The sequence below is a fragment of the Scardinius erythrophthalmus genome (assembly GCF_964197995.2).
Source record: "Scardinius erythrophthalmus genome assembly, chromosome: 14".
Classification (NCBI taxonomy): Eukaryota; Metazoa; Chordata; class Actinopteri; order Cypriniformes; family Leuciscidae; genus Scardinius; species Scardinius erythrophthalmus.
In genome coordinates this window covers 9967705-10022827 of record NC_138234.1, presented here as the reverse complement: position 1 = coordinate 10022827, position 55123 = coordinate 9967705, and the positions used below count along the sequence as shown (strand labels likewise).

At 37.7% G+C, this 55123-nt stretch overlaps 2 protein-coding genes across 3 annotated transcripts; one reads left to right on the top strand and one right to left on the bottom strand.

The window, feature by feature from the left end:
• Nucleotides 1-12566: 12566 nt before the first annotated feature.
• Nucleotides 12567-41174, top strand: LOC308702441 (uncharacterized protein). The gene is made up of 11 exons (XM_081385284.1): nt 12567-12773; nt 14690-14715; nt 16160-16453; nt 21968-22297; nt 23187-23516; nt 25450-25584; nt 35316-35347; nt 36804-36920; nt 37164-39897; nt 40012-40119; nt 40204-41174. Coding segments are annotated over exons 2-9 (2076 nt in total). The 5' UTR covers nt 12567-12773; nt 14690-14714; the 3' UTR covers nt 38001-39897; nt 40012-40119; nt 40204-41174.
• LOC308702443 (uncharacterized protein) lies at nt 40432-54611 on the bottom strand. Of its 2 annotated transcripts, none has more exons than XM_081385292.1 (6): nt 54476-54611; nt 51197-51517; nt 50581-50871; nt 50365-50466; nt 50158-50219; nt 40432-41295 (listed from the first exon to the last, which is right to left on the bottom strand). In XM_081385292.1, exons 1-6 carry the CDS (start codon nt 54522-54524, stop codon nt 41257-41259), a joined length of 864 nt encoding a protein of 287 aa, XP_081241418.1. In that variant the 5' UTR covers nt 54525-54611; the 3' UTR covers nt 40432-41256. The 2 variants fall into 2 exon arrangements, with proteins under 2 accessions (XP_081241418.1, XP_081241417.1); XM_081385291.1 differs by lacking the exon at nt 40432-41295 and adding an exon at nt 48496-48688.
• Nucleotides 54612-55123: the final 512 nt, after the last annotated feature.

Here is a 55123-nt window from a genome sequence, read left to right as displayed (position 1 = left end):
AATAAATAAAATAAAAAAATAGATAAAAATGATTCCGAAAAGATGCATCTTTAGCAATTTCTTGAAAATAAAGACTCGGCAGTTCTGTTGAGTTAGGCAGGGAACAGTCAAATGTCAGTGAAAGTGATTTTGTGCCTCTTTGGGATGATGGCACCACAAAACACTGTTCACTAGATAATGCAAGCTTCTGGAGGTGCAGAGCCAGTGGTTGTTCTGTAGGCAAACATCAGTGCCTTCAATTTAATGCGATCCAATTAATTAAGTTTATGAGGAGAGTGGGACGTGCTCTCTTTGACTTATTAAACATCACTCTAACTACAGCATTCTGGATCAGTTGCAGAGGTTTGACAGTCATGCTGGAAGACCAGCCAAGAGAGTGTTCAAATAGTCCAGTCTAGAAACACACTAAATAATGCAGTGAAATTGAGGATTTTAGCTGCTTGTTCAATTTATTATTTTGTTAAAAATATATTATTTATAGTAATGTTTAGTATGTTCAATTTACTTATAGAGTAGGCAATTTCACAGAGTTTAGCAATAGCAAGTTAGCTTTGGAAGTGCAAGATCCCACCCTCCATTCAGAGCGTCTCTCTAAAGCCTTGCTTCCTTCAAAACACATGAACACATACAGCAGAATCTGCAAAGCGTCATGATAGACAGCGTCAAATTACCTCATGTCTCAAAGCACAAAACATTACAATAATAATGAACGTAAACATCTTAAAGAGCTCTACTCATAACACCTGACTGCTGCAGATTCTTTTAGCCATTGATACTGTTAGACATAATGCATAAATCCGAGTCTGAGAACATGAACAGCTCCGGGTAGAATGTCTCTAAATTACGGTTAGGACAAGGTGTGAACGCGACGTAAGGTCGTTTAGGTTCAGGAAGAACTGTAAAAGTCGGCTGCTGTTTGTTTGCGGAGCTCGGTCTGTCTACAGCGCATAGATTTACGGAACGTAGAGGATATATGTACATCTTTTAAAGGTTCAGTATGTCAGATTAACGGCTAGTGGTTGAAATGGGTAGTGCAGTCCATACTCAAAATGTATTGGACAGAGTTATTTCCCCTGCCCTCCTCCTCAGACTCGATGCTCACGGGGGTTGCCAGATTGAGGACACTGAATTGACAGTGAAAGGTGAGGAGACTTACACACTGTAAGCTGATGAGTTGATTTATTGATTCATGATGAGCTGATATCACATTTTAATATGCTCCCATTCATAGAGATTTTTGGGTGCTGAGGCTTTTTCAGGTCAGGTAAAATCTGTGATCTCTGACCCAGTCTGTTCGCTGGCTTCCATGGCTGCAATATGCTGTGTTTTACACACAGACCAAAACTTAAATAGACATTCCAACACGGAACACACATTTCAAAGAAGAATAACTGGCTGTAGAAGTGTTTTTCAGAGAAACTAGTATGTGAACTCAACATGTTTGCTGAATAAATGCAAACATATTATGGTATTTTTTATGCTTTAGTACAGGCAAAAACTTTCATACAGCTCCTTATTTAGACCACTTCTTTTATTGATTAAAGGGGTGGTTGATTATGATTTCATTTTGATTTATCATTATTGACGTCACCTGCAGGTTTCTGAAGAGCATTTTTGAAGCTCAAAGTGAGTGGCACAGGCAGTCGTCATCTTGGCTGCCTGTTACCGTGCGTCAGTCCCGGATAACCGAAAATGGGCAAAGAGGAGGGTTTAGCTGAGGTGACATGACGCTAACAGACAGCAGACAAACTACTAGTAGTGACCAGGCGGGTAATCCATCGACCGGAAGTTGAAGCCGGCCGCGTGCCGCCGTCTTGTAGCAGAACTTCACTTGCGTTAGCATTCCATTGACTCATTCATTTTGGCATCACTTTGACATTGAATAACTTTACATCTGAGGCGTTTAAAGACTCTATTTGTCCATTATTTATTTCTAAAGAAACACGACAATGTATAAAGGGCTCCATTACCTTCTATGTTACATTATGGCCCCGTAGAAGCAGTTTTTGTAAAAATAGTCTAACGATTGCGTCATAACCACTCGACTCTCTGTCGCACAGCAGAGAAATTAATGTACAGACAGGAGGAGAAGCTCGCGGGCAATCGGGGAGATGTCAAGGGAGAAGCCCTGGCGTTACATTTTAAAATAAATACTATACAAAATAATTAATCAGAATACTTACTTCTGCTCACTCACGCCAAAGAACTCTTTGCTCAAGCTCGCCATCTCTGCAAGATTAACGTTGGCAGTTTACACGCACAGCTACTAGAAGATTTACATCTGTCAGACAGGTTGCTCACGTCATCAAGCTTAAGCCTGTTTTATACTTCTACGTCGAACTGACGCCGTAGCTACGTCGTAGGCTGTGTGTAGCACTCGTACCCTTCGGCGTACCCTGACGTGCACCTCTCCAAAAATGTAACAACGTGTCAACTCTATGCGGACACAAGCGCTGTGATTGGTCTGCTAGAACCCCTCCCTCGGGTTTCACATGCTCCCTCTGCAAGTGTAACGCGGGTTTCACAATGCACGCGTTTAACGTTAGCAGAGCGTAGGCAGCGCAGGAGCAGTGCGTATGGTGAGCAGGAGCAGGACACGCGTGTTTTGCTTTCACACTGGCAGCATTTATCACGCGCGGCTGAACCGCGGGTTGTGTACTGACAGAGTACTCTATAATGGATAAGTTGGCATTGCTTTATTTCGTTTTCAAATACATTTAAGAGAAAAGACTTGCCAAGAAGCTTATTTTATTAATAATTTCATGTATGTAACTTTTGGTTCATCTTTGTTTTTATTGTTCTGGCAACAAGTTTGTTTTTGGACATGTTTTCTTTTTAAATTGCTGTTGGTTATTTGATTGACTGTTTAAAACACAATAGATATCATCAATGCGCTTTTTGGGTAAAACTGCGGTGTATTTTTTTGGCCATGATCAATGCATTGTCACTTTAATTCAGCGTAAGCGGCGCAACAAAAATAGGCCAGGCGCCGAAACGATCGCGGCACTGCTGCTTCTGCTCCTGCTACGCGCTGCCGAGCCGCCTCTGCGTGCAGTGTGAATGCACTCATTGAATAACATGGACCCCGAAAAAAATACGCGCTGCTCACGCGCCGCTGACGCTTGCGGTGTGAAACCGGCATAATTGCGCGTCAACGCGGACAACGACGCAGAAGTATAAATGAAAACCAACGCGTTGCCTACAGCGTAGAGGCTTCGGCGTAGGTCCGACGCAGAGGTATAAAACAGGCTTAAGTTTGAGTCGGTTTGAGTCTGCGCGTCAGGAACGGAAGTGCTAAAAAAATCGCTAAAAATGGGCTTCATTTGTCTTATTTGAGTTCCAATGAGATGGCTCTGTCCACTTCTTATACTGTCTATGGTAGTAACAGAAGCGACAATCCACCTGTCACTCAAGTGGCCACGCCTTAATAATGCAGAACTTTAAGACTTAATAACATTTTAACAGATGAGTTTGTGGCACTGTCACACATGACACATGTTTTAACCACCAGATTGTATGTATATTAGAGCTTTAATGGGTTGACATGTTGTCTTAGTCATTTTAGTCCATTTCATTACTCTTATCTGTTTTAATGTGTTTAATATGGTGTTGAATTCAAGAAAAAGACCAGAAGGTTGTCACTTAGTTTCAACCAGTATACAAAAAGTGTTTATAAATTAAAAAACATGTATACCCTACCTTTAATTTTTTTATATTTAAGGCTAACTTAATCTTTTTGTTTTGTGACTACATCAATTATTTTTGGTTTCATAACCATAGATATCATATAAAGGCTAGATGTCTTAAGGCGGAGTCACTTCCAGCATCACCGGCGGCCATCTTACCACAGGGCTCTGTGAACTAAGGTGAGTGAGCAGCACCAGCCTGATCTCACACACGAAACGTACATATTTTGACGTAAATAAAAACGATCCAATTCGTATATATATTTACGTATTACAGTGACTTTTACGTATCATATGGACGTTATTTCAGGTTTGATACGTATCTATATTTACGTATTATAACTTAAAATACGTATAAATTCAACGTATATCCATATGCATTTATACAGCCTGGTCTCATTGTTAAAAACGTAAAATATTTACGAATCTTTCATATCAATAAGATATCTGTATAATTTACCTTTTACCGTTTTATAGATAAATGGAAGATCCCTTAACCCCACTCCCACTCCCAAACCTAAACATAACGTTACCCATTTTATACAGAATATAAAAATGACAAAACGTACAGAGATGTGTAACGTAGGGAAATGGCAATTTTATTAACAATATAGCATCAATATTTTTTTTAGCAGCTAATCCTACTCCTACCCCTAAACCTACCCATAACAATTTCTTAAAACTACATAGGCTACAATTATGAAGAAAAATGACAACATACGTGTAATCACAATAATTTATTTATTGCGAAAATGTCAAAACCGGTACCAAAAGTCATTCACATGACGATGTGTTGCAGTCACAGTCCTCTCTTTCAGTATAATAGTTTTGAATGAGGTACAGAGCAGAATTTAAGTTATTAATCCATGAAAATGTTAATCCGGCTTCGCTCTGTGTGAAGGCGTGCGCGCTTCTCCATTGCAAATGTAGTTTACCGACTGAAATACGGCATGTCGCAATCTGTGGCGAGAGCCAATGAGCGTTTGATATTACTGCCATAAAACATGTCGAAACGCTTCTTGAGGGTGCAATTTTTGAATTTAAATTCATCACGAGCGCGGAATTTGACAGTTATGGACTGCGCTGCTGTGGTAGCCTGTGAAATGGAAATGAACATCACTCACTGGATAAAGGGCTGAATTTGGATCTCTTTCTTGCAAACGTATGGATTCTAAAGATTTGGATTATGATAACAAGCTAATAAAATTTATTTCTTTTGTGAATTTATGTTGGGTTTTGGTGTATTATTGTTCTATTGGAGAAAACGCATTTTGTGTCTCACTGTAAATAAACTTAATATTACAAAATGGTTAAACGATTAAATAAGGTATTTTTAAGGTTTTAAAGTGTATTCTTGTGTAACTGCATGTAGGCTAATCCTCCGAGACGAGTTTGCAGCAGAAGGCACAAACAGAGCGAATGGTTACCCAGCTAGCAAAAATTGCGCGGGCCGAAAGCAGCCCGATGAAGGCTAAAACAATCGGCCGATCCTCGGCATGAATCTAGGTCCGATTGCTCTGCGAGCGCTCGGTTTTAACGCGGCCCGATTAAGGCTAAAGACACTCGGCTGAGCGCTCGGTTTTAACGCGGCCCGATCGCGGAACCCCGAGTGAGAGGACGTAAGATCGCCTCCAATCCCGTTCCTTATTTGGGAACTTTATTGATTTCCATTCATGTCAAGTTAATACTAAAATTGCTTAGCAGCCGTTATTTATGCAAGATAAACAAAGTAAAACAGCACAAGGAAGACAGGTTTCATGTTTAATGCATTTTTTATTGGACCACACTACAAAAATAGGATAAACACACAAACTTTTTAATAACAGATTTGAATAGAATAGAAATAATACCACAGCATTAATGTAGAATCAAGGAGTTCCAATATCAACATTTTTAACTTTAAAACATTTAATTCTGGCCCACTGCGTTTGAGTTGTCTACGCACACACACTTATTAATAACAGATTTTAATAGAATAGAAATAATATCACAGCATTAATGTAGAATCAAGGAGTTCAAATACCATTTTCCAATATCAACATTTTTAACTTTAAAACATTTAATCCTGGCCCACTGCGTTTGAGTTGTCTATGCACACACACTTATTAATAACATATTTTAATAGAATAGAAATAATATCACAGCATTAATGTAGAATCAAGGAGTTCAAATACCATTTGCCAATATCAACATTTTTAACTTTGAAACATTTAATTCTGGCCCACCGCGTTTTTGAGTTGTCTACGTTGTCTGCCTGTTCGCCCTCTTGCTTCGGCCACCATCCCTATCAGAGGCTAGCCACAGCCACCTGGTGATGAGCAGCTCTGTTTCCTCTTCTGTAGAATCTTTGGTCAGGGCATTGCGGCGGACTGCATCTGAGAAAAACAGAAGATAGAAGAGGGCAGCATGACCACGTGATGTTACTCAGCAACCACCAAAACTTAATTTGGATGCAGAGCTCTACACTTAGCCTACATTTCTTTTTAATTTAAAAAGTTTAGGAGCACAGTCAAAAATTTAGGAGCACCTTCTGATCAATGACAAATTAACCTACCCATTATAAGGCGATGCCGGAGCATTCTTAACTAAATAACAGCCTTTGTGATTTCATGATAGCATTATGCTATATTATGATTGTAAATGGTTTTAAATAGATCGCGTATCCTTAGAAAATGGTGTAATAATGTGGTTCATGGATTCTCGTCTGTGGAATGCCCCACTTCCAGTATTTTGCAGGTTACTCAACACGGGTAAATTGCAATTGAGGATTTTTTTTAACCGAGTACTCGACTTTAATCAAGGAATCGTTACAGCCCTAGTTTCAATGGAGGGTGCACCCAAAAACCCTGATCAGGTCAGTCACACTGGTGCTCCTAAATACTTTGTCACTGTCACACCCAGTAAAAAAATAAATAAAAAATGTTGAACTGTAAAGCCCTGGGATGTCACCACAGTGCAGTTATCCAGCACTGACACTCACCCAGAACCACACTTTTAATGAGTCTCGCCAGCGAAGTGTTCATTGCTCTTTTCAGGACCTGCCCCACAGTGTTTTTAAGAGTCATGCCTCCGACCATTCCAAGGAGAACAGTCTGAAACAAAGACATGTAACTCGTTAGTTATTTAAGGAATATAGCATGAGTGAGAGTGGGGACTGACTTTTAGGAATGATCTGATTAATGCATAATTTAACTCACCAAATTCTTCTTCTCCTCTGGATTCTTTAATGTCTCCTCCAAACATTGTAGCTCCTCAATAGTTGAAAGTGGGAGCCCAAAATGTGTTGGGTCTTGCATGAAGTCTGGAACTGCTGGAGATTTGTAGGAGCTGCATCAGGATGAGCAACTGCTGCTCTCTGATAGAATCAAGTTGGATGAGGATCTCCTTAGCAATTGCTGTAAGACACAAGAAAAAGCAGGCATAACAGATTAGTAGCAAAACATTGTACGTAGATATGTCACAGTAAACCGAGAGAGATCACTTTGTAGAATTCCTACCTGTAGGCACAGCCTCCCGAGAAGACCTGTTTTTTGTCTTCCATGGTGTTGTTTTCCATGGTTGTGTTGACATTTCCGCCTTTATAACTGAGGGGATTATAATCAGAGGAAGGTTAAGTTTAAAATAAAAAATGTTAAATGTAAATATACTGTCATAAAGTAATTATATTTTTCTCCTGGTCCTTATTTTAAATAAATAAATAAAAATATCAATAATTATCGATAGATATGAAACGCTTAGACTATCATGATACAGTTTTCAGCCATATTGCCCAGCCCTAATGAAGGTAACGTTAGCTAATAAACTTTTCAAACCTGCCTGTACAGACCACATTTAGCCAAAGGTAATGTTGATGTTAGCTATAAAGTGCGATTTCAGTTTGCGCCATAAGTACATCTAGAGGCCAATTCACACCGCAGACAAACGCCAGCAAACACCAACAAAAAAAAGTCACCAAAAGTTGGCCGTTGTATTCAGAATGTTATGAAAAATAAGTGTCATGTTCACACTGCCCCAACCGACACCGACAAACTCAAGCACCCACGGAAAAACACGAGATATTCACTCATTTTAGCAATACAAGTAAAAGATTGCAGCTTTCAGACACGACTTTCTTCTCGTCCAAAGTCCCACATCATTCCTCTATTTACATATTAAAATAAATATTTCTTACAGGATCAAAATGTCCACATACTTTATGACAAAACGTGTTTGTTGGCGTTTCTCTGTGCGGTATGAATTGGCCTTAAGCCAGCTAACATTTGTTCCACTTCCACAGATCACAGACTGTGCTCGTAAATATTATTCACGTAAATTGCATTCAATAAAAACGGTGTCTAGCCTAGCGACTAATTCTTTGCCAAGCTAGCAGAACGAAAATATGAGCTGCTAGCGCAAAAACAGCGCAGCTAAGTTAGTCAATGTTAGCTTCGTTCGCGCCATAAAAGTAGCTTTCATATTACCCCCACTTGCACTAACGTTACTTTACTCAAATACGAATTTATTGTTGAAATGTTGATGCTTTTTAAGGAAATTGAACACAAGACTTACCTCAAGTTCACCGTAATGGCGCAGGATCGAAAGGGGGTGATTTTAAGTCAGGCGTTGAGTTTTATCTCACCGAAAGTTGTGCACACGTCTTGCGTGCTGACGCTCGCTGCAGCAACTGTTGAAATCGGCTTCATACTGGTAAACGCATCTGAGCCGAGCGCCCAGAGTTTAACCGTCACTGCTGGTAAACATTTGAAATAGCCAGTAAAATTAATTTTAGACTCATGTTGCTAACAAGACGTTATGCATAGGCTACCCATCCCATAGATATCATGTTTAAAATACACGTAAAGAATGATCTTCATGACAACTAAATATTTTTGCTATGGTTATAAATATTAAAGAATGCTCTGTGCAAAATTACACTATTATTATTATTATTATTATTATTTACCGCAGATATTTTGTTTTGGAAGTCACGACATTCGACGAGTATAACATCCTAAGATACAGTCAGGAATTTACGTCAATTTTAAAATATTTTTTATGTTAATTATTGCTAAATTAAAACCATCCTTGATTTAACCTAAGCTGAGTCATTTCCAGAAGTGGTCCAGATCATACAGCAGAGCCGACCAGTCACGGTGAACATGAATCGGCCCAGTGCTTTACAGCCGTAACAAAAATGCATGTGCCAGAGCGAGCTGCGGGCCACAGTCGGCCCGGTTAACACACGCCGATGCCGAGTCTGAGCCGCAGGCGCCGCGGGGCAGCCGAGCTCGGGCCGATTATACATGCTATCTGGGTATTAGCCTATTTCTTGAGTAAACTGCATTTAATAATAATAAATGCGACTGAAAACGTAATTGATAAGACATTTGAATGCAATAGAGTCAAAACATTAATGCCACGATTTTAATATGCATAAATAAGAATGCGAACAAATATGTACGTCGGTAGAGTTGTTCATACGTAAATAATTTACGTTTTTGTGCTGTTAATACGTAAATATTTTACGTTTTAGTGCTGTAGGCCTAAATACGTCAGTATTATACGTTTCTGTGTGTATAAAACGTAAGTAAATGTACGTATGGTAGAATTACACTTTACGTAAAAATACACACGTATTCTCATGAGATCACGTTGGCAGCACGCACACAAATCCTCTTATCTCGCTGAAATCTGGACGGATTTACAAACGGTTTGGTTTCTTACAAACGTCATTACCGTCGCTATAATTCTTTCATATGGAAGTCCATTTGTATAATTATTCATATGTATGCAGTTTCATAGCTACATCTCTGACGTTTATAACAAACCAAACCATTTGAAAATCGGTAGAAAATTGAGCAAGTTATGGTTATGTAAAAGTACATGCACCATGATACGAGTGAGCGAGCACCCTGTGGTAAGATGGCCGCCGTGTGCGGACATCGACCTCCATTGGCCAGCAGCGTGGATGAGACATCTAGCCTTTATATGATATCTATGTTCATAACTAACTGGACAGTCAATCTAGTTCCCAGCATGCTTTGCTTGATACGAGAGTAATGCTGCGTCCGAAATACAAAATTAAATTCAGATGAACTTTATCCACCATAGTACTACTGTAGGGCTATATTATAATATAGGTGGGTATAGTGACTGTCATGTCTGTTGTTGGTCATGTTTCATATCTTTATATGCTGTATATATGCTGTTCCATGTTTCAATGTGCCATGGGCTGTTCATAGTTAAGTTTTTTTTCTTTTTTTTTCATGGTTTGTTTCACATTTTTGCATTTTGTTTATATTTTGTTTTGGATGTTTGGACACTGTAAATGAACTGCACTTGGGTTCTCTTCACCATCATCTTGGTCTGCTTCCACGTCAGCACTGTTACAGTGAACATTGTGTTCTCACTTCTCACTGGAAGTAGTATCATCCAGGTACTTTTCGTCTGCTGTTTTATGAATGTTACAAGCTACTTGTCAATTACATAAAATGCCAAGTTATAATATGAGGCTATGCTCTAAGAATTATGTTAGCTCTAAACTACTGGATGATACAAGTTTGAGAAAATGATAGAATAGGGTCATTTGAGCCAAGTACTGGTTTTCTGATGATTTCTTATTAAGTATTATTTTACTGGAATTCCACATTGCATTTTATGATTTTTTGTTATTATTTTGTTCTGATAATCTTAAATAGGCCTTGTATTAATAAGTGATTATTTGTAAAACAGTTTATTTTAGATTCAACATGTTCCAAAGGATGCACCAAGTTCAAACTCACCCCATTCTCCCCCATATGGAAGGCATGCTCATTTGCAGTGCAAATGTTGAAATCAATTGTTATGTGCTTTTCAGTGAAGGTAAAGATTTTTTTATTTTTTAATATTTTTAAGTAATGTTATCGATTTAAAAGAGTTTTCATAATTCAGTTATCGATAAGTAGTGATGATGTGTGTGACAAGTTATTTTCCTGGCTAGTATACTTGCATTATACATTTACCTACCTATTTACCTATTTATTTATTTATTTATTTATTTATTTATTTATTTATTTATTTATTTATTTATTTATTTTCCTTCCCAGAAGCACAGGCCTATTCCTATAAGCCCCGGTGTGAACGTTTAAAGATGCGCATTGCAACGAGAGTGTAGTTACAACATCTACCAGCAGGTGCTAGAAGGATAAAGATTATAAATAGAGACTGTAATCTGTTGCACTTTGAGATACTCCTCTTTTTCTCCTCTTCCTGGTAGTGATGGTGAGATAAAGCCCCATGAAGAATTGAAGCTTTTCAGCCAAGTGGTTCACAAAAGGTTTAATTTCTCGAGGCTTAATTTGCTCACAATCCCACCTGGTGGTTAAAGAGTGTAAAACAAGCGGATACATAGATGACCTGATGATCTGTGATATAATGTATTTTGCGACAGTTAAAGCAACAACGTGGAACTTTTCCTCTGCGGTCGCCCTACAGGTTGGAAGCGGAATTGTCCATTACCTCTGTCGTAAAATGATTTACGGTTACTGTATATGAAGCATGCAGGTTTTTTTCATATGGGCAATGATAATATTATTAATCTTCCTCCTTTCATAATTTCTACATGTTTAGTAGACTAAACATTTTAACTCAAACATTTGCGATTTGCATGTCGATTGCAATGCTCAAATCTGAACGATAGCGATAGCATCCTAACCATCTAAAACTAGCATGTTAGTGTTTACTAGCTACCAGATTGATAATTCGCTCATCTACTAGCCGATTCATGAAGATAAATGGAGGACCAGATAGTTTCCGTAGCCAGGCAGACAACAGATTAGGAAAAACTAAAGATAGTATGCAAGCAATTTACTTACTAGTTCAACAGCATGACGGCCAAGTCAGCTGCGGTCTGGTAACACTCCTCCTCCTCCATAAGCTCACGCCAGCGAGCAAACGCTCGACCAATATTGATCTTTGTCATGCCTTTCAGTTTATCACTCTCCCTTTTCCTCTTCCGACTCTACTCCGACAAAACCTTGGACTTCTTACGTTTCGCTGCTGCTTCAGCCATGACGAAAACAGACGCACGAAAACAAACGCGCTGGTTGGCCTGTCACAGCCGAATTTGAGGAAGTGGTGGGCGAAATGACGTATGCCGTAAAGCAGTCGAATTTTGTAGTTCTTTTTGAGCGCTGGTTACTACCCGCTCCCCGAAGTTACATAGTGCCAGTAAAAGCGATACAGACCCCGTCAGGCTCTGGCAGACGTCTCATTCAACCTATTGTAAGTCGATGTACTATCACAAGGGTCTTGGAAATATATTATGAAGGTTGAAAAGTTACATGTTGTTACTTTAAGGGTTAAAATTACGGTGAAGTCTCCACAGTGACCCCTAGTGGACAGGACAGTGTAAATGCAACAAAACCCCGGTTAAAACATGCATAAAAAACAGCTTTTACAAATCTATTGCAATTTTTTTTACTTAAAGTAAAATCTTTTAAATGCAATAATCTAATCATCTAATAAGATTATCAAGTGACTTTATGTTTTTTTATCAATTGTCAGGGTTTATTTAGTTTGTTCTAAGAATGGCTCAGCTAAACATGCCAATAAGAGACTATAAACTACCATATTTATTTGAATTATACTAATGTCTAATTAAAACGTATACAAATGTATAAAACTGATCAGAGATCAGGTAAAAAACAAGACACTTGTTCATTGATTCATGGGTTGACAGAGATCATCGCCCCCAGCGGTGAAACATTGACATTTCCAAGTTTTTCCAGTAGCACCTCACTGCAGTACACGAGATCCAGGGGGCGGAGTTGGATCCAGATATAAGGGGTGGAGATTGGTAGGTTTAGGGGTGGGTTTAGGGATCAGAGGGTGGAGATGGGTAATAGGACGTAAAAAAACGTAGAGAACGTAATAGGCTATCTTCCTGGACAGCTCCTCCCTTCCTGCAGCCGATGTCGAACTCATTTTTTTCTCTTTGACGTTTAGCCGTCGAAAAGGAGGAACGGCAGATGTTGTGTATCAAAATCTGCATTGACTGTTTGGGGAAAGTGATGAAGATGAAGGTTCCCTCTCGGTTGCTTGTATTGCTCTGGGGTTTAATCGTCCATGGTAAGACATTTAGGTTTATATGTCTCGTTTCCGGCCGACGGTGAAAACGAAAGTAACCTAACTATTGTTTTCTCTTTGCTTTATATCCGACAGAAAAACATTTATCATGTGTATTTTGCAGTGTGTTTTACGTCATCATTGTTACATTTAAGCAGTAGGCTATAGGCTATGTTGTTGCAGCATTCACCTCGTCCAAAAGGAAAAGTGACGTATTTATGTTTTGAATCAGCTCTAATATTAAATACGACATAAATGCATTTATCGATTGTATTTTGCTGTGTGTGTTTTTCCCTGATCATAATAGAAATATTTGTCACAATCGCTTTTTGTCCACGATAAAAAGAACGACGTCATAGTGGTCTATCAGTCTTGTCAGGCGTGATTGAAACATGTTATTTATGTGGGAGATTAAAACAGCATGACTAAAAACAACGTTTGGTAGAAAAACACAATTGTATCTTGATTTGGTGGAAATCACAATATAAATAAAAATAAAAAATGAGATAGGGAAGGGGGGAGAGTGGCAAAGCATAAGCTCATAACCTCTTCGCATAATATGTATGATGTTAATAAATATGACAAAATAAGGGGGATCATATTGTAACAAACATTAATGTTGAGATCCATATTTTCACACTGGTTGGATTTGAGGGAATCAAACTATTACAATTTCAAAACATGAAAACATTCACTGATGCTCAATAAGGAATCACAACGCAAACATAAATGATATATTTACATGTTTACTAGAAGACAAAATAAGAACATTTACCCTGATCATCCAATTCAGAAATTCTCTTAATGTTTCTCTCGAGCATCAGTAAATGTTTTTACCTTTTTAGTTGCCTACGAGTCCTTCATTCTACCTCAGTGTGAAAAGATCTCAAAATCTTACAGTCACTGCTGTAATGGGTTTAATATGCAGAAGATGCTGGGAAACTGAGCAATTTTAATGCTTGTGTCAAAGGGCCTTATGATCAACTAAAAACAAACAGTCATTGATCATCATTAATTACTCACCCTCATCTCATTCTAAATCCGTAAGACTTTCGTTAATCTTCGGAACACAAATTAAGATATTTTTGATGAAATCTGAGAGCTTTCTGTCCCTCCATTGACAATCTACACAACTACCACTTTCAAGCCGCAGAAATGTAGTAAAGACATCATTAAAGTAATCCATGTGACTCCAGTGGTTTAACCTCAGTTTTATGAAGCGACGCGACTGCTTTGTTTGCATAAAAACCCCCCACATAATTTACCTCTTTATTTACAAAATATTAATCTCAGAGGCGCGTTCACACAATGTCTGCCCTTGTGTCAACACTTATCATGATGCTCTCGTGAACGTGCGTTGGTTGGACTAATATTTAAGTGGTAAATAGTAAATTATGCTTTTGTTTTTGCAAACAAAGCATTTGTGTCATTTCATAAAATTGAGGTTATACCACTGGAGTCCAAAAATCTTCATGTGTGTTCAGAAGATTAACGAAAGTAAAACTTTTGAACTGGTTCTTTTGTGTATATTAAGTTATTTTGTCTTGTTTGCCAAAATTTGTTATGTGAAATTGCTTTTTTCTGAACAGTACCAAATAGAAAATAACATCCCATTTTAATGATCCCTCTTTGTTAAAAGTAGCATTGTGTACTATGTCAGTGTATTGTCAGAACTGTATATGAATCAGGATGTGGTTTGTATGATGTTCATGAAGTTGTTCAAGATCGTCCATGAGACTCGTCTGATGAGTGGATGTGTAAATTCAATGATGTTCTGCTGTTTGTTTGCATGTTACATTATGAATCCAGATAAATTTCTCCATCTATTATCTTTTGGTCTGTAGAAAAACATTTTTCACAGCATTGTCATGTAGTATAATGTTGTTCAGCTCATAATGAACTGTTCATTTCTTCTTCAGGTGTGTCTGGTGCTGATACAGACAGAGTGTCAGCAGAGCCGGATTAACGCAAAGGCAAACTAGGCACGTGCCTAGGGCCCGATTGGTTGGATGGGGCCCAGACAGAGGGACAAAAAAAAAAAAAAATGTACAAATGTCCTATCTACAATTTATTTCAATATTTATTTATTAACTAAAAATAGTGACGATGTTTATCTTAACCATAGACTGTTACATTACTACAGTTAAACCAATTAATGTGTCCGTTACAAAGCGGGTGCCGGCTTCTGAAAGTATGTGTAAAGAACGCATCCATCAGGTGCTGCGAGGCAAAAGCCTAATAAGCACACAAAGAAGCACATCTCATAATGCAGGTGTGTGAGTTGTCGTCATCTATTTTGGAGTGATTGCAATGTATTCTAAATATAAACTTGTACTGTAGATCAGCGTCATTTCTGGAAAAATCATTCACCGCTTTATTACGAGTTTAAAAGAGCGCGAGCGTAACGTGCCCAAGACGCGACGCTTTGAATTTGCGCGTACAATGAATAACATCGCGTCGGGAGCTGACTAGTAAAAAAGCTACACAATTAAAAGACAAGACGTCTGTATTCTAAGTTAAAAAGCCAACACACTACAACATTTTTAAATGTTTCAAATAAAGGATCTCATATCTATGGGTCTATCTTCTAAATTCTGCTGATGATTAGATTCCTGACATTACGCCAATAATATCACTTTATATATTTTTTTCTGCTCAGTAGCGATCGTGTCTTTCTCTTCCACTTGATTTGTGTATAGCATATTTAAGGTAGCAATGCAATATAAAATCACTTATGCTCATCTACTGAAGTGGGATTCTGGAACTGTGAATAAATTGAATAAAACAGCAAAATAACAACAACAACAACAATAACATCTTCATTAAACAAAAAAGAGATTACCTCTACAAGCCTGCATTTATTTGATCAAAAATACAGAGAAAAAAAAACAGGAATATTCAGCAAGGATGTGTTAAATATATAAAAAGTGACAGTGAAGACTTTTTTAAAACAACTTTTTAATAATCAAAGATCCTGAAAAAAGTATCACAGGTTATAAAATAAATATTAAGCACCATTTCTAACATAATAAATCAGAATGATCACGTGGCACTAAATTCAGCTTTGCATCACAGAAATATAAAGTATAGTAAAATAGAAAACCATTATTTTAAATTTTAACTATTTTCACTATATTATTTTTCTGTATTTTTGATCAAATAAATCCAGGCTTGATGAGCATAAGAGACTTCTTTCAAAAACATTAAAAATAGTAATGTGTCCAAACTTATGTACTGTGTAAGTAAAAATATACTGCTTTTAAAATTAAATGTTGTATAAATAAAAAGGTTAGGAATCATATTTGTTTCAAGTGTTTTTTTATTGGGGGTGGGGGGCCTCCAACATGAATTTTGCCTAGGGCCTCCTAATGTCTAGAACCGGCCCTGAGTGTCAGTGATGGAGGGAGATTCAGTCACTCTAAACTCTGGTGTTCAAACAAACCAACAAGACGCAATTAGATGGTATTTTAATGGCATTCGCATCGCTCAAATTAATAGAGATCTCAGTAAGATCTGTACAGATGTTCAGTGTAATGAGAGATTCAGAGACAGACTGAAGCTGGATAATCAGACTGGATCTCTGACCATCATGAACATCAGAAACACAGACTCTGGAGATTATAAACTACTGATCAGCAGCGGCAGCAGCGAGAGTGAAAAGATCTTCAGTGTTTCTGTCACTGGTGAGTCATTATGTCATTAAGTAAGTCTTGTTACAAAGCTCTTAGTATTCCCGTCTCCCACAAAGTCATTTATTCGATCTAACAGAGAGTGCGGCTCCAGACTTGCTTAAAACGTCTTGATCGAAGTCCAGATATTATTTCCTCAAAAACGTCAACGACTCAATGTGAAATATTAGCATAATGCACACCCAAAGGCATATGCAACTAAAAGAAGACAAGACTTCAGTCAATTGTAGTGTTGTCGTTAGGGATGTTGCCTAAAACTGAACACTATGTTTGGAAAGGAAAATAATATGAGATGGGAAGTAAAAATATATTTCAATGCTTTTACATTATAGTTGTACTTATATAGTTGGGTAATTATATTGTATATAATTTGCGGGCATCAGTGATCCACCATCAATATATGGGGTTGAAATCACTCACTTTTGATGTGAATTCGCGATCACACATACTCTGTAGGGACCTGTGTTACTGACCACACATTTTACAAGATAAGATATTTGTTAATGACGCTCAGGATCTGTTGCGCACCAAATCCTCCGGCATCGTCCTGTCAGTCATCTCTCCCTTCTATATTTGATAAATGAAATCTGATGTACTGTAATGTATCCCACTACTGTAGCAAGCCTAACCATGTCCCTTTAGGGGCTCCGTAGAATGTGTTACTCTTTTTCCGTGCCTTGGATTTAGGCTTCAAACACATCTCTAGTTGCCGGGATGTCGCAAAGATATCTTTTGGGATGCAAAAGCAAAACCACCTTTGTTTGGCTTTCTGGAAATTAGAAACCCTTTGTTAATATGTATTTCTAACACTGTTCCTGAGCAGTGCGACCCAAAAGTTAGCTTTTGCACAGCACATTTTACAGAAGACAGCTTCCTGAACCTGGAAGAGCACAACACATGCCTAAAAACACAGTTCAGTTTTTCTATTTTATGTTGTCACCTCAGGACATAAAGTTGTTACAGTGAAGAAAATTAAACCATTATAACGTCGTATCTGAAAGGTATAAGAGTTAAAAAATAAAAACGTGACGCTGTTAAACCTGCTGCTCAAGTCTTGCAATGTTTGTTCTGATCAGTGTTGGATACATTACTCTACAAAAAAAAGTACTAGCTACCAGTTACATCTGGTAAAGTGTAATTAGACTACTTAATACTCTCTCTGAAAATTACTGCATTAATTACTTTCTAAATCCCATATCAACCTATATACAATATACAACATGAAACTGCTCTTTTAATTCTTTCAAATAAATAATTCAAAATTGCATAAAATATTCTTGACTAGAATGAACTGACTAGAATATTTAATGGAAGAATGTTACATTAAAAACTTACATTTTAACATTAGAAACTACATTTTAATGTTAATTATGTTCTTTAGTTTATCCACCTTATTCCTACGCCCAATGACGCTTTGCGCGAATTATGGGTGTAACTTCCGTTAAGCTGTAAACCATCAGTGAAAAATCTGTATTATGTAACTTGTGTTGCCCTAATCAAAAATGTTCATTAACTTCAGCATTACGTGATACTATTTCAAAGTGATTTCTGTAATTTTGACAGATTATAAATTGCATTTACCTGTGACAACAAACCTGGAAAGACGTAACGAGAGATTCTCTGAGCATTCCAGTGAATTATTAATGGAATATATTGTAAATTAAATTCGGGAGAACAGACCACAACCGTGGAGTATATGTTGTCCTTTTTCATACTTTTACAGCAGATTGCAAAGGGAAAAAAAAAAATAATCACGAGGAAAAGAAAACAGCAAGTGAAAAGAGCTCTTGCCATAGATATTCTTGTTATAACATTAGAATACCAAGTATAACGTTATTTTCATGATGTCTGAAAATAAATCATGAAGGAAAATTGACAGCTCATCCAGTCAAACTGACGGATCAGCTTTATTTATAGGGCAACCTTATGATTTGAAATTAGTTTCAGCCTTTTGAAGTTCCCCAAACCGGAAGTGCCACCCATAATTCAAAATGCAGTAAGGTCGTCAGGAATAAGGTGGATTAGCAAGGTTCTTCTGCCAGGGGGTGTTGTCAACTTTATTGATTTTATTGGACTGTTGTGAGATCGCTATCTGAGATGAGATGACAGCTTTTTAGAGATTGTAAAGTGAGCGCTCTTTCACTCTGTCGAGGCTATAGAATATTTAATGAATTAAAATAGTGATAATTGATTAAAAATAAGTTTACTTTTTTTTTTTTTTTTACAAATAATAGAAATTGGATAATTATTCACATCAGATTAGTCTCCATCTTTGAACAAAGGAGTAACTCGCACATTTCCATATAAAGGGAACGGCACAAGTGGACAATGACAAATTAAATGAATCTACAAATAAAATACATTAATACATGAGCTGCAAATGTAGCTTCCAAACCATCAGGACCAGCACTACTATTTGTTTTTAAATCACAAATCGCATAGTAGACATTGACAGGCATAATCTTCTTGAAGGAAAATAAACCATTTGATATAGTGGAATTAAAACTATAGAAATCAGAGCACTGAGAACCACAGATAGAAGAAAAATGCTGATTAAAAGGATCAGAAATACTTTCGTTATTAAAGGTGCATTGCGCAAAAGTCTGAGTTTTCGCAGAACTACGCCCCCTCTGGCGGCAAGCGAAACTGCAACCAGAGGTGTGCACGCTCACGGACCACACGCACACGCACGCTTGAACGAGCACGAGCTGGTCATAACCCAAGGATCATCAGCCGCACAAATCTTTTGTTTACAATCATAATGTCTTCAGAGGTAATAAAGTTTTAAATCAATAAAGTTTTAAATCTGCAAGTAATTTAAAATATGTGAAAGGAAAGGCAATTGAGTAAATAACACTTATGTGTGAGGGAAAAAATGGGGGTAGTAGAAAACTTCGTTTTTTATTTCCATCTATCTCCATGTTGAACTGTGTTATGTGTTTACTGTATCCACTTATGACTATTATTATGGAAACACGTTCATGAACAATATAAGTTATTACTTTGTAAAAGCTCAAAATAGTAATCATGATACCATACCATACACAGTCGGTCAACAAAGTACACCCAAATGTCTCAAGGTAATAAACAATCAAATGGCACTATGACGTTACCATAAAAGCCAAACAGGCTAATCCGCCGAAGATTTGCGGGGGTTTAGCCTGTTTTATTGATCAGCTAAGTAGCATATTCCAATAGCAATATATTATTCATTGTTGGTCAAGGACATGAGCAACATAGCATATTAGCAAAGGACACAAGGCTACCGGTAGCAGCTAGGCCATACACAGTTTCTGAACCTGATCACTGACAATGGTAAGTTAGTAAAACCTATTCCGATTGTACATTTATCTAGCTTACGCTAAAGCATTACACATTTTATGGATCGTCATTTATTGTCATTATTAGCCGTATCAGACATTAGAGAATGGGATATATCTTACCTTTTTATCAAGAAAAAAGCCAACTGCGGATCCCGTTTGAGCCCCAGAGCAGACCGGAGATCTCTCCATTTGTTGAAAGCCTTCCCTAAGTTTACTCTCGTCTTACCCCGACGCCTGTCTGACTCCAATTTGGACCTTTTGGTTGCACTAGACAAAAGTTTTCATTTTTTTATCTTACGTGGAGTTTGCGTTGGTGTTTGAAATGAACTACAAGCCGGTCTCTTAGAATCCATTTTCTACGGAGAATGGCGGCGTCGGCGCATACACAAACCTGTCAGACATATGAGCGTGCCGTGAACGCGCATGACGTCACGCCCAGTCTCAGATTCCGACCCGAATCCCTCTTATTTATTTTACTGTACAGGATTATAGAGGCAATCGCAGTGATCAGAGAAGGGCTCATTCAGCCCATCAGGCAATTGTTTAAGCATGTATGGGTTAGAAAACGGGTATTTTTAACATGAAAAGTTGCGCAATGCACCTTTAAATGTAATATTTTTTATCAAGCTTTTATTGGGTTTATTCAAAAGATTTCTCAACTGATTCCAAACCTGTTTAGGGTTGGGAAAATCCTAAGAGAAACAATCTTTATAATAAATAGCTTTTGTATTCCATGTTTGTAACTTGCATAAATTCCTCAAATATCTATAGTTTTCCCAATCAGTGGGATCCCTGAGTAACCGTATTTGGTCAATGCTTTATCCCTTTTAATAAGTTTGATAAGATTAGAACTGATCCAAGGTAAATGTCTGCCTTTGACTCTAACAGTCTTATATGAGCATGTTAATTAATTACATTTATAACCTCAGAATGAAAAAAAAAAAAAAAACTCAATGCATCAACAAAGGAAATTAAATTAATTAATTACTTAATTAAATTAGGTCTTGGATAAAATCATGTACATTCTTATATTTACATGGTCTCAGTCTTATATTGTGTCTGGAAAATTAAAACTCCTAAAATTCTCCTCCTAAATATGTATCACTGATCACTTAAACAATCTGACATCAAATGTGATTATCCTTTCAGGATTAATGACAAGTATCCAATCCAGCAAAGATGAAGAAAGATAGTCAACTCTGGTAGGCTCATTGATTAACAGTAAAATTTAAACAACCAAATGTTACGGTGTGGTGCGGGGAGAAGGAGGTGAGGATGACAGAGCACTTCAATCCAAGAGTTTATTTCAATAGGAATCCAAATACACAGGGAAAACGGGCAGAACTCACACGGAACTTAAACGAGAACCGAAACTGAAGACTGAAACACACAGGGCTTAAGGAGAACAGATCAGGGAAACAAGACACAGCTGACGAGACTAACGAGGAACCAATTACACAGACCGGGGAAAACAGAACTAGACCAAAATCACAGAAGACAGGGGGAAACGGAACACAGAAACTGAAACAAAAACAGAACTCAGAAACACAGAACTGTAACATTAAATACATTTCTAGCATTAACAGAGGAATGATCCAACCAATTAAAATCACCCAAAATAATCAATTCGTTGTGCTTCTCAAGAGAATTAATAGTCGACAGAATACACATCATAAAATCAAATGAAGCAGAGCGTGGTCTATAAATTTGACCTATAGTTACATTTTTATTAACATGAAAAGTAACTTTAATAAAAAGGCACTCAAAATTAACAGGATTTATATTAAGAATGATGCATTTAGAAATAAGATTTATAGAAACATATGTGGCCACCCCACCACATCTAGACTATCAGATCTATTCAAAACATAATCATCAATTTTAATTTCATCATCAGTAATTTTACTATGCAGCCATGTTTCTGAAAATAAAACGAACTACTTGGTAATGTGATTGCGTATATAGGGAAGGGGGCAAAATATCAGATGTATGCTGCATGTATGTTTGTCTGAGTGAGTGTGTGAATCAATGATGTTCTTCTGCTGTTTGTTTGCATGTTACATTTATGAATCCAGATGAATTGCTCTACTCACAATCTTTATGTTCTGTAGAAAGACAATTTCAAAACACTTTCCTGTAGTATAATATTGTTCAGCTCATAATGAACTGTTCATTTCTTCTTCAGGTGTGTCTGGTGTTGATACAGATGAAGTGCCAGTGATGGAGGGAGATTCAGTCACTCTAAACTCTGCTGTTAAAACAAACCAACAAGAGAAGATTATATGGTATTATAATGACATTCGCATCGCTCAAATCAATGGAGATCTCGGTTTTATCTGTACAGATGTTCAGTGTAATGAAGATACTGAGAGATTCAGAGACAGACTGAAGCTGGATAATCAGACTGGATCTCTGACCATCACAAACATCACAAACACAGACTCTGGAGAATATGAACTGAGGATCAGCAGCAGCGGCAGCGACAGTGAAAAGACCTTCAGTGTTTCTGTCACTGGTGAGGCATTGTGTTTAAAAGCAAGTCTTGTACATTTAAATTGCATCATAAATGTGTTTATTGAATTGAATTGTGATTGGTCTACAGTGCGTGTCAGACACATCTTACATAACCTCTAAACACTACTGTAACTATGCCGTCAGTTTTGTTTATTTGTTCAGCCAAAAATGAAAATTGTGTCATTTGATATTTCACCCTCATGTCGTTCCAAACCAATACGAATTTTGTTCATCATCAGAAACAAAAATGAAAATATTTGTAATGAAATCTGAGCGATTTCAGTCTATTCATTGACGGCTCAAACCTGACACTTTGACGCTTCACAAAGTTAATATAAAGAGATTTTTGATCGAATGAATCGAGCTTTTTAGTCCAATTTATTGTGAAGAGAGTCGATCACTTTGTATGATGAACAGATTTAAAGAAATAGATCACCCAGAAATACATATTCTGTCATCATTTACTCATTAACAAGTTGTTTCAAACGTGTATGATTGTTTTTCTTCTGCTGAACACACAAGATATTTTGAGGAACGTTGGTAACCAGACAATTGATGGATCCAATTGACTTCCATAGTAGGACAAAATAAATACCATGGAAGTCAATGGGGTCCATAAACTGTCTGATTACGCACATTATTCAAAATATCTGTTTAAATCCATCAGTCTTTTTTTTTTAGTTCACCAGCAATCCAAAATACAGAGGTTATGATGTAAAATGTTGTATTGTATAAATTGCTGTATAAATAAAGGTGACTTGACTTAAAGTGTATTTATAATCACAGAATGTGGATAAATGTTGCTTTTCAAACTGAAGGTCAATGTATGTTTTATTGCACAGTTCTCTCATGTTGTGTGTCCCCCCTAAAAATGTTTTTTTATGTTTCAGGTGTTTCTGCTGCTGAACAAGAAGAAATTAAGAAAAAGACAGTGAAGGAGGGAGAATCTGTTACTTTGGTTCCTGGTTTAAGAAGAAAACCAAGTGATGTATTGACGTGGTATTCTGATGATACTCTCATTGCTGAAATCACTGGAGATCAGAGTAAGATCTGTACAGATGATCAGTGTAATGAGAGATTCAGAGACAGACTGAAGCTGGATCATCAGACTGGATCTCTGATCATCACAAACACCACAACTGAAGACTCTGGAGTTTATGAACTACAGATCAAGTACAGCAGATTCAGCATCTTAAAGACATTTAGTGTTTCTGTCACTGGTAAGAATATTTTAGTCATTCAGTGCCTTTTCACTTCAGTAGTTTTAGAATAGGCCTACAGTTTGAAATAATCCCCCAGTAAATGTTTTCAATGTGGGTCATCTCTATTACATTATGCACATCGAAGCTACAAACAATTGTCACATTGAGTTTTGTCACATTGTGAATTTTACAATTGTGAATTCTGTTATTAATGATAAAGAAAATTGCAAAATATTAGTCAGTTTTCAGTTTGCTGTTGTAGCTGCAGTTACTCAAAAACCCACCAGATGCCGCCATTTATCAAATAAATCAATATCATATAAACATTTCTACTGAAAATAGAAAGGTGTAAATGTATTGGTTGATTATAAGCAGGGCCGGTTCTAGACATTAGGAGGCCCTAGGCAAAATTCATGTTGGAGGCCCCCCACCCCCAATAAAAAAACACTTGAAACAAATATGATTCCTAACCTTTTTATTTATATAACATTTAATTTTAAAAGCAGTATATTTTTACTTACACAGTACATAAGTTTGGACACATTACTATTTTTAATGTTTTTGAAAGAAGTCTCTTATGCTCATCAAGCCTGGATTTATTTGATCAAAAATACAGAAAAATAATATAGTGAAATATTATTAAAATTTAAAATAATGGTTTTCTAGTTTACTATAGTTTATATTTCTGTGATGCAAAGCTGAATTTAGTGCCACGTGATCATTCTGATTTATTATGTTAGAAATGGTGCTTAATATTTATTTTATAACCTGTAATACTTTTTTTCAGGATTTTTGATTATTAAAAAGTTGTTTTAAAAAAGTCTTCACTATCACTTTTTATATATTTAACACATCCTTGCTGAATATTCCTGTTTTTTTCTGTATTTTTGATCAAATAAATGCAGGCTTGTAGAGCATAATAATAAACTTCTTTCAAAAACATTAAAAATAGTAATGGGTCCAGACTTTTACCGGTACTGTATGTACATAGTAATCAAACTTTATCTAAGATAATCTCTTTTTTGTTTAATGAAGATGTTATTGTTGTTGTTGTTATTTTGCTGTTTTATTCAATTTATTCACAGTTCCAGAATCCCAATTCAGTAGATGAGCATAAGTGCTTTTATATTGCATTGCTACCTTAAATATGCTATACACAAATCAAGTGGAAGAAAAAGACACGATCGCTACTGAGCAGAAAAAAATATATAAAGTGATATTATTGGCGTAATGTCAGGAATCTAATCATCAGCAGAATTTAGAAGATAGACCCATAGATATGAGATCCTTTACTTGAAACATTTAAAAATGTTGTAGTGTGTTGGCTTTTTAACTTAGAATACAGACGTCTTGTCTTTTAATTTTGTAGCTTTTTTACTAGTCAGCTCCCGACGCGATGTTATTGTACGCGCAAATTCAAAGCGTCGCGTCTGGGCACGTTAATGACGCTCACGCTCTTTTAAACTCGTAATAAAGCGGTGAATGATTTTTCCAGAAATGACGCTGATCTACAGTACAAGTTTATATTTAGAATACATTGCAATCACTCCAAAATAGATGACGACAACTCACACACCTGCATTATGAGCTGTGCTTCTTTGTGTGCTATTAGGCTTTTGCCTCGCAGCACCTGATGGATGCGTTCGTTACACATACTACTTTCAGAAGCCGGCACCCGCTTTGTAACGGACACATTAATTGGTTTAACTGCAGTAATGTAACAGTCTATGGTTAAGATAAACATCGTCACTATTTTTAGTTAATAAATAAATATTGAAATAAATTGTAGATGGGACATTTGTACATTTTTTTTTTTTGTCCCTCTGTCTGGGCCCCATTCCGCCAATCGGGCCCTAGGCACGTGCCTAGTTTGCCTTTGCGTTAATCCGGCTCTGATTATAAGGAGTTTATTTTCAGGTGATCTCTAGTAATAATGTGTGTCTGTCTTCAGCGGCTCCAGATTCAGGTCTGTCTTCAGCTGCTATAGCAGGAATAAGTGCTGCTGCTGCTGGTGTTCTGCTGCTCATGACTGTGGGTGTGATTTACTATCGCCGCAGATCTAGCAAAAGTGAAGCAATACAAAATGGCAAGTATAACATAGTGATTTACAAAATGTAAATAAGAGATTTAACCCTTAGGCTGCATTAGGGACATTTTTGTCCTTTTCATTTTTATTTCTTTGACCATTTTGGCTGTTTTAATGCCAATGGTATGTAATTTGCCACAGTTGTGACTTTTTGCATAAATTAACAAATTTTGAAAAAAAAAAATTAAAATATGTATAACACACACGGTGTAGAACAAATAGCACCATTCAGTACCATAAGGGACAAAAATGTCCCATTGACTCCCATTAAAACGTCGTTTAAAGCCGGGGCCGTCATTAATACATAAATCATGATTTATGTTGAAACATTCTTTCATTTTGAAGCAAAGGCATTATATTTGCATTATATAGTGTATTTTACCAGATGACATCACTACATGTGTATTCCCTATAGGGGGAAATGCATGCTATTTTCCTGGTTTCCACTATAGGGGCACTTGACTGTGCATGAAGGATTTGAATGGTTCAAAGATTTAAAAATTATGTTTCCGAGTATGTGTGGATGTCTGAGAGCGATGTGTGTCTGCGTTGACAAAAATTGTGTGTGTGTGTGTAGGGCCGTAATGCATGGTGTTTAGGCGAGTGACAAAAATCACAATATCCTGAAAGTCATGTTTTACTCTCTCTCTCCCTCTCTGTGTGTGTGTGTGTGTAGCTGTCGCAGATATTTTTTCACCTTTGAAAGGTTTTTGGTTTGTTTGTTTGTTTTGTTTTATAAATTTTGTGGTAATATTTGTGTGAAAATTGTATTGATCTACATGATAGTTTGGAAATAGTGACACCTACTGGGAAAAGATATAACAAAAGACATAACATAAGACGTATTGGTCATGTGATTTTATATTTTGCGTGCTCACCGGAAAAGGAAAAGAAAAAGATAAGAGAGACACACGAGGTGTCGCACACAAATCGAAAGAGGTAAAATAGAGTGTTCGAGCAAAAAAAATGTCTACTAATGTCTCCTGAGTCCCGATTGGAAAGCACACGGTATGTTTGTATGTATTTTGGTTATTGTTCATTTATAATTTGATGTACTGTGTACATTGATTTCAGTTTTCAGTTTCGAGCGATGTCATGGTAAAATCACTTCAACAAATTTGATTGTAATTTTGGTTTATTTTTCAGTTTTTTCACGGTGTCCATTCAATTTTTGTGATATTGAATATCCTTATTCCTGAAAGGAAGACATTAAAAGATTGAAGGCATCAGTTGAAGCGTGATTTTTCTGGTCTGGAAAAACATTCAGGAGCCGTTATAGTGAAAAAACGTCTGTTTACTTTCCCCTGGACGAGGGCAAGAGTTCATCGTGGAAAAGGAAAGATCGCCAGACCTCGATGGGAAGAGCATAGTCCAGTCGATCTCGGTGGAAAACTGCAGCTGTTGGGTAAAGTGAGGACGCCGCCATTCTACGCGATTTCGTCGCATTGAAACTATTGCTTTTCGCGTGACTGCATTCTTTGCTGTGCGGAAGGGCAACGCAAGACGACAGTGCTGCAGTGACGAATGACAGCCACACGGCGGCAACGTTGCGATGTTTTTGGACAATTCAGCTTTCAATAAGAGTTGCTACCTTTGGATTTGCAGGTCAGACTGTATCTTTTCAGCTTGAATTTTCATTTCTTGGTTGAAAAACATTTATTCAAGTTAAAATAGTTAGCAAATGATTTTAACAAATGTTTGCTTTTGATACCTTTCAAGTTAAGTTGATTGTGTGTAACTTGTTTAATAATTGACTTTGTGCAATTTCCTCATGGTATTACAACTTGTTATCAGGGTTTAAAGCTGAATAATAGTGTAGTTTAAAGCAAGTTACCAACATGGATCAAGATAGATCAGAGAGCTGTGTCTTAGACCAAGTGATTCAAGCTCTTGAAGAAGAAAAAGCACAATTAGAGGGGAAATTAGAAACTGAGATTGATGCCATTGACAGAGAAAAATATGAAGAACGCTTAGCTGAAATTAATGCAGATCTGGAAGTTAATAAGACGAGATTCCAGGAATCATCATCAAGAGTTTATCAGGCAGTTAGACGATCAGATAGAGAAAGGCGTCCAACAGAAAAAATGCTTGAGTTGAGACATGACGAATTAGCAAAAAGAGAACGGAAGTTTATGTTCACGTACTTAAACTTCAAAGCTGAAGCTCAGTTCATCAGATCCAAGCTGAAAGAAGAGTGCTCTAAAATCGAGTTAGATGATATGATGGTGACATCAGAGAAACGTGAAGCAGAGTTAAAACAAATATATGAGAGTATTCGTGCACTGAACGTCCCATCTCAAGATATAAGGAGGAGAATGGATAGCTGCACTTCAGTTACTAGTGAAATAACTGCACTACTGAAAAGACGTTGTGCAGAATTTGGCACAAAGGAGTTTGATGCTGAAGCTGTAAAAGAAACTCTCACTCAGTTACTGCAAAGAGATGACGCCAGGTCAATTTATGGTTCAACTGTGTCGAGAGCTGAAAGAGATAGTCAACATGGAAGTAATATGTCTGTAAAAAGAGCAGAAGCAGCGGCACGCTTAGCTGCAAAACGTGCTGAACTAAAGAGAGAACAAGAAATCTCAGCTCAAAGAAAAGAAGTACTAGCCCAACAAGAGAAGTTAAAAATGCTGGAAGAGCAAAGAGATCTTGAAGTAATGGAAGCTGAATATATTGTGTATGCAGAAGAGGAATCAAGATTGAATGCTGAAATAGAAGATGCTAAAGAAAAAAGCACTATGCCTTCAAGTCAGCTGCCACTGCACCACAATAACCCTTCTTGCATCAAGAAAGAAATTTTAGCTCAACCTTGCTCTGAACATGAGCTAGAGACCAAAGTAGATGAGGTCTTGTTAGTGAAAGCACTAAAAGAATCCTTGGCAATGACTAAACTTCCAGCTCCAGAGCCATTCACGTTTATGGGTGACCCACTCAAGTTCACAGAATGGCGCACCTGCTTTAAAGCTTTGATTGAAACAAACTGTACAAGCCCAGCACATCGATTGTTCTATCTGAAAAGGTACATAAGTGGAGATGCGCTTAGTGTACTAGAGGGAACGTTTTATAGAAGTGATGAGGATGCATACACACAAGCTTGGGATGCCCTGAACAAACGTTATGGACACCCCTTTGTAGTTCAAAGAGCGTTCAGAGCAAAGCTTAATAACTGGCCAAAACTTGGACCCAAAGAATCACTGAAATTAAGGGAGTTTAGTGATTTCCTCATCTCTTGCAAAAATGCAATGCCTCATGTACATGGTTTGAGGGTTTTGGATGATTGCGAAGAAAACCAGAAATTGCTTCAGAAACTTCCTGACTGGATAACAACTCGCTGGAATAGGTATGTCACTAAAGCACTAGATGAAGAGAAGCCATACCCAAGCTTCACTGAGTTTTCAGACTTTGTGGCAGAGGAGGCACGCGTTGCATGTAATCCTGTTTCCTCTCTACTTGCTTTAAAACATGCAGAGGAAAAGCCTGGAAAGGAGCAGAAACGTCTCAAGGCCAGTGCTCTGGCGCAAAATGTTAAACCCATTGCAAAGAGTGCATTGGAAAAAGAGAAAGGCACTCAACTAAACCCTTCTGTCACTCAGGATAAGAGACAAATAGAATGTGTCTGCTGTCAGCAAAATCATTTTATATACAAATGTGAAAGGTTTGCGGCAATGCCTCTTGAGGAGAAGAAAAGGTTTGTCATCAATAACAAGATGTGCTTTGGTTGTCTCAGAGTTGGTCATGTCTCCAAAAACTGTAGAAAGCGAGCTACTTGCAACATCTGCAAGCAGAGTCACCCCTCTCCACTTCACGAAGAACGCTCTCAAGGAGGAAAGCCAGAAGTTTCACCTGATGAAAGGGCTTTCACTAGCTTATGCAGTGTGGAGATGGATAAAGGTAATCACACTTCGATGATAGTTCCAGTTTGGCTGTCTTGTGCAACTAAGGACAGCACAGAAATTCTAGCTTATGCATTACTGGACACGCAGAGCAGTAATACGTTTATCAGTCAGGACATCTGTGACAAACTGCAAGCAAACACAGAACCTGTGAAGTTAAAGCTGTCCACAATGACTGATAGAGCTTCAATAGAGAATTGTCAGAGAGCAGTTGGACTAAGAGTGAGAGGTTATAGTCTGCAAGAGTACATCGAGTTGCCACCCGTATACACTCGAGAATACATTCCCTTGGAACGAGATAGCATTCCTACTTGCAAGAAGGCTCAGAGATGGATTCACTTGCTCAGTGTTGCAGATAAGATGCCAGAGTTGTTGAATTGTCCTGTAGGGCTTCTCATTGGCTTTGATTGTCCAAGAGCTCTAAAGCCAACCCAAGTGATATCAGGGAAGGATCACGAACCATATGCAGTCAAGACGGACTTAGGCTGGAGTGTAGTGGGATCCATAACACCCCATGTTTGCTCTAGAAATGTAGCGGGGTTCTGTCATCGCATTTCTGTGAAGGAACTCCCAGCAATCACACCTGCTTCAGTAATCAGGACATTAGAAGCAGATTTTCGAGATACAGACTCAAGAGAAAAAACAATATCTCAGGAGGACATTCAATTTCTTCAACAGTTGGATGAAACAACTCAACACAACAAAGAAGGACATGTGGAAATGCCCTTACCATTCAGAGAACGTCCTCAATTACCGAACAATAAGCAACTGGCTACGGTTCGTTTGAAGCATTTAAAAAGAAAATTGGAGAGAAATCCCAAGTACAGAGAAGACTATGTGAGATTTATGGATGGTGTCTTTAGAGATGGTGATGCCGAAGAAGCAGATTCCACACCAAAAGAAGGCAACGCCTGGTACATTCCGCACCATGGGGTGTATCATCCCAGGAAGCCAGAAAAAATAAGAGTGGTATTTGACTGTTCAGCCAAATTTGAAGGTACATCTCTAAATGACCACTTACTCACAGGCCCAGACTTAACAAATGCTCTTACTGGAGTGTTGTGCAGATTTCGTGAGCATCAAATTGCAATTGTTTGTGATGTGGAAAAGATGTTCCACCGCTTTCATGTCAGTCCAGACGATCGTGATTTCCTGAGATTCCTATGGTGGGAAGAAGGGAACACCGAAAGAGAACCCAAGGAATACCGCATGCGAGTACATATTTTTGGAGCTGCATCCTCTCCAGGTTGTGCGAACTACGGCATGAAATATCTTGCCAGCAAATGTGAGAGGGACTACCCACTAGCAGCGAGCTTCATTCGCAAAAATTTCTATGTGGATGATGGACTTGTAAGTGTTGATTCTATCGAGAAGGCCAACAAGTTGGTTAGTGAAGCGCAGGAAGCTTTGGCTAAGGGAAACTTGCGTTTACACAAGTTTGTGTCCAATAGCAGAGAAGTTTTGAGTGCAATTCCAGAGAGCGAACGTGTCAGTGTTGTGAAGGATGTAGATCTGAACTACAATGAACTTCCGATGCAGAGTGTACTGGGAGTAAAGTGGAACATAGAGACGGATACATTCTCATTCAAAGTTGACCTTAATGAAAAGGCTGCCACTCGGCGAGGAATTCTATCAGTAGTTGCAAGTGTGTACGACCCATTAGGTTTTCTCGCTCCCTATATCTTGACTGGGAAGAAAGTGCTCCAGGAGATGTGCAAACGAGGGGTAGGATGGGATGAACCTCTTCCTTCTGATCTGAAGCCAAAGTGGGATACATGGATCCATGACTTGGAGAACCTCCAAAAGATCAAAATACCAAGATGCTTCATTCCTGAAAATATGGGCAGAATCCAGAAAATAGAGCTGCATCATTTTTCAGATGCCAGCAGTGAGGGTTATGGGCAGTGTTCATACATCAGGATTGTTGCTGATGAACAAGTACATTGTGCACTGGTCATGGGTAAGGCCAGAGTTGCCCCTACGAAGGTTTTCAGCATACCACGCCTTGAGCTGACTGCAGCCACAGTTTCTGCAGCAGTAAGTCATGTTCTTAAGGAAGAGCTTGATCTGAAGGTAAATGAGGAGTTTTTCTGGACAGATTCCCAGGTAGTGCTAGGGTATATCAAGAACGAAGCCCGGCGCTTTCATGTTTTTGTGGCTAATCGTGTGCAGAAGATAAGAGACTCTACAGATCCAAGACAATGGTTCTATGTGGAAACAAGTCAGAATCCTGCAGACTGTGCGTCTAGGGGTCTCAAGGTGGCAGACCTGATAGACTCAATTTGGTTGATGGGTCCCAAGTTCTTATGGGAACGAAAGATTAGCACTCATGAAAAATCCCCAGTGCTTCTAGTAGGTGACCCAGAGGTAAAGGTCCTGAAAACAGATGCCTGTGTAAGAGGTAGCTTCTTTGAACGACTCTCAAGATTCTCAGATTGGAATACAGCCCTCAATGCTATTGCTAGGATCAAAAGACTGGTGAACAAAGACAAGTCAGGGTTTATTAGTGTAGAAGAGAAAGAGAAAGCAGCTATTGTGCTCATCAAGGCAGCACAAAAAGAAGCCTTTGAAGAAGAACTGAAATTGCTCAGTCAAAAACCTGCTAAGCTGCCAAAGAACAACAAGTTATACCAACTTGATCCCATCCTCGAGAATGAACTGCTCAGGGTAGGAGGACGACTAAGAAAGTCTAACACAGCGTTTGAGTTGAAACATCCAGTAATTCTTCCTAAGGAAGGCATTGTCACACAACTAATACTTGACCATTGCCACAAGAAAACTCAACATCAAGGCCGCGGTCAAACCTTGAATGAGCTCAGAGCAAGTGGATATTGGATATTAGGTGCAAGCAATGTAGTGGCCAAGAACATAAAAAATTGTGTTACATGCAGAAAGCTGCGTAGATCAGTCGAAGAACAACGCATGGCTGACCTTCCTGCTGACCGAGTGGAACCCTCACCTCCATTCTCGTATTCTGGTATTGACTGCTTTGGCCCCTTCTACACAAAACAAGGTCGGAAGGAATTCAAGAGGTATGGACTGTTGTTTACGTGCTTGAGCTCCAGGGCTGTACATTTAGAGATGCTAGAAGATCTTTCCACCGATGCATTTCTAAATGCCTTAAGATGTTTCATAGCAATCAGAGGAGCCGTGCGACAGATCAGATCCGACCAAGGCACGAATTTCATGGGGGCTAAAAATGAGCTGGAGAAAGGTTTGAAAGATCTGGACCAAGAGAGGATTTCTACATATCTTGCAAGCAAACAATGTGACTTCCTTATGAATGTTCCTGAAGCAAGCCACATGGGAGGTGTGTGGGAACGCCAGATAAGGACTGTTAGGAGTGTGATGAACGCTGTTCTGGCACAAGCTAAAGGAAGACTGGATGACACTTCATTAAGGACATTTTTGTATGAGGCAATGTCGATTGTAAATAGTCGTCCGCTTACCACTAACACAATAAATGACCCAAAGAGTGCTGAGCCTTTGACGCCTAATCATCTGCTCACAATGAAGACCTCAGTGCCCCTTCCTCCTCCTGGCAAATTTGTCCGTGAAGATTTGTACGCTAGAAAAAGATGGAGGAGAGTGCAGTACTTGTCAGAACAGTTTTGGAGCAGATGGCGCAAAGAATACCTGGCCAACATAAGCCTCAGACAACAGTGGCATACGCCTAGAAGAAATGTTCATGTTGGAGATGTAGTAATTCTCAAAGAGGACAATGTTCCCAGAAATGAATGGAGGCTAGCTAGAGTCGTTGAGGCAAGTGCAGACGATGATGGGTTAGTGCGAAAGGTTAAACTGCAAATGGGACAAAGTAAGTTAGGAAAAAAGGGTGAGCGATTGACAAACATATCCATTTTGGAGCGTCCAATCCAAAAAATTGTAGTAATAGTTGAAAACAGCTCTTAAACTATGAGTGAAACCACAAGGATTAGACTAATTAGTTTTGACATCTAAAATAGTAAAATTCAAATGAAGGCAAAATAATACTGTTTATGAAAGTGTTAAAAGATGAATGAAAATTAAGTAACCGCTTATAGGAAAATTGCAGGATTTATTTTATTTGTTCAAAATATTACTAACATAAATCCTTGTAATTTTGGTGGCAGTGTAGCTGTCGCAGATATTTTTTCACCTTTGAAAGGTTTTTGGTTTGTTTGTTTGTTTTGTTTTATAAATTTTGTGGTAATATTTGTGTGAAAATTGTATTGATCTACATGATAGTTTGGAAATAGTGACACCTACTGGGAAAAGATATAACAAAAGACATAACATAAGACGTATTGGTCATGTGATTTTATATTTTGCGTGCTCACCGGAAAAGGAAAAGAAAAAGATAAGAGAGACACACGAGGTGTCGCACACAAATCGAAAGAGGTAAAATAGAGTGTTCGAGCAAAAAAAATGTCTACTAATGTCTCCTGAGTCCCGATTGGAAAGCACACGGTATGTTTGTATGTATTTTGGTTATTGTTCATTTATAATTTGATGTACTGTGTACATTGATTTCAGTTTTCAGTTTCGAGCGATGTCATGGTAAAATCACTTCAACAAATTTGATTGTAATTTTGGTTTATTTTTCAGTTTTTTCACGGTGTCCATTCAATTTTTGTGATATTGAATATCCTTATTCCTGAAAGGAAGACATTAAAAGATTGAAGGCATCAGTTGAAGCGTGATTTTTCTGGTCTGGAAAAACATTCAGGAGCCGTTATAGTGTGTGTGTGTGTGTGTGTGTGTGTGTGTGTGTGTGTGTGTGTGTGTGTGTGTGTGTGTGTGTGTGTGTGTGTGTGTGTGAGTGTGTGAATGTGTGTGTGTGTGTGTGTGTGTGTGTGTGTGTGTGTGTGTAGGGCCGTAATGCATGGTGTTTAGGTGAGTGACAAAAATCACAATATCCTGAAAGTCATGTTTTACTCTCTCTCTCTCTCTCTCTGTGTGTGTGTGTGTGTGTGTGTGTGTGTGTGTGTGTGTGTGTGTGTGTGTGTGTGTGTGTGTGTGTGTGTGTGTGTGTGTGTGTGTGTGTGTGTGTGTGTGTGAGAGAGTGTGTGTGTGTGTGAGCGCGCGCGCGCACACAAGAGAGAGAAAGCGCTTCTCACGGCATTGTTTTCTTTCGGTTTGATTTTTTTGATATTAGATTTTAGATTGAGGTTTTTTCAAAATTGAGGGTACCGTCACCAAAACTGGAATTTAAAGGGTTAAAATCCTGAAATTGAATAAATATGTGGTATGTATGATGAGGACTGATGCTGGTTAAAATATTGAACTCCGTCAAAGTGGAAAAAATAATAATATATAATAGTTTTATGGCAGTGTTTAGAGTGGACATTTTTGTCCCTTAATGCGCTGAATGGGGTTTTTTATTTTAATCTGATGTAGCACAAAAAATAAAAATGCACCAAATTTTTTTTTGCTGCTAATCTTTTACATATTCAAGACTGTGATAATCCAAAGCCAAGGTTTTCAATTTGCATTTAATATATGGAAAATAATTACATTTTTGTGTTTTTTCCTCTTATAAAAATTGAGGGTACCGTCACCAAAACTGGAATTTAAAGGGTTAAAATCCTGAAATTAAATAAATATGTGGTATGTATGATGAGGACTGATGCTGGTTAAAATATTGAATTCAGTCAAAGTGGAAAAAAATAATATTATATAATAGTTTTATGGCAGTGTTTAGAGTGGACACTTTTGTCCCCTAACGCACTCAACGGTGTCAAATATATAATGCAGCCCAAGGGTTAATGTGCACAAAGATTATTTAAATAATGTAAAAATAAGTATTTTATTCTAATTGACCAAAGTAAGAGTTTGTTGTTATTGTTCAAACAGGAAACGGGATACAGCGAGATTATTATCATCAGGTGAGATACTGTGAGCACTGAATCTCTGTCTGCAAAACACTGTGAATACTAGATTGACTTCTCTAAGTAGTGTGTATGAGGGCCTGGTTGCATGAAAAACCTTAATTGAGTGTATCCCTAAGGGGAAAATTTCCCTGAGTCAGGTAATTTTTTTACCTAAGTGTTTTATACTAAGCATTACACAATAGTTTCTGGCAAAACACAGCGATAGGGAAGCGGTTGCTATAGATTTGCCATATCCCATAAACAGAACATAACGACCACTTACTTTTAAACATGTTTAACTTAACACAGTTGTATATCTGCACTACAATATTTTACCTATATGGAGATTACTAAAGACAAGATTAAAGAAGCACAAAGTGTCCTAAAAGACACAAATGACCTAAAATCCTAACACATTGTTTTCTGAGTGTTTGCACTAGGGGCGTGCAGTGGAGCCAACATCTCTATCTGTATCACCCTCAAAATTATTTGTATCTATCTGTATTAGGATACAACCGGAAGTGGGCATTACCCAGAAGTTCGTACAATTACTTGAAAACACCATTGTGTCTATGGTTTGACAGCCTATCTTTTTTCTTTGTTATCACTGAACAAAAATGGCTTGTACTAATGACAAAATACTAGATTATTAAATTATTTCCACACGATTATTACTCCGAGCTGCAGCTACCCCTTTTTCATATAGATGGTGCTTTGAGGTGTAGTTTGGCTGTGCCGAAGACCATTTCCCCTATTCAGTTTTATAAATTATAACATTTCTAATACAATAATATGCATGCAAGCAAGTGATTTTGTGGCAAAAGTTTAGTGATCACTTATTGACTGTCAAACATGGCTGTATGAATTCAACGCACACATTTTCATTAGGCAAAACAGCTTCTTTACCTCAAGTTACCTCAAGTCTCTTTTGAACCTTACTGAACAAATGTGTGTGTGCCACTTAAACCAGAAACCGATAAAGGAGCAAACATGTAGGACTAGTAGAAAATGTGTGGCTGCTAAAAATCCTGCCGTTCCAAAGAATTTCAATTAAATTACATTATTTTGTCCTGAATCACTGTCACTGTACTCTCTGACTTCACCCTAGGCTGCAGGATACTTTGTGTACATAAACTTTTTTCAGTAATAAGTTTATTTTGATGTTTGACAGCTTAAAGTATGCCAAATATAAGGAAACTGCCATGGCTGTTGCACCTTTTTCCATACACCATTTGTTTTTCCTTGCAACCCATGTTTCACTTTGGGTTCCATTAACCTTATAACTAAGGGTTTTATTAACCTAAGGGCTTTGTTGCAACCAGCTCCTGGTTCGTTTTTCTTTGCGTGTTTCATTCAGAAATTATTACATAGAAACATTAATAATTGACATATTTAAGAGAGTGATTCTCTGCTGTTTTACTTCAGTAAACAACTGAATCCTAGTAACTTTAATGAATTTGTTTTCATTCAGAAGGAAAATGGCCATGAACTAACGCCCCCTCATCAGCCTGAGAATCCACAGACAGATGCTAAAAGGACGTCCCTTAATCAAACTACGACTCCTCAGATGGGTCCTGCTGACACTGAGGTAGTGTGTATTTGTTCGTGTTTTCTGTGTGAATGTATGTGTGGTTTCATTCAGAAATTATCACATAGAAATATCAATTATAATTGATGTATTTAAGAGAGTGTCGCAAGAATCAACGTCTTTACATTCACTAAACATCAGAGAGAAAAACACTTTTATTTGTGTGTGTGACTGAATCATCAATCATGATCATTTTATGAGATCATTTGTTTTACCTTTTGTGAATCTACTTCTTCTTTTCAGGAGGAGGATGTCAGAGAAGAAACGGCCCTTATTCACGGTGGCAGTCCACAGGAGGATGTTGTCAGAGAAGAAACGGCCCTTATTCACGGTGGCAGTCCACAGGAGGATGTTGTCACAGAAGAAACGACCCTTATTCACGGTGACAGTCCACAGGAGGATGTTGTCACAGAAGAAACGACCCTTATTCACGGTGACAGTCCACAGGAGGATGTTGTCAGAGAAGAAACGGCCCTTATTCACGGTGGCAGTCCACAGGAGGATGTTGTCAGAGAAGAAACGGCCCTTATTCACGGTGGCAGTCCACAGGAGGATGTTGTCACAGAAGAAACGACCCTTATTCACGGTGGCAGTCCACAGGAGGATGTTGTCACAGAAGAAACGACCCTTATTCACGGTGACAGTCCACAGGAGGATGTTGTCAGAGAAGAAACGGCCCTTATTCACGGTGGCAGTCCACAGGAGGATGTTGTCAGAGAAGAAACGGCCCTTATTCACGGTGGCAGTCCACAGGAGGATGATGTCACAGAAGAAACACCCCTTAACAGTCCACAGGAGGATGTTGTCAGAGAAGAAACGGCCCTTATTCACGGTGGCAGTCCACAGGAGGATGATGTCACAGAAGAAACACCCCTTAACAGTCCACAGGAGGATGATGTCACAGAAGAAACACCCCTTAACAGTCCACAGGAGGATGATGTCACAGAAGAAACACCCCTTAACAGTCCACAGGAGGATGATGTCACAGAAGAAACGGCCCTTATTCACGGTGGCAGTCCACAGGAGGATGATGCTAATGATAAGTCCCATATTGAGACTGAGACTGCACCTATGAGTTGATTATTAGTTTCCAGACTAACGTTATTATTTTAATAGTGTCACTAAAAATGAACATGAAAAGAAATGAGAAAATTATTGGAAAGGGAAGAAGATCAGCTAAAATTCTCATTACTCGCAGCAAAAAATAATGTCATGTTACCATATTATTTTCCTCTGTTGGAAAGTCATGGAAATGCTATAGTGGATCTTTTCTTTTACTATTGGAGCAAATAGGAATGCAAAAAAAAAAGTTTGAAGTTTCCATTCACCACTATAGATGTTTACTCAACCATGAGTACTTCCGCTTCTGAGAACTGTGGAAATATGAAAAGGGTCCTTGATGTGTTTTCAGAACAAAACTGCAGCACAAGTGTTTTCAGAACAGGAGAAAGTCGCGATGATAATCACCAGAGCTGCCTCAAGTATATTTTCCTTGATAGCAAACCATAAAAAAGAAAGCTAACAAAAATGTCAGAAGAGCTTAAGAAGGGCAAATGTTTACTAAATATTCATATTCATCCATCACCAGTTCATAAGATGCAAGACAAGTATAAACATGCATATTTTTGAATCCAACTGAGAAGATAGTCAAACTTTAAAGGTTTCATCCATTATGAACTTTTCAGTCTGATGGAATTGGATTGATTGAGGTGTTTACACGAAGGCTTGTCAATCCATCTGAGCCATCAGTCCGAGGGTGCATGTAAACGTGATCTTGACATATAATCTGTTTTGTTTACATTAATTTATAACTGGCTGGGAACATAAATATGTTTTCAAGACTGAAATGTTGGCCTAAAATGGCATATTGCAAGATGTGAGTGCTCTTCACAGACTATATTAAGACAATTCAGTCTTTACTATTGACACTGCCTGATTATGTTACATTTGTACAGTTTTAGCAATGTCATCTAGGCTACACTATCAGGGAATTGTAATCTCAGAACTCAGCTAATGTTCTGGAAAGGTTCTCTCAGGGTTATTCCAGTTACAGGAATGGAATGATTGTTCTCCAACAAACATTTTGGTTTTCTGAAATGAATTAGTTGGATGTTTGTCTAACATTTTTTTTAAATGTTGTTACTTGTTTCAAAATGTTCAGAGAAAATCCAAAGGTAACATTCTTATAATATTTGAATGATAAAATGGAACAGAACAGTCTTCAACATTCATATACTCAAGAAAAAATGTTTTTAAAACATTTTTTTTAAAAACGCTGGACATTTTTAAACATTTTTAATATTCTGAGAAATGTTTTCATAACTTAATTGAAGTCTTAGCAAAACATTCTTAGAACATATTTTGTTTGCTGGGACAGAGAAACCTCTATGCTGAAAACACCAGTATTGAATTTTTATGCTAGCTCATTTAACCAACAAACCTCCCTTGTTCAACCAGCTTTGTTAACTCTAAACTGGTGTTTTTACCAGAAATACTTGAAAAATTAAACATTTCACACTCCACACTGGTGCTTGAATGTATGGTTAACAAAGTTTTGTGGTTAAAAAAGGCAGTTCAAATCCAGCAAGAGTAGATCTGTGAAATATTACCATTATGGCCTTGATCAAACTCTGAATTAACTGAACCTGTATAAAACTGCACTGAAAGATACTGTGTATTGTGAATGGAAGCAGCTACAGCTGTCTTTGTAATATATTGTATTGTATATTATATTTTACAACTGTTAATGGCTGCTGCTCAAGCTTCTGAATGATTTTCATGGAAAAACAATATTGTTATTATAGATTTCAGATGTTTTCTACTGAATGTTTTCACTGCTGAAAATTGTAAAGTGAATTCTTCTTTGTTACAAAAACATCTGTAAAGTGTATCATTCTGCCTTTTGTAAGTTTTGCTGATTAGTTTTTTACAGTGAAGTTCTTGTATTTGATGCGAGGAAGATGGAGACCTGTTCAAGGTAAAGAATACTGTGACATTATCCCTCTATTTAACTCCATTTTGTCTGTTTCAGTTCTTTACTTTTTTCAGTGTGATTTAATCATGTAATTATGTTTCATTGATGTGTTTGTAGAATACATCACTGTGTGATGGAAATGATCACCTGCACTTGACTGGTCAGTTTGGTCTCTACCGCCACATTTCCTGAAGAGCTGCAAAAAGTTTACTAGAACTATTTAAAGTATGTTTGATTTGTTTTAAACATTATCTGTTTGTTTGAAAAACGTTAAAGATTTCTAATTGTGCAAATCTCTCTCTTTCACAGGTTTATCCTGTTTAATGTGGTTTAAGTACTGCAATATTGCCAAACTCCTACTCAAAACTCCTCAAACTCATCTGAATCACAAACACGGCATCAGTGAGAGACAACAATTGTGTGCCTTGCCGTTTTGAAGAGATGTTTTTTTCTTTCTTTTCTTAAATGTTGCATTAGCCAACAAGAAAAAGTGCCTTAAATTTGAGCCTGTAAGCACATTTTCTAACAATGGAAAGAAATTTGAAAGATCTCTGTTCATGTGATAGATGCCATTAAAACAGGTCTGATCATAATTCATAACTGCTGAAATCTGTGAATTTGTCATGATTTTACATATCATTGTTTTTGTACATTCAAAACTCAACCTTTAACCTTTACTCAAGCTAACAAGTGGTTCAACTCTATCCTCAGCAATATAAACACAATGTCTAATCAAATGTAATTTTAAAAACTTTTTATATCATGTATATTATATTGGATTAAAGGTTAACTTGGTCAATTAGCTCCTACTGTAAAAGCTTGTAATTTCATCATTGTGTGGGCAAAAAGTGTTTGCTACATTTACACCATTCATTTATAGTATTATATTAGATGTTTCACAGTCACAGATGTTTTGAAGGATCTTAAATCGTTTGAGACACACTACTGTCTCCTGAAATACACACAACTGACATCAACCACAAACTTACATTAATGCCACATGTTCATGCAGAAACTGTTTGTCCACCCAACCGATGAAACCACATTTGTGAACAGAAATAAAAAAAGGCATATAGATGAGATTGCAGATATGTTTATACAGATAATTGTTAGAACTCCTACAAAGCAAATACTTTTGAAGATTTTCAGGGCCCATTTCATTTCATCAGCCCATCTCTGAATATCACAATTGAACGTCCCGATAATGACCCTGCTGTATGTCCACTATCATTAATACTAGAACATTGAAACCTGCTGAAAATAAACATCAGTTTTATATCATGCTTGTCTCCATGTCAGACTGTGAGGATGTAAGGTTGTTGCAGGAGATTCCTACAGTGAAATCAACGGCCAATGGTCTGGTTATTCCATATAGTCCACATAATCTTCCTCTTTAACTCTCTGTAAAAAAACAAACAAACAAAAAAAAAAACATATAAGATATAATAAACAGAACAAAATAAACGGGAAACATTTTCCACAATATCTCAGTCATAAGTGATTTAGTAGTACTATTAGCTGAAAACCCATGGGAAAAGGGGTTTAAATAAACAGAACTGTAACAACCATCTTAGTATATTATTAATAACATTTCAGCTGTAACAAGCAGTCAGTACTGTTATTAAACCCCTTCTATTACACAACATTTATTTGCTACCATTTAAAAGCAGTATAGTAACAGTCATGCTCTTTCACACTGTATTTTGCTAACCGCCTATTTCTTTCATTGATAAAAATAGCAGGGCAAGGTGATAGAAATATTTTTTACATAATATTAGCCCTACACAAAAATAGCACGGCAAAAAATACTTTTTGGTATTTTTGGCGTCACTTTTTGTCACTTTCAACCATGCTTCAATATCTGACGCTCAAAGCACCCTTTAGCGTCCATATGAGACGCATAACCCTACCACAGACCTAAACCTACCCAACCAAAGCGTCTCATATTGACGCTAAGGGTGCTTTGTGCGTCGGATATTGACGCTTTCGAAAACGTCAGTTACATGACACCTAAACCTACCCATGACCGAAGCGTCACATATGGACGCTAAAGGGTGCTTTGAGCGTCAGATATTGAAGCATGGTTGAAAGAACGACAGTGACCGAGCGTCACAAACAAACAGAAGCCGCATTGTTTTCCAGTTCCTCCTGGACAGAGCTATGATGCTGTTTTAGCAGCTGTTTCTCTTAAAGACCAACAGATGGCGCCATCTATAAGTTTACATTATAAATGTGATGACCAAAGTACAACGATGTATCAGTCAAATACATGAGTACAATGATTTTCAGCTGATCACTACTACATGGTGTGACGAGTCTCTACTCTTCCCCGCTATGGCCGGTTGGTGGGTGTGGCTAGGAGACTCATCAAGGGAACGATGTCCACCTGTTCATCCCTCTATAAAAGTTTAGGCTGGCTAGTGTTGAGAGAGAGGTCTTTCTCCGCGTTATTTTGAGTTGGCTCGGGTTTGTTTTAGGGTTAAACTTGCTTTTGTTATTTGGTTTAGTATTTCGTTTTCTGTGATTGATACCTTTACATTCATGCACCTAACAGACATTACAGATGACCATGTTTTCTTGCTTATATTTTTTCTATTTATGTTAATAAATCTTTATTTTTGCAAACCAATCACTATGTCCTCCAATTCATTTGCCACGGCTTCGAGCCGGCCGTGACAAATGTGGGGGCTCGTCCATAAGTTTTGTTAAATTTGTTTGGTTAAAGAGTTGATTTCGTTAATCTGATGATTGATTCGTTAAATATGTATTTTTTCTTAGTAATGTTCGTTGAATACTGAGTTTTGAAATTTCGTGGAGGATTATAGTGATTGGGTTGGTCTACTTCACGGGAGATTGGCATTGGTAAGTGTTGACTACTGTTTGTATGTTTGAGGGGGGTTTCTTGTTGGATATGCTTTTCCCTGTTTAGGTTTAGCGGGGTATCCTTAACGGGATGCTCCGAACTTTTTTTATTTTAGTTTGTTATGTTTGTATGGTGAAAGCAGCTAGAGCAGTTGTCTCGGGAACACGTCCGTGTTTTGTAATGGTGACTTGTTAATCGGTCGCCATTTCAAACACTGGTTTGCAGTGTATAAAAACCCGCTGCAAGTAACTGTACGAAGATTAGGGATAAGTTTAGATAGTTTGGGAATTTAGTTAGAGGGAATTGTTTATCCAATTGCGACCCCTCAGATATATATATATTTGGAAATTAAGTAGTCGTAGCTTACTCCTGTTGTTCACCATGGATTCAAAGATTGAGGATTTTATTAGTGCTCCGTCTGAAGATCTGTTGGATGATTTTTCTAAAGATCAACTAGTAGAACTTGCAACGCATTACAAAATTAGTTTGTCAAGTCAAGATAAACGTTTAAAAGATAGTATTAAAATTATGATTAAGACTGAGTTATCTGAACGCGGAGTTTTGGAGTCTAATCTTTGGAAGATGTTTCAGCTTTTGTTGGTGCAGCATCAGTGTCTCATCTAACATTTGAAGAACAAAAACAATTGTTGTTAATTCAAACGGAAATAAAAAGAGAAATGGTAGAAGCACAAAATCGTGTTGAGATGTCTAAGCTACAGTTACAACAACAACAGCTTGATCTTGAACGTTACCGTTTAGATCTGATAAAAGAAGGTAAACTTAATTCAACGGGAGGTGTAGAACGCGATTTGGCTTTGTGTAAATTTGATGTAGTGGCTAATATGAGATTGATCCCTAGATTTGACGAGAAAGATGTTGAACGCTTCTTTTTGTTGTTTGAACGCGTGGCAGAAACGCGAAATTGGCCAGATGAGGAACGTACGCTTATGTTACAGTCTGTTTTTACAGGAAAAGCTCAAGAAGCATATTTGTCTCTTAGTGTAGCAGATGCTAAGGAGTATTTGACTGTTAAGAATGCAGTATTAAGGGCATACGAGTTGGTCCCAGAGGCCTATAGACAAAAATTTAGGTCCTGGAAGAAAACTGATAGTCAAACGCATGTTGAGTTTGTACATGATATTTCAGTTCACTTCAATCGTTGGTGTGCAGCTTCTGACGTTAAAACGTTAGACGATTTGAAGGAGTTGATCTTGCTTGAACAGTTTAAAAACTCTGTGTCGCAACGTGTAGTAACTTATATTAGTGAGCGTAAACCTGACACCGCATATGAGGGGGCTGTTATGGCTGATGAATTTTCTCTGATTCATAAAATCTCTTCCGGCTACAAAAATGCTGGAGAAAATGTTAAGAGAGAGTTGTGGCATGATTTTAGTAGATCTCCGAGAACTTTGGGTGATATACCTGACAAACAGCGTCTTACATTTGTTGGAGTAAAAGACAGAGAAAACATCTGTAATTATTGTCATGAGTTTGGTCACTGGAAGAATGAGTGTCCTTTGTTGAAATCTAAATCGTCTTCGGTGAAGGCTGTTGTTCTGGCAGTGACTGCCTCTGAAGTAAATGTACCGGGGAGTTCCTCGTCACGTGTTTCAACATTTTCTCCATTTGTTACAGATGGTTCTGTTAGATTGGTAAATTCTACAGAAGATGTACCGGTCAAAATTCTTCGTGACACTGGATCATCAGAAACATTTGTCCTAGAGTCTATTCTATCTTTTTCAAATGATTCGTATACTGGGAACAATGTGTTGATTAGGGGTATTGGTTTGAATGTGATGTCCGTTCCCTTACATAAAATCATTTTACATTCTGATTTGATCCAGGGAGAAGTGGAGGTTGCTGTGCGTTCCTGCTTGCCTGTGGACGGAGTACAGGTAATCCTGGGAAATGATTTGGCTGGTGAACGAGTTTGGCGGAATGTTTCACCGAATTTGGTGGTCACACCATCTGTGTCGACTTTTGACGCAAGTGATGAGAATTCTTCCTGTTCTTTGAATGGGTTTCCGTCATGCGTGATAAGATCTATGAGTAAAATACCAGCTGTTGATAAATCTGAAACTAGAGAGATTTTGAGTGCACCTCTAGAAATCCCTTCCGTCTTGTCTGTGTCACGTGATGACTTGATTAAGGAACAAAAGGCTGATGTTACACTGTGTGAATTGTTTGATCGAGTTGTCTCTCATGATACAATCGTAAATCTTCCTTCTGGATATTATCTAGAGGGAGATGTGTTAGTCCGAAAGTGGGTGCCGCATGGAGAATTTGTAATTGGTGATCCTGTTTTCCAAATTGTAGTGCCTCAGTCTCTCCGTCAACTTGTTTTAAAAACGGCACATGACACATCTGGACATCTGGGGGTGAAAAAGACGTACAGGTTGCTTTTGAAACATTTCTTTTGGCCAAAGTTGAAGCGTGATATATCGAAGTATATTAAATCTTGTCAAACATGTCAACTCACTGGAAAGCCAAACCAGTCAATGAAACCTGCCCCTCTGTATCCAATTCCTGCTGTTAGTCAACCCTTTGAACATCTTATTGTGGACTGTGTGGGGCCATTACCTCGGTCAAAGGCGGGGAATGAATATTTGCTTACTGTTATGTGCCAAGTGACTAGATATCCAGCTGTGTACCCGTTACGTTCTCTAACTGCAAAGTTAGTTTTAAAAGCACTGACTCAGTTTATATCAGTCTTCGGAATACCACGAATTATTCAGTCTGACCAGGGGAGTAATTTTACTTAAAATTTGTTTGGTCAAGTTTTGAAACAGCTTCATATTCAACATAATCTTTCCAGTGCTTATCACGCCCAAAGTCAGGGAGCACTGGAAAGATTTCACCAAACTTTAAAGTCTTTATTGAGATCTTACTGTGTTCAGATGAATAAAGATTGGGAAGCTGGGTTACCCTGGTTAATGATGTCTGCTCGAGAAGCTGCTCAGGAGAGTACTGGATTTAGTCCGAATGACCTCGTTTTTGGGCATGAGGTGCGTGGTCCATTATCTGTTTTGTCTGCAGATTGGAAAAAAGTTGATCCACCAAAAAATGTTCTATCATATGTGAGTGATTTTCGCAGACGAATTTTTGAAGCGTGCCAACTGGCAAAGGGATCTTTGAGCAGAGCACAAGATCGGATGAAACGACTTTTTGATCGTCGTACAGAATTGCGTTCCTTTCAATTGGGTGATCAAGTTCTTGCTCTGTTGCCTATTGTGGGATCACCATTTCAGGCCAAGTTTGTAGGTCCATATACTGTGGCTCGTCAAATTTCTGATCTTAACTATTTGATTAATACGCCAGATCGAAAAAAGAAGACGAGGTTATGTCATGTAAATTTGCTAAAACCTTTCTATGGTTCTGAAGATTTTGTTGACGCTAAAATAAATCAAGACAACGTTGTTATGCCTAATTCTGACATTAAACCTGTTCTGGTTACAGGTTCTTTTGCTTCTGGTGATCCTGAATTGTCAACCACTTCAATTCTGTTAGGCGGGGATCAGGATGAGATTGATCCTGGAGATTCTGTCCTTCAGGGTCGTTTACATAATTCAGAAGTGTTAAGCTCTTTGCACAATCGATTTGGTCATTTAACGGAGGTGCAGCGTACTGATTTGATTAATTTGATTTTTGAATATATTACACTGTTTCCCGATACTCCATCTCGTACAAGTCTTATTGAACACGATATTGATGTGGGAGATTCAGCTCCAATTCATCAACGCTATTATCGAGTATCTGCGAGTAAAAAACAACAATTAGAAAATGAAGTTGATTATATGTTGGAAAATGATATCGCTAAACCCTCTTTTTCTAGCTGGGCTTCTCCATCATTGCTAGTGAGTAAATCTGATGGATCGTTCAGATTTTGTACTGATTACCGAAAGGTAAATGCTGTAACAAAATCCGATTCATTTCCATTGCCTCGAATTGAGGACTGTATTGATCAAGTGGGAAACTCTAAATTTGTTAGTAAGTTTGATTTACTAAAAGGTTACTGGCAAGTGCCTTTAACTGAAAGAGCTCAAGAAATTTCTGCTTTTATTATACCGTCTGGATTATTTTCGTACAACGTTATGAGTTTCGGGTTGCGTAATGCTCCCGCAACTTTCCAGCGTTTAATGAATCGAGTTATTTGTGGTTTAAAGGGTTGCGCTGTGTACTTAGATGACGTCGTTGTGTATAGTCGAACTTGGGAAGAACATATTGTTCAAATTAGAGCACTATTTGATCGATTTGTGGAGGCGAATTTGACCGTTAATTTGTTAAAATGTGAGTTCGCCAAGGCCACAGTAGTCTACTTGGGGAAAGTGGTGGGGCAAGGCCAAGTGCGCCCTGTCCGCGCGAAAGTAGAAACGATTGATAACTACCCAACACCTGCCACCAAGAAAGAACTTATGCGATTTCTTGGAATGGTAGGGTTTTATCGTTGTTTTTGCAGGAATTTTTCTACAGTGGTGGCTCCCCTGACAAATTTATTGCGGGGAGGAGTAGACTTTTGTTGGACGTCTGGTTGTCAGCAAGCCTTTGAAAAGGTAAAATTGCTTCTTACAGAGGATCCTGTTTTGAAAGCGCCAAAGTTTGACCAAGCATTTCGGTTGCAAGTGGATGCCAGCAATGTGGGTGCTGGTGCCGTTCTGTTACAGACTTATGAGGATGGAATTGATCATCCAGTTGGATTCTTTTCTAAAAAGTTCAATCCTTATCAACTTAATTACTCTGTGATAGAAAAGGAGGCGCTTGCTCTGATCTGGGCTTTGCAACATTTTGAGGTGTATGTGGGTTCGTCTGAGGGACCTCTGGTAGTTTTTACTGATCACAACCCTTTAGTTTTTCTTCATTCGTTGCAGAACCCAAACCAGAGGTTAATGAGGTGGTGCTTATTTTTACAGGGATACCTGTTAGATATCCGCCATATTAAAGGCTCAGAGAATACAACTGCTGATGCCTTATCTCGTATTTATATCGTCTAGTGTTATGGGATTTCTTCTATTTTCCTGTCTCTGTTCTTTTCTTGATTTGCTTCCTAGGCGCCGTGGTTGCTGAAAGGACTTGGAGATATAACAAGACTGGGGAAAATTTGGAGTTGGACCAAGTTCGCTTACTTGGACTGTTTGAATTTAGAAGTGGTGGGGTTTTGGTTTGGGTTTTGGAAGTGTTCTAAAACTCTTTGCTCTTCTTTTTAGGGGGAGTGTGTGACGAGTCTCTACTCTTCCCCGCTATGGCCGGTTGGTGGGTGTGGCTAGGAGACTCATCAAGGGAACGATGTCCACCTGTTCATCCCTCTATAAAAGTTTAGCATCCCTCTATAAAAGAAATGGTTTGTCCTTAAACTAAAGATGTGTAATGATGCAACTCCATTGATCATTGATCTGTCTTTATCATAACATGTTCAGGTCTGTCTTCTTCAGGTCATGAGCTGGTGGCGGGAACTGCTGTGGTTCACTATCATGAAGGAATGGCTATCATTAGAAGTACTGGCACAGCATACAATAAGATGATAATATGACATGTTTATGTAATCTATGTTAAATTGAGTTTGTTATTGAGTGTTTGTTTAAATGGAGTGTCAGGTGTCTCGACTATTAGTGCTGCTATTATTAGAGAGATGTGATTTTCTGCTTTGGACTTTGATGATGTGCTTGTTACATTTATCAATATATCCAGTAGGCCTATATTGTAAAAAACAAACAAAAACTATTATTAGACAAACCAAACAGAGTGAGGGGTAGGATCAATGTTTAATAATGAAAGTTATATACATTTCCATATGGCAAGATACAATAGAAAATTTTAGTTGAGTTTCTGGATGCTAGAGCACCACTCATTGAAACTAATAATGAAAGTTGCATATGGGAGCGTATTTGATCATCGTTTTTTGGAAATATTTTCATACACAGCATCAGTCTTTGATTTCTGCAAGGAAAAATATACTCAATCAGGAACATTGCTGATACAAAAGAACATTAATAAAATACCAACTTAGGTTTCACTGTGCGAAGCTTAATCTTTTGTTTTGAAAAACTACTGTACAGAACAGATGCTAACATAGAGCAGCAAGAGGAAATGACATCAATCATGACTTTTCAAACCGTTAAATCATCAAACTGTTTAAGTTCTGCAGGTTTGTCATGACAGCCTGTGCTGAGAATGACTGTCTTTCACACTAAAGCAACAGCAGAGACACTTGTTGCAGAGCATCTACAAAGCAACCAATGTCTGCTAAAGCTGCATCTAACCTCAGATAATCATAAACCACAGAGACGCTGCAGCTCGAGGACACACTTCAGCAGAGGTGACATGAGTAACTACTCCATGTCCTACTTTCTCTACAATTCTAATGTATTAAAGCTGATTTTGTATGGGTTAGGCTTTTTAAATAACAAACCACACAGCCTACAACATGTGATTTTAAACAAAAGATCATTTAGGCCAGAGATCACATGACGAGCAAAAACAGAAATAGAAATGGTTTGTCCTTAAACTAAAGATGTGTAATGATGCAACTCCATTGATTATAAGAGGAGTGATCTAGTCCAGTCAAACGATACACCGGTGTAGACACGAGACTGACAGAGACTGGTCATGGTTTCAAGACTGTAACGTTTTTAATGGATTACATGTATTGTTTATAGGGTTAATTCAGGGTTTAAGTTCATCACAAAAAAAAAAAAATTACCACTATATTTACAATATATTAATCTCGGACGCACGTTGTTTTTTTGTGCTAACAAAACACTTGTATCGCTTCATTAAACTGAGGTTAAAGCACTGGAGTCACATGGATTACTTTAATGATGTCTTCACTACATTTCTGGGGGATGAAAGTGGTAGTTGTGTAGCTGTCTATGGAGGGACAGAAATCTCTCAGATTTCAATAAAAAAATAAATCTTCATTTGTGTCCTGAAGAACGAAGGTCATTCAGGTTTGGAATGACATGAGGGTGAGTAATTAATGACATAATTAAAAAAAATTTGGTTAACTAATAACCCTTTAACGATCACTGCTGTATGTTTTAATGTGTGTAGGCGGTGATGAACTAACACTTTAATGTAATAATTTATCAATGACTATTGAAAAACAAATCAATAATTTTTGATAGGCCTACATTTTAAAAACATTTTCTATGTGATGATACATTTTGATTTTGATCTACTAATGGGTTATTTTTTAGTCTGTGGAATTTAAATTGGCCTGCAAAATGGAAAAACTTACACTGAGCTGCAAACCGTTTAGCCGTCATAGGCTTTTGATCTGCTCTCTGCTGAAGGTAATGATGACGGGTGAGTCGATAAACCACAAACGTCTGTTCACTGACCCTCTGATGCTGCAAACTTCAATCAGCAAACTTCAATCACACTAACTGACTGCAACTACTTCTTACCTTTTGTCGTGTTGTTGGTTTACTCAATGCTGAATTAGTTCTGTCTTCCTCCTGGGTCTCAACTGCAGTAACAATAATCACAGATACTGTATGTTTACAATGATAGTTTTTAATATATATTTAGTTTTTGTGTGTTTGTGTTTGTGTGTCTTAAAAATATATATATTTTTAAAAGATGTGCACAGATGAATTGCTTATACTCCTGACCTGTTTTTCTACATTTCTTGCAGATACAGAAGATCACGACTATAACAATCATCAGAGATCCAGCAGAGATCATCACTATCAGAGGCACTGAGACTGGAGGAACTGAAGGAGAGGAAAAGAGAGATAGTCATTAGTGTGGGTGAATGTGTCTGATCTACAACAGAAGCCAGAGATCAGGTCAGTAAACACACACATCTATCAACAGTGCTGTGGTACCTGCACATGTGTGACAGAGTGTGTTGATGTCCAGATGTGTGGTCTGGTTGCTGATGGGATTGTTCAGCACACAGCTGTAGGTGTTTTTATCCTGATATTCCACCTCCAGAGGTAGAGAGAGACTGATGCTGAGATCACACACACTGATGCTGGACAATACACTGATTCCTGCGTACCAGGAGAGAGTCGCATCACACACATTCAACACCGATGAACACACCAGTGAACAATTTGATGATGATGAAGAACAGTGTGAAGAGTTACGGATGATGACAGGAACAGGCAGACGAGCTGAGAAAGATGACAGAATAAAGAGAGATGTGGGTAAATCTAAACAATCTTATTTTCGGTGTAGTGTGTTGACAATCAGTGAGTCTTTCTGTGACTCGCTGTAATAATAAAATGATTAAACATTTCAGTATGTACATTTTAAGAAATATTCAAAGTTAACTACAAGTTAAGCTCAATCTAATGTATTTTTGGCATAATGTTGATTACCACAAAAAATTTATGTCCACCAGAAAAGCAAAAATCTGTTACAGTGAGGCGCTGAATGGAGCCTATTAAAAACTCATTGTTTCAGTTGTGAAGGACGAGACATACGATCTCTACTCACCATATACAGAAACACTGAATGTTTTTGATGATCGTTTTGCTCCCCTGATCACTAGTTGATAATCTCCAGTATGTTCAGTTGTGGTGTTTGTGATGGTCAGAGATCCAGTTTGATCGTCCAGCTTCAGTCTGTCTCTGAATCTCCCATCAGGAACATCATCATATGTGGAGAAGACTCGGGTCTCAATGCTGATTTTAGCTATCAGAGAGTTTTCAGCTCCATATCTCCACAGTAAGTCTTCCTCTTCAGGTATTTCAGTAAGATCAGTGTTTAGAGTAACAGAATCTCCCTCCATCACTGACACTGAATCACCAAACACACCTGGAGAACACGAACAGGATCAGATTAAGGCTTCTTCTGATGCTTTACAAACAAGAGTTTGGTTGCACCAGCTGGACGTACACTGAGTTGTAAAACTAGACTGGATGTAAAATACACCTAAAGTCCTGTATGGAATTAATACCTGTTGCACTATTTAGGAATACTGCACATCTGAAACTAAATAATGTTATGGTTAATTTGCGCAGGATAAGTGAGATGTGTGTGCCGAAAACACACTGCCGACAGATGTAACTGACCCAACTTTCTCGACTGTCTGCTACCACTGGTGCTGCTCTTCAGGGGTTAACCTTATATCTATCGGATAGACAGCAATTTGTTAGGATAGGTGAGAATCGATCCTGTACCGTCACCATTTCTCATGGTGTACCTTAAGGTTCTGTACTTGGTCCTCTTTTATTTCTCATTTATGTGCCGCCACTAGGACAGATCATCAGACGGCATGGTCTCAACTTTCATAGTTACGCTGATGATATTCAAATTTATTTCACGGTTAAACCTAACTCAGCTTGTCCACCCTCGTCTTTTATCTCTTGCCTTCAGGAACTTAAAACATGGATGTCTGATAACTTCTTACAACTTAATGCTGCAAAACTGAAATCCTGTTGATTGGCCCTAAATCAGAGAGTTTACCCCAGCATGACATTTTCATTGATATTGATGGTGTCCAGATTAGGCCTTCAAAAACTGCGGAATCTGGGAGTTTTGTTCGACTCCTCGTTACGTTTTGACTCACACATAGGTCAGATCTTCCACTTGCGGAATATTGTTATACGCCCCTCTCTTAACTTTGGAGATGCTGAAACTGTTATCCACGTTTTTATAATCTCCAGATTGGACTACTGTAACTCCTTATATAGCGGCTTACCCACCAAAGCTATACATCGCCTTCAAATTGTGCAGCCTCCATTTATATCATATAACTCCCGTCCTTTACCAATTTCACTGGCCTCCTGTGGACAATCACATCCAGTTTAAACTTTTAATCTTAGTTTATAAAGCCTGCCATGGCCCGGCACCTCAATACCTTGCTGAGTTAGTGCAACCATATGTTCCTGCCCGGAGATTTAGATCTAGCAAAGAAAATTTTCTTGTCGTACCCAAGTATAGACTCTGTGGGTGGTAGGGCTTTTAGTGTTATAGGCCCTAAGATATGGAATAAGCTGCCCCCTAATCTTCGTGCTACCCCTAACCTCCAGACCTTTAAATCTAAGCTTAAAACTCATCTATTCACCTTGCTCAGTATAATTATTTTCACTTCTCTGTCTTCCATTTTTTCAGTATTTGTTACATGTTTACTTTATTGAAATTGATGTTTTCTCTGATTCTATAACTTCTCATCTTAATTATTTGTAGTTATCTGTTGTCTCCATCTGCTCTTCCGCTTGTTTGATTGTTATAATAAGCATATTGCTTTGTGTCTTTGTCAACTGTTCATATTATTTTGTGAAGCGACCTTGGATTCTTGAAAGGCGTTATAAAAAATAAACACATTATTATTATTATTAACAAAATATCTGTATGTAATAATGTAGGTAATATTAAATATAAATTCATCTGAGATTATAAGCGGAAACTGTATATCATGCATTCTCTTCCTCGGAGCGACCGTATGTTTGGAAATAATATTTCACGTCTTTAAGTCCATTCACAGCATGCGATATTTAGTCTGTGAATAATTTAAAATAACTGTAAAAAATAAATATTATTTACATAAAATAATTACATAACCCTTGGGATACAGGGTGAATTAAATTGTATGCACATTACTTTCAGAAAGAACCCTGAAACATTTCCTGACTTCCTGAAAAAACATTTACATGTTTAATTAGTAAAAATCTAGAGTTCTGATATAAAAACAATGTTAGGTAACATTTACACATTGAAATCAGATGGTGCAGTGTCTTCGATGGTTGTTATGACATGAACATGTCATAATTAATTTATTTGTTCATTATTAGTCAAGTTAAGTCAAGTCATCTTCATTTATATAGCACTTTTAACAATGTAGATTGTTTCAAAGCAGCTTTACAGAGATAAACGTATAATTTATGGTAACAGAGATTGTTTTGGCTTTATAGCGGTTCTTTAATAAAGTCATTTTTCAGCTAAAGTTAGATTGAGTATTTTTTTAAATAATTTTTAGAGATAGCTATTTTTATTTGTACATTTAGTAACAATCCTTCAAATAAATATATTTAACCCAGTTTTGATTCAGTATAGAAGTTTCCATTATTTTCCATGACTTTAAATACATTTTCCTTTTAATAAGCTAGAACAATTCCTGACTTTAAATTAATAACCATTTACATGTTTTGGACGTTTGCGTTGTAAGAGGAGTTCAGATATAAAAACCTCGTTCTGTAACGTTTATGCATTGAAATTAGATAGTGCTCTGGCTTCACTTGTTATGATGCCATGATCATTTCAGTTATTTATTAATAGCAAAGTTTTTTAACCATTGTGAATTATCTACGCTGGATGTAGTTGCACATGGCCATAGTTTTATTTGCAACTGGTGTAAATATTTATTAAAAGGCTGGGCGAAGCTGAGCCAGCTTAGATCATGGTGCGACGGCTCCTGATGTTTTAACTGGTTAATTTATTTGCTTTTTGACCAATACAATATTTTACTTCTGTTGTTCATTATTACTACTAAAATATTTTAAATAATTTTTAGAGCTAGCTATTTGTATTTTATATGTTCAGTAACAATCCTTGAAATTATATTTAACCCAGAAAAAGTTTTGAAAAGTGCTTTCTGAGCCCCACTGAGTTTATTCGTAATTTCCATTATTTGCCTTGACTTTTAACAGTTTAATAGATTTTTAAGGCCTGTAAATCACAATTTTAAAATTCTCGGGCAAACAGAGACAACGGCAAATGTACGGTATACACTGTTCTGAAATATTAAGTGATAAAAATGCTTTTATAACTCACCAGTCAGACGGCACCAGCACAAAAAGAACAAAACAAACATGTGCAACATTTTCTTCACCCGTTCAGTGTCTGATCTAATAAAACTTTCTGCTGAAAACACTGCGTGTGAATCCTCCCACAACGAGTCTGACCCTCCTAGAGCAAACAAAACCTGAACGCATACAGCCTTTATTTACATTCAGAAATTTTTTATTTCTAGCTCTAATTATGACTTTAATCCCTGGTTTCACAGTCAAGGCTTAAATCTAGTCCCAGACTAAAATGTATGTTTGAGCTGTTATATCAGTGCCATTGTTTTGTCTCAAGATGCACACCAGTGATGTCTAAGGCATGTTTATAAAAGCTACTTAAATGTCCTAATTGCAATAAGGTCTAATCCTGGCTTAATCTTAACCCTGTCTGTGAAACCAGGCCTAACAGTTTTAACAGAGGAAGAAAAATCTTTTTGTTTCCTCATTTAACATTGACAATGTATTTGAATATGTTAAATGGGCTACATTAAATAAGAACATTGTGTCAATGTCATTGAGTTAAAAACTTCAAATGGTTTTATAATTCAATTGAATAATCAATAATTGTGTAGCTATATGGGAAAAAAAAGGTAAAACCGTGTGGCCATCTCTTATTAGCCCCTTTCACACAGCAATC

What these genes read in the sequence shown, in the direction of transcription:
- LOC308702441 (XM_081385284.1), top strand. An exon ending in CTTCAGTGTTTCTGTCACTG is followed by an intron (nt 22,298 to 23,186) that starts GTGAGGCATTGT and finishes TTTATGTTTCAG; the next exon opens with GTGTTTCTGCTGCTGAACAA. An exon ending in AAGTGAAGCAATACAAAATG is followed by an intron (nt 25,585 to 35,315) that starts GCAAGTATAACA and finishes TTGTTCAAACAG; the next exon opens with GAAACGGGATACAGCGAGAT.
- LOC308702443 (XM_081385291.1), bottom strand. Translation starts at nt 54,524, where the DNA reads ATGTTGCACATGTTTGTTTTGTTCTTTTTGTGCTGGTGCCGTCTGACT. An exon ending in GTGCTGGTGCCGTCTGACTG is followed by an intron (nt 51,518 to 54,475) that starts GTGAGTTATAAA and finishes CGTGTTCTCCAG; the next exon opens with GTGTGTTTGGTGATTCAGTG. An exon ending in CAAGAAATGTAGAAAAACAG is followed by an intron (nt 50,220 to 50,364) that starts GTCAGGAGTATA and finishes TTGTTACTGCAG; the next exon opens with TTGAGACCCAGGAGGAAGAC.